The 72089-nt window shown below is 36.8% G+C and overlaps 2 protein-coding genes and 1 long non-coding RNA gene across 3 annotated transcripts; all 3 read right to left on the bottom strand.

Moving 5' to 3' along the window:
• Positions 1 to 14598: 14598 nt before the first annotated feature.
• Positions 14599 to 43310, bottom strand: LOC110445314. Its single transcript, XR_002462344.1, has 3 exons — positions 43221 to 43310; positions 15429 to 15474; positions 14599 to 14652 (listed from the first exon to the last, which is right to left on the bottom strand). It is a non-coding gene; the product is annotated as an uncharacterized LOC110445314 (long non-coding RNA).
• Positions 43311 to 48240: 4930 nt separating this feature from the next.
• LOC110445305 (RNA-binding protein 25-like) lies at positions 48241 to 48789 on the bottom strand. Its single transcript, XM_021489845.1, has one exon. It carries the CDS (start codon positions 48787 to 48789, stop codon positions 48241 to 48243), a length of 549 nt encoding a protein of 182 aa, XP_021345520.1.
• A 12849-nt stretch (positions 48790 to 61638) lies between these two features.
• Positions 61639 to 71934, bottom strand: LOC110445304 (cerebrin prohormone-like). The gene is made up of 3 exons (XM_021489844.1): positions 71741 to 71934; positions 62316 to 62434; positions 61639 to 61840 (listed from the first exon to the last, which is right to left on the bottom strand). The coding sequence occupies exons 2-3, from the start codon at positions 62427 to 62429 to the stop codon at positions 61700 to 61702; spliced, it is 255 nt and encodes an 84-aa protein (XP_021345519.1). The 5' UTR covers positions 62430 to 62434; positions 71741 to 71934; the 3' UTR covers positions 61639 to 61699.
• Positions 71935 to 72089: the final 155 nt, after the last annotated feature.

Here is a 72089-nt window from a genome sequence, read left to right as displayed (position 1 = left end):
TACTGTTACAAATTTTCCATATAATGGCAAGTATCATTGTATTACAAATCTCATAATGGATAGCAGTGTCACTTGCTACCACTTAACCGTCCCGTAACTCCTGTACTGTTCATCAAACTCTCCCTGTTGGTTGTGGCATTAAAAAATGCAACACTGTTGTTCGATCGATATCAGGCGCTGAATGCCGAAAGAAATACAAGACAAAAAAAACAAATTTCATGCGTGATAAGGCGCACGTTTCTAAGTAATTTTTTCATTTATTTCATCAAAAAAAATATTTGTTGCTTATTTTTCAATAAAATTGATTTTATACAGTCAATCCTTCCATTAGTCATATATTGGTAAATGCAACACGCGAGCACGTGGCTACAATAGGTCATTACCGGCATCCCGGGGGTTGCTTTGGCGGAATGGGGACGCTAATAGCTTCACCGGTATTTTTCTCATTTGTAATGATCACATGGTTTTTGAAATGGAAATTAGATAGCAATCCACTACGGGTGGTACATAGACACGCTCACGGCTGTCGTTAGGGAATCAATCTGTTGAATTTAATAGAACATCGAATACGAACAAAAGGGTATTACAGCACCGATAGCTTAAGCATATCCCCGCGGAATCGGAATATAAGGATTTTTCATTGGATATTATTTATAATGGATGGCTAAATGCCTAAATATTTTCACCTGTGCTCCAACATGAGTTATATATGATATATCATATTCAGAACTTTTACATGATCAATTGGCCTGGTAACAAAGAGCAGAACTGCTTGCCGAACGGGACTTCAGTTTATCATGTCGGACTTCAATAACAAAATTCAAACAAAACTATTTCCGTACCGCAAATCTGGTCCAGATTCCGTACCGGATGTCCTTACTAAACTCGCCCCCGCGCAAATAACAAAATGGCGGATTATTAATGTTCTTTTTAGACGAGGTGTAATTGCTGCAAGAATTAAACGGGTAACGTGAACAGATATTGTTATTTTTTCAAGTTGTTGTTTATTGACACACATCTTTTCATTTTCGCAGCATTATGACCAGCTGGCAGCTCATTATAACTGAGAAATCGACATCTGTTCGGCAACAAACGATACGAAACCTTGTTTTCAAAACAGCGTTGTAGTGGAGGATCCTAATAGGGATTGATTATTGTTAACGAATACGAAGTCGTTAGGTGTTTTTTTCTAATAACAAATATATTTAATTAGGACTTATATTAAAATATTAATATTTTCTTCCATAAGTCTAAAATAAAATTTGATGATGAATTTACGAGTGTTCATATCGAATTAAGTTACCGCCATATTGTTTATATTTGAAACACCAAATGCAAACATCTTGCGGCTGATTCGAAAATGGGTCACAAAATATAAATTGTGTACTCTGCACCTATAAAACTATTTCTTTCAAACTGATGGGTGCTGATTAAAGCGACAAATAATTGTATTACGAGATTGTCGTGTGCGATAACCATCTAAACACAAGACAAGTTACACCAAAGTCTGTTGTCGTGTACGACAACGGGGATGAGACGGCGTATTATTTTGTCGTCTGTACACGACAACGGGGACCAGGAAGACATTGTTGTCGTGTGTACACGGTACGGTACGAAAAGAGTTAACGTCCTATACACATCTAAGGTGATTTAAGGACGTGCCTCCATGTGTGTAGTGTATGCAGGTTTGGTTTAGTATTGTTTAACGTCCTATTAACAGCTATGGCCATTTAAGGACGGCCTCCCCTGGCAACGAGTGAACCAGTTGTTGCCATTCACCTAAATGCTGGGGAAAACAACTGCCATTTTAAAGGTCTTTGGTATGTCCCGGCCTGCGGACAGAACCCGTTGCTTTTCTCAACTGGGCGAACGCTCAACATTAAGGCCAAAAGTGAGGTGTTGCCAAGCAAGGCGTTAGGAGAAAAGTTAAGATCCCAAATGATCAAACTGCTGCGCCCATTGCAATATGGTCGCTTTTGTGTCCCCAATAAGAGGACACCAAAGCAAATCCCCAATTTTGCAGGGGTTCCTCTCTTTAGTCGCCTCCTACGATACATACAGCAGGTGTATTCTTTTCCAGATCCCCAACCTGCAGAGGTCAACTAACTTTTAGAAAAATATAACTTTTACACAATGAGGCAATATCACAAATCACCGATCATATGTTAATGATCCCACCAATGAGCATGTAGAACCAAGTAGTGCCATCTAAGATGTCACTTCAACTTCTGTCCAGACCTCCCTTATATCAAATGTTGTTTAACAACAAAATATATTTGCATTGGTTTCACACAGGATGTTTTCTGTAAGCATAATTAGCATATGCTTCCTCCAAATATTGTAACTTTGAACATTCCTTTGAATACAAATAAACCGATACAAACCATAAATACCTTGAAGATTGTGTTTGATTTTGAATTACCATTTGTTTTTCCATTCGTCTTGATTGAAATATGTCAAGCAACATATGGCAATCATTATTAACGTAAATGCGAATATGGCGGCGAAACGTTCATCACTTAAGGTTCAACAAGTCCCCTAAAAGATGCTGTAGTCACCTAAACCCCTTATAAGTCATGATCAAAGACCTGAATTAAAAATCGGAACTTTTTTATTTGTATATATTGAACTTGTACATTGGGTATATAAAAAATACATAGCCATGTTAACGTAGTCAAAAATAAGGCATTAAGGCTGATGTCTTCATAAAAATAGCTCACTAGACTTAGTACTTGTCAATCTCTTGCGATCTAACCGAGTGCTTAGAAATGACCCATAATTTAAAGTTCTTTTATATACCTAGGTCATGCGGAGCTATAATTTCTCTTCTACTACCTGTTTAGAGGAAGTCCGACGTCAAATAAAGATAGATGTTGCCATGCGAAACCACTAAAATCGTAGTAAAATCTCCTGGTAATACATTTTAGTAATTTATAAACAAGAAAACAAAGGTTAAGTAACCTTGATCGATAAACGAACTTAAGATGATGTGCCACTTGATAACATTATGTGATTATATGAATGCGCTAGACATGAAGCTACAAAGTACAATTATGTTTATAACAAGTCTAGCTCTTTCATAAAAATATTGAATGTTAAGAAAGGACATTTTATATGAAGTTTAAGAAATGGTTTTACACATATATACCGATAAAATATGTTACGCGAATTACCTTCTGATAGCAACAATCATCTTCTTATGAGGCCGATGTACCTCTCCATACATAGTTTAATCGTGTCTGGTTCTTTTTTCATTATTGTGACATTAACTACATGTATAAGCTAAACAGTTTTGAATGTTACGTTTGTTTCTTTTTAGTGTTTACGTCTTTGCAACAGCTATGGTCACATGAAAAAATTACCTTCTTATAGCAACAATCATCTTCTTATGAGGCCGATGTACCTCTCCATACATAGTTTAATCGTGTCTGGTTCTTTTTTCATTATTGTGACATTAACTACATGTATAAGCTAAACAGTTTTGAATGTTACGTTTGTTTCTTTTTAGTGTTTACGTCTTTGCAACAGCTATGGTCACATGAAGACTGCTGCAGAGGGAGACAATAACGAAACAAATAGAAGTGAGAAACGAAACAAGAGGCCCAGAGGGCCTGTATCGCTCACCTGGAAATGTTAGCAAAATTGGAGTTGAAAAATGTTAGCAAAATTGAAGTTGAAATAGCCAGATGTTGTTGGTAGTGTACATGTATTACATGGTTAGTCAGGGGTTATTTTGATATGCAATTGGACAAAATCCTGTCATTCCTATAGAAGAAGAAGGATGAAGGATTTTGAAGAATTTGCTTTGTTTCCCTTATTGGGCCAAGACCCTCTGCCCCAGGGGAGTCCGACCAACCGTTTATACAAAATTAAGTCCCCTTCACCGAAGGGTGCTTTAAACAAATATGGACAAAATCCTGTCATTCCTACAGAAGAAGGATTTAAATGCTATTTTCCCCCCTATTAAGCCCCGTTTCTCTGCCCCTAGGGGGGTCAGACCAAGCATTTATACAAAATTAAGTCCAGTTTACCCAAGGATGCTTAAGACCAAATTGGACAAAATATTGTCATTCCTACCATAATGTAACCTTGCTAATTTGCATAATCCGCCATCTTGGATAAAATGGCGGCCATTTGGCCCATTGGGATAACACTATGGGCTTTAAATTTTTGCGATTATCGGCTGGATAGTAATCCGGATATTATTTGCCGGGATGTCAAATTTCCCTACACACCGTCTATATATGTGTTACAAGTTAATTAGCGCGATCCATTAAAAACTCGAGGTCCTGGAGTAGATGAACTTTTGAAGCGAGGGCGCCTATATGTTCTATGCAATCGAATACTGGAAAACGACCAAATAGCCATTTTCTGCACTTTCGATCGAATTTTTCGATGCTGTCTCCATGACTTAGATAAGTTGCCGAGATTCGCTCGGTAACTTCCGGTTTAGAAAAACACAGTTTATGAGGTGTTTTAAGAATATTTGCAATATCCGAGGTTCCTTGAGCATTTAAAAAGTGGATTTTCTTAAATTTGACATAAAATCAAAGGGGTACCAAAGGGGTACCAAAGGGGATTATGTAAAAACATCGTATTCTTCTGAAAGTGAAAGGAGTCTCCATGTTTTTATGAAACTCTCTCGACTTGAAAGAAGCAGCAAAAGAATTTATTTAAAATATTTACTTATTCAATCCTTTCAGATACACTGAATTTGATATATATAAATGTGGGTAAAATTACAAGATTGCTATTGTACACGAATGGCCACGTGATTCGAAAAACATAACTCACAACTTCTCACTGATCTTACATGTTACATGTATATGTAAATTATATAATATTTCTTTTTAGGTATTTTTTTCCAGAACATGCCGTGACTTAAAATTTGTCCCTGTTTCAGACCACGTTGTTTAATAAATGTGTAGACAATCTTTTAATCTAAGTTGGTATCACAAATGAACGTACGTGCTCGATCACCTCATAATTGTATACGTCAAAATAGGAGCAAAAACGGATTTTCCGGACGAAAAATTAAAGCATAATGATACCTGTACTTGAAGCTAATCGATGTTGTTATATTTTTTAATTGATAAGTCAATCCGTCTGCCTTATTGTTGAATGAAGTATGTAAAATTTATCCGTCGTTCCAACTAACTATATTTAAATTCAACATTTGAAAAAAGAGCTGGTATTCCAGCCTGGCCTCCGAAATAATCATCTGAGACTCCAATTAAATTTAATCCTTCTCTCCGCAGGTAGGGCGTAAGAATTGTACCTGCTGCCCCCAATTGCATGATCGTAAGAGGCGACTAAATTTGGGACCTTATCTCTTCTCTCCTTTCTAAATAACTTTCTTCATCCTTATGTCTCCCTTGACAATGCCTCACTTTTGGCCATTTGTTGCGCGTTCGCCCCTGTGAGGAAGGCTTTGGGTTCTGTCCCCTGGCCGAGACATACCAAAGCCTTTAAAAATGGTAGTTTATGCTCCTGCTTAACGCTCAGCAAATTCGGAGTGGGACGACTGGTTCACCCTTTGTCAGGGGAGGCCGTCCTTAAATGACCTTAGCTGTTAATAGGACGTTAAACAAAATCAAACAACTACAAACAAACCTTCTCTCCGGGATAGTCTGGTTCACGTCTTGCACCCCTCATCTGTTACATATAAATATACATAGTCCTCAGTATATTAAGTAACATCCGTCATCCCGTGATTATTTTGTCCATATTGTTTTAGAATCTTTGTATCGCGTATACTAGCTGTACTACTGCAATTTATGAGATTGCAATCGTTATATTTGGTCTTGTTTTATTCTAATTATGCAACTTTTTAGGTCACCTGAGCTTTAGCTCAAGTGACCTATTGCTATCCGTTTTCGTCCGTCGTCGTCCGTCGTCCGTTAACATTTTACATTTCAAACTTAAAGTCAAGTTCTGCTGGGCCGATTGAACTGAAAGTTGGTAGGAATGATCGCCTCATGGTCCTGACAAAGTGTTGTTATTTTTCGGGTCGATCAGAAATCCAATATGGCCGCCACGGCCGCCATTTTGAAAACCTATTTCAAACTTAAAGTCAAGTTCTGCTGGACCGATTGAACTGAAAGTTGGTAGGAATGATCGCCTCATGGTCCTGACAAAGTGTTGTTATTTTTCGGGTCGATCAGAAATCCAATATGGCCGCCACGGCCGCCATTTTGAAAACCTATTTCAAACTTAAAGTCAAGTTCTGCTGGACCGATTGAACTGAAAGTTGGTAGGAATGATCGCCTCATGGTCCTGACAAAGTGTTGTTATTTTTCGGGTCGATCAGAAATCCAATATGGCCGCCACGGCCGCCATTTTGAAAACCTATTTCAAACTTAAAGTCAAGTTCTGCTGGACCGATTGAACTGAAAGTTGGTAGGAATGATCGCCTCATGGTCCTGACAAAGTGTTGTTATTTTTCGGGTCAATCAGAAATACAATTTGGCTGCCATGGCCGCTATTTTGCTACTAAATTCTAATAGGCCGATCTCACTTAAAATTGGTCTAGGAATGATCAGCTCATGGTCCTGACAAAGTTAAGTTAACATTATACTATTTTTTACTCAAATTGGTACATATTTCAACAAAAAAAAAAATACTGTAGACTCAGGTGACCGTTAAGGCCCATGGGCCTCTTGTTTTAGATACCACACCTTTTAATTTTGTACACAAGTTTGATCACAACGTATAGGCTATAGATTAACTTGTTGGAATTTTAGTTTAAAACCAATCGTGCTGTTGAAGAACATTACCCCTTGGGGGGGCCCTTGAACTTTCGCAAATTTCTGATTTTAAAACACCAATTCTCGTTAACCACGAGGATTTTGTAGGTTAATGTTTCAAAACTAACATCTTAAATTGTCTTCTTACATATAAATAAAATAAGATTTGTATAAAGCGAAAACGTAAAAATTACTAAATGCACATTGTATATGCTCCTTCATCGGTAGTATAGAATGTGCGAGAATGACAGCTGTCTGGCTATATATTCTATATTTTTCCTTATATTAAGAAGTTATGTAACTCCCGTTCCCATTATCTTTGATAAATCTCGTTCAATGTGAAGATTGGTTAATTTTATTCTACAGAGTTGTCTTAAAATACGCCAAAATCGTAACTAAAATGAGCCTGGGAACATTTTTTTTTGTATTGGTTGCCATGGTGGCCCGGAAAAACTGAAAAACGTGATCAAACATGATCCGCCCCTCATTAATATTCATGAGGAAAAGTGGCCCTCATTTCTCCATATGCAGAAGAAGATTTTTGTAGATTTTGCTAAATAACCCCTTTTGGGCCCGTCCCTTGGGCCCCAGAATCACTGTTTATACAAAATAGAGTCCCTTTTGTCCAAGGATGCTCCAGACCAAATTGGGATAAAAACACTTATTCCCTATGATAGAAGAAGGATTCCCTTTGTTAGAAGAAGGATTTCAAATGTTTATCTCTATTTTCCCTATTGGGCTCCGCCCCTCTGACCCCAGAAGGGCCACAACCACCGTTGCTCCAGACTAAACTAGGATAAAATTCCTTAATCCCTACAGGAGAAGAAGGATTTATAAGCTTTTTATTCTATTCGCCCCACCCCTCTATCCCAAGGAGGGCCACATCGTGTCACCGTTTATACAAAATTGTGTCCCCTTTGACCAAGGATGTTCCAGACAAAATAGGGATAAAATCCCTAATGCCTATGTTAGAAGAAGGATTTTCAAGGTTTTACCTCTATTTCCCTTATTGGGGCCCCCAGGAGGGGGTACACCCACCGTTCATACAAAATTGAGAGCCGTTGGCCAAAGGATGCTCCCGACCAAATGAAGTAAAAATAACTAAGCCGTTCAGAACAAGTAGCGTTTTAAAGGAAACGTTGACGGACGGACGAACGGAGGACGGACGCTGCGTCATGGCATAAGCTCACTTCGGGTAGGTGAGCTAAAAACAATACGAAGGTTTAAACCTTGCAACGTCTCTATTTGTTTTTCGATATCACGTAAAACCCAAAATCTGCAGAGCAGCGAACATAAGTCGCCTCTCACGAAAACGTCGAACTATGATGCAACTTGTTGACCTTGTTTATCACTGTAAGCGTCCTGATAAATGAAGCGGCACAAAATTGTAGTCCACCTGTCAACAGCCTAGCTAAAGTCACAATTTTCTCATCCAAGCATTGCTTGTACACTTGTTTATAGTTAGCGTACATGCGACAATGAAGGCAATGTGATGATGGATGCATAGGGAGACTTTGCCAAAACAAGAAGCTGGTTAGTGAGACACGACGAGATATTACGGGTTGCGGTTGAGAATGGGAGGGTTCTTCAATGTCCCAAGCAGTGGGTATCGCAGAAATCCTTCGATTTTACGAGGATCAACATCAGTCACCTCCTACCTTCATTGAGTATATCATTATCTGAATATTCAACATTGTCTGAATGCTGACCTTGCATTTTGTGAAACATAAATGTTATTGAAAGGTCTAAGGTACACTTGTAGAAGACGCGATACATTCTTATGACATGCATTCTTAAAACTTTTCAAAGCGTGATGTTTTGTTATTGTTATTGTTTTCACAATTATGAATACATTAAATTTGCCGGTTCCGGATTGGGCATTCCTGCATAACCCATTCATAATTATAGGAAAACGAAGACCGACCTCAGTTTATAGCATGTCACGAACCTTTTACAGTATAACACTTGTTATAGGATTGCATTGACCTTCAGCCAAAAAGAGAGCATTTTTAAAATAATATAACAGATCTCCTATCAATTTTCGAAAAAATCAGTATCTCTATAATTCTAACCTACCTAAAAAGTGTTGGGTCTGTTCAAAAAGATATAACTAAATCATAGCCATTTTTACAATTTATTCAAGTTGACTTTTGTCTTTTACCATTTCGTTCTGTTGATGTTGTTTCCTTTAACATGTTATATTCACTTTTATTTTATGTCGATGGACCTTTAATAATCTAATAATAAGACATTGTAATAATAATAAAAATAAAAGTGTAGATATCAAAAATGTTTAAATACACTTATATAACGCTTTATTATAGAAAATATCATGTATGATAATACGGGGTTTATATATCTTTCATTGTTTTGTACTGTGTGGAAGAAATAGGGTTTTCCCCAGCTAACGGGGCACTAGTCAGCGCTATGGCTAATGTCTGTTGTATTGCTGCAATTATTGTAGCCATATTTGCCTCGCGTTTAAATACACTGTTTTTCCTAGGTATCCATATCATTGGTACATTGGTAGGCGTCGCAGCACTTTTATGTAGTTCAATAGCACATTTAAATGTAGGAATATGGATATCTGCGGCAGTTGTAGGCTATTTTAGATATTTTCGTTGAGCTTTACCTGGACGAATAGTTACGTCTCTCCTTCGACGGGAAAGGTTGCCTCTCTGTATATGGTGTGTTCGTGTACCGGATCTGCTGTGATTCCACCCCTAATTGGCTGGCTAATGGAGGAGTACAGCAACCTTTGGTTCTGTTTCCTACTCATTATATTTGGTATGTGCATACTCTTGTTATATACATATATAGTAGGTGTGGTCCTCACAAAGTACGTTACGACATTGTACGGTAAAACTTTCGGTAAAACCGCATTGTCCGATATCTCATTGATAGAAAGACTAAACAAAGAGGTAGACTAACTTTATGTGAAATGACAATGTCATCGGCAAACAGAAATCACAGCGTTGCAGGATTAATAATGTAATATTAATAAATACAAAATTACACCGTCTTTTGTTTATGTTTTGATGATGAACAGTTGGGAGTCGCCAGGAAATAAATTACTGCAGTAGTCTTCCATCATTTCCGTTATATTGGTACATTCATATAATTATTAAACTGTCTTCGCTTCATAAAAGTAATATCATAACTTGGTATTAAGTTGCATTACAATGAAGCAATGTAAAACCCGTTCACAATTTATACATTTCGATCATTTAATGAAACCATTATTCTTATTGTGAAAGGGAAAGTCTTCAGCTGCGTTCAGACAAAAACAAAAGGTTAGAAAAATACACATACGTATCCATACGCCGAAAATAAGACTGAAAGTTTCAATGATTTAGAGAAAAACTCCTTGAGTATTATGAGTACGTTTAGCTAGTTTCATGTATGTGAAAATGTCAAGCATGGACCATAGTTTACGACTTACTCTACTACATATTAATAACATAACAACCTTAATCATATTTCAATCCGCCTTTCTCAGTTGATTTCGGAAGAACAAAAATACTGGAAATCCCAGAAGCTACACCGCCTGGACTTGAAGGATTTTTGATTATATCACTGTATACGACTTAACCATATCTCCTCAGCTAGATTTCAGATCTTGGCAGTCTACTAAAATGTATAATCAAAAGAAAAAATCCATAAGTAGTCGTCTTCTCCTTTGTTCTTATATACATGCTATATCATTTTCCAAATTACAATTGAGGCAAATTGATAAATACCGACGTAGACACTTGCGGATGGGGTAAAGTTTACTAAAGTTATATAGAAAAATGATACTTTTAGGTATATTTGGTTCATTTCCATTGGGAATCATTGAAATGACATTATAACTTCGAAATGACAGTTTGGGCTTTGGCCATCTTGAAACTCTTCTCCAGACTCAGATATGGTTTCATGGACTTAAGTACTATCCCTGAACCAGAAATGTCTGACACATGCACAGAAGCAAAATTATTATTTCAAGAAGAATAAACTGGAAAAGATTAAAAATAATTGCGTACACATCCATAGTGTTATATTACAAATAGCTTTGCCAAAGGCCTGATTGTTCTCTTAAACAACACTTTGTATGTTTGTCGTTTATCATGTTAATTTTAACATTATTAACAAATTTTGCGACCTTTTTATCATAATAAGCTCAAAGCAAATATCTTTCTCATATCAACTGGTGTTAAATTTAGATGATGTAGTCAACTCACAATTTTGTTGTGTGTAATTTATGTTCAGTATAAAAAGATGCAAATCTTCCAAAAGGCAAATTACAATACACAAAAACTCTTCATTGTTGAACCAACATATTAGATATTTGATAGGACAGCTGTTTTCCTTTTAGCCAGTAACCTTACTCAATAAACCAAATAAAATCCAACAGTTCGTTCCACTGTAATAGGAAAGAAACAAGTGAAAAGATGAGGTGCCCCAGCTGGGATCGAAACCACGACCCCAGGTTCTGGAGGCCAACGCTCTACCACTAAGCTAAAGGGACGTGTCCTGTCAGCTGACTGACAGAACCACTATTTGTATATAGTACATTTACTACCCAGATTTTTCAAACTACTTTTGCATTACATGTAGTTCAAGTTACCTTTGTTACAAAATGATTTCATTTCCATTTGGCAACATCGATAACATCAGTTTTTACATAAATCAGGTGACCGTTAAGGCCAATGGGCTTCTTGTATAATCGAAAACTTCTAGAGATATTAAAAATGGAATCCAAACCTAAACCAAACACAAGGCTGTATCCATTGATTTGGTTTGGTTTGATTTTGTTTTACGTTTTATAACGGCTACGATCTTGCAGTTGCTTCTTTGACTTCTGCTTAGGGGATCGAAGATAACAAAACTGATCTGCTGCCCCCAAACTGCAGCACCTGGGATCGGTATCCTTTTCTTTTCTCACTTTCATACTCAGTCTTTTAGGCGGTGTCACTCTCGGCACCCGTCTTCACATAACCTTTGCCATTGCGAGGACGTTAAACCCCCAACAAACAAACGAAGGTCTTGAAGGTATCAAAACATCCCTCTAAAATAAATATGAGGACGCGGTTCTGTCGTCTGAAAAAGCGTTAAAACTTTCATCAACTAGATCCTCGTCTGAAGTCATAAGACATTCCCAGCTAGATTGCGTAATTATTATTGATCCACGTTTTGAAATATTTATTTTAATTTTTCGACAGACGAAACCATTCCATACTACAATTCTAAATGTCATACAACGAAGACTAGACTATTGTGGCGGTTTTAGGCTACAGAACTGAAATGTACACATTGGGGAATTTGAAGAAATGTTTATGAAGTATTTTCAAACATGTGTTGTGAAAGGATGAAATTCCACGAGCAGTTCACCCATGCAGGTCGGAGCTTTTGGGTTTAGCGTCCTCTCAACAGCCAATAGAAAGTGGGAAAAAAAGACAGAAGACGGGAAATAAATGAAAAGAAAAACATTCCAAGTGTTGCAATGGGGGTAGCAGATAAATTTTGATATCTTCATGTCCCCTTTGAAAGAGACACAGAAGAGTACCCCTGATTTTGCAGGTGCCCCACATCATTCGCCTTTTGAGTGATGCGTTTGTGCTCTGTACTTGGAAACACAAAAGCGACCAAATCAATGCTGCAATATTATATATGTTTCTCTACTCCACACACCAGCTATCCTGATAAAAGGAGCATTTTATTCAACTATTACCCGAAGGAATTTAAAGACTTGCTTAACTTTTTTGATATCAAATATTTGTAATATGTAAATACATGTAGGATGTAACATCTAAAATATGTTTTCTTTAATTATTTTACACAGTTAGTTGGTGACATGCTTAAGATGTACATGTATGAGTAAAACCGAGTTAGAAGACTTTGTTCCGTCTTTGCGATAAACAGTGGTCGTTCCTAGACGGATAATAGGTATCGGGAACTTCTGGTAAGTAAGTTTGAGGGAGTTGCCATTTTCAAAATTGACAAAAATATGACTAGAAACGATTTTCACAACATGAACAAGAAACAATTACTGCTTTTTTACGTGGATATGGACAAAAATATCGGTGGAAATAAAGGAGTACTTATAGAGAGAGCACTCGAGTACAACCAACGTGCGTGTGCGGCTGACGAGACGCTTGCTGGAATAGGCAGCTCTCGTAGTAATCCAACGTCATTATCTCCTGTAGTCTCGTTCAACAAGAGTCATGTATCATCGTTACAGGGCGTTCAGCGTCTAATAGAAATAAAGTGCCCATATAGCTGTCGTAACACAACAGTTGAGGATTCTTGTTACATTGACAAGGACAATAACTTACAGTTGAAGAAATCCCATCTCTATTATACACAAATGGGTCAATTGGTTGTGTGTAACATTCAAATATGTGACTTTGTTGTATACACCACAAAAGATATCAAAATAATGGGAGTGGAGTTTGACTCACTGTTTTGGAACCTGCTCAAATGAAATTGATAAATTTCTACACAGAAATGCTTGTTCCTCTCATTTACAAGGGGAAAGCTCAACACAAAGTCAAAGACAAGTAAATCTGTTATTAATACTGGTTAAGTTTATTGCTTGATATTAATGAATATAATCAATACAGTCTGTAACTTTCAGAAATTACAAACCCAAAACCCTCGGGGCCTTTTGAATTTTACACAGAAAATTATATTTGAAGTCTAATTTCTGCGAACCTTCACATCAAATAAAGTTATTTACAGTATATCCATGCTATAAAAGACATAAGCATTGTTTTTTGTTGTTAAAAAAAGTGACACTATCAATAAATAACCCATTATTGTTCCATCTAGTTATTTGTGTCTTCATGTACAATTGCAATAAGTTTTCAAAAAATTGTCTGTGAACATATTTGACCAATTAATTGGACTAAATCTGACTTGTCAGACTTATATTTGAAAACTAACCAATAAAGGCAGTTTTACTATGAAAGAAACACATATATCTGCTATTTGTTAACAAGAGGTGATAACAGATTTGTAAGAGTACAACATACAAAAAAAAACCAGCATCAGCAAGGTTACACAGATTCAAGGGCATCACACTTTGTACTATGTGGAAGTTTTGTATTTGCTCCATTTTTTCTCTCAACATGAATATGAGCTGATGCAACGCGCCTTGTGAACTTTACTTCAGAATTTCCAAACTGTACCTAATCCCTTATCTACCATAACAGCGTCGCCAGGCTTCAGAAGAGCAAATAGTCCACTGTTTCTAGTCATCAGAACATCTGAAGCAGATCCACCCCATAGCTTTGACACAAATACAACTGCCACAGTCGTACTCCTACCAACGCCTTAAATGTATTGTGAGACTTGTAGTTGGAGTAAGTTTTCGATTTGTTGTCCAAGTCAGATGGAGTCTGTACAAACATCACTGTGCAGTCCAGAATGATTCTAGTGTCCCGAAATCGGTCAAAAATTCTGGAATGTTCTGTTGTAATACACTTAGATTTGGTAGAAAAATCAGAGTTTTTAAACATTCATGCATTAAAAGAATCCAAACAGAAAATATTTTGGAGACTCTTGCAGCTGACAGATTTAACCTATGTTTTAACAAATCTCATCATTACAAGTCGTCTATCAACCTCAGCGTCCTTCGTGATTTGATTTGGCCAACACACTCATCAACATTTAGTCTATCTGCATCACTATGTACCAAACTTTCATATACTGCATAGAATATTGCATGATTTGGTAGACCTGTGTAAAACATCATCAGTTCATTCGAGTATTTGATGTCCTCAATAGTTATTTCTGAGCGCACAGTCTGGACTTCAGCATCAGCAAGATCCACATCACACATTGTTGATTTGTCACTGGTGGATGCAGCCTCAGTCTGTGTGCTTGATTCCACAACTACTCCTCATAGTCAGCAGCAGCAGCATATCTGAAAAAAGAAATTCATGATATACAACCCATTATCTGTTGGCTATAATTAAAGTATAGGTATTACTAGAAGTTAGTTGAAATATTATATAACAGCTACAGGTGCTGGTCTCAAAAACACTTCTGTACTAATAAAGTCAATATTATAGTAATATCATATATGTATTGTTGTGTCCAGCACCTGTGTACATAGTACTTCATGCAGCTAATACTGAAGTTCAGTATACTCTTTACCAATCATCTCAACATTTTCATAACATTTATTATGTAAAAGAATAAATAAGATCTTATCATTATCAGTATTAATTGGCACACATGCGTTTTGAGCGACATGAAAATATGGGTACAATTGTACCGTATTATCACAGGAACAACATGCATGAATGTAGCTATCAAATATAACATACTGAACTTCTAAAATATAAAGGATTTTTTCTCTATCGTGATAATATATGTAACTGAGAAAAAAAACTATATTATATAGGAGTTTATTATATTTCATTGTTCTACCCCAGGGGTTCCACAGGGGCCTGTGCCTTTATATTCTGAGTTTGTATTAATATAATTTTAGTCTTGCAGTGGGTTTTTTCTCGGACGTGAAAATTAACTCTAGGTGTAATCATCTACTCAGAATTAGCACTTAAACAATAATTTACAACCACAGTGAATACTGAAGCAGTTCTTCTATTCATTTAAATTGATAATTACATTTGCAAATTGTACATGTATTGCATCCTATGAAGCATGTTCATTTCTTAATCATATATGATTTCTTACTTCATTTGCATTTTAGGTCGGTGGAATAGGTCCGTTTCAGGGTGATCTAGGAAAAAAAATAAAATGTTATCAAACTCTTCTTATTCAACTCATCATCAATGTCTTTAGTATGATAGGGGAAAAGTCCTGAAAAATTCCCTTTGGGGAAAGAAATTGAGACCATTTTTAAATTTGGCCAATTTTTCACCTTTTTTCGCCAAAAATGAAGAACGAGATTATATCGGGTTAGATGAAAGAAAATTCTGAATTTTTGATATTTTCTTTGATATTAGAGTGATGCTAATATGTTAATTTATTACACATAACTCTATATCCTACTTTGACAAAATTAATTGATTCTGGTATTGGCATCATATTCCAAAATCCAAGATGGCTGACAATATTCGGATAAAACAAAACAAAAAACATGGTACGAGCCCACTTCGGCCTGGTACAGGTATATTATCATAATATGATATATTATAATAATAAAATAACACTAATATTGCATACATAAAGTGTTATCTGATAGTGTGAAAAAAATGTTGGGTACATACAGAGGATACAGTTATTAGCAGCAAACATGCAATCCCCATGAACAGGATGGTTAAATAATACTTTCTGCAGAGTAGCTACTAAGCCCTGTATGCACTTTTTAATACGCATGGCAATACATCATTTAATTTAACTGAAGCTGTATATCGTGTATTAAAAACACGGAAGGTCACTATGCAATACGCGGGAGCGACAGGTATTGGGCTGGCTTATGGACAGATTTATGTATCGAGCAAACATTAAAGCGATCAATGAAAGCTAGAGGTGGTCTGACCAGAGGTATGACGGAAAGCGTGAGGCATCAGTGGGTGTATTGCATGCATCATTGCGCCGCTGTTCATGATGCAATGACCAGTCTGACAAATCGACATCATTTGACAAGTACACAACATGTCGAACGTGGTAAATCCAGGTGTAAGTGAGACTTGATGGACTTGGAGAAAATACTTGACTGGTTCGAGCAGCATGACCCGTTCACCACAGAACTATCTTCATTACGGTCACTGATAATAGGTTTAATGACAATCGACGAGGATGGGATCAACTATGATGAGGCATAACTGGTAGGCCAAAAAATTCACCAGTCACTAGATAGCATAGCTGTAACTAACGCACATATAAAAAGATCTGACCACGCTCAAACATTAAATGACCTGCTGCAAGCATTACAATAGGCAAGAAGAACGTCCACATTGAGCCATCTGTATTATTCATGCGCAACACAGCACTAGCACACCGTGAGTTTGAGGAAATCAAATCACACTTTAGGTATGAAACGTCGGCGATATCTACATCACTCTTCAAGGATTCTTATATGAGAAAGACAGACAAATTAGAATTGGCCAGGGGATGATCACGAAAAATATGACCAACCTTGAAGCGTCTTGTATGAAGGGCTATCCACAAAGGAGCATGAACACCCGAGTCGTTCAGCAAAAAGATCCGCTGATATCAGTCACTGGTCCGTCCAAATGTCATAGGGATCACCACGAACACCAAGAATAAGACACAATTCATAGAACTTCGTGTAGATATCTTGCAGTCAAAAGGGCATACCACCAAATGCAATGACGGCGATGCAGAAACCTTATTCGTATCAGCCGCTCTGGACTTTTCATAGAATAACCAATCAGCGGTGGTTGTCACAGAAGCGCATTTTCATATTGGTGAAACACCATTGGAAAACCAACATTGCTGATATATTCATCAGAAAAGAAAGCAAGACAAGATCACAGAAGAAAGGTGCCGAGGTGTATAGCATTCGTGAAGCCCATGAAGTCATAAACACAGTTGTGCGACAAAATAAATGAGCGGATGTGATACTGCATCATCTACTTTTGGACAAGGAAAAACACACCTATTGAAAGTATTTTCAAAGTCCGACAGTATCCAACTCCTTTCTCAAGATTTCACTAATGGTGAGAAAACACCACAACAAATCGGTACTCCTTGTATCTTCATATCCTGTCAATTCTACGGAGCAAAGGATGATGAGTCTTTGACTTCACAGACCACGTTGAGACACATCAGGTATCAGGCAATCATAGCCCATTTCCAAAACCTCCGTTTTCATCTTAAGGTAATGCAGTGGAAAGAACTCAACAACAACTACCTGGTTTTGAAATTCATTTGCTGCAAGTGTAAAAGAACCAACAAAAATCAGTGTGCTACGAACTTGTGTTGTGCCATAAAAATGGGTTAAAATGTGTTGTGGCATGTGGTGGTTGTCGGGGAGAGAGCTGTTACAACCAGTCGGCCAATATTGTCATCGAAGACGATGAAGATGAGGCATACGAATCTTGAATCTTGAAGATAATTGACACTAAAACCCTTATATGATGTATGTGAATATCACATTTCATTTGTATATGTATGGTTTTCAATTAGCATTGTACAGTATAAATAAACCTATATCCAAATTGTCAAGTGTTTATTTTTACAAAACGTATTTGGTCCAGGCTTGTAACATACAGCTGAGGTGCTTCGGTTTTACCCGCATATTGGCAGCCATCTTGGATTTTTGTATATACATGTTGTCCATTCCAGAACCAATTTATTATACGTCACAGAACAAAAAATCATTTTATGTTGAATATATAAGCCAGTTTGCAGCACTAATATCACACAACAGTCAGAAGTACGAGCTTTCTTCATCGAACCCATATTTTTTTCTTTTTTTATATATATATTTGGTGAAAACTGGCGAAAATTAGACAGAAATTAAAAGTGACCTCGAAAATTTTCCCCAAATTGTCCCAGAGGTGTTAACCGGAAATGCTCGATACCTGTTGCCGGGACCGATAACTCTGGTCTAGTAACGACATCTCGGTATATCGTAAAGACGGAATATAATGTGCAGAAATGCTCTTTTTTTTTAGGATAACCGTATTCATTTTTAGGCAAAGAAAACCACAAATAAACGTGGAGTCGGTCTGTTTTTTAAGAATGTTACATTAAACATAAATCTAAATTTTAACTACACCATACCTTTCAAAACATTTTTTTTCTTGCCATCATTTTAATCATACCATTATCAGAAGTCTAAATAGTAATAGTGAAATGATAAAAAAATATAACTACAATGTACTTACGCATGAACGACCAAACATTTGCGAGCAAATTTCACCTGCCGCAATAGCTGCCATATATTTTCGCGCAATGACTGATTCAATGTTCAAAGAAAGACAAATCGTATAACCTAAAAATAAATTCACTACCGTGGCGCACACAGACAAACGTCTCACTGGTAATTTCAAGTATGGACTTTTATTGTAAAAAATATATATCATGAGAGCAACATTTTTAACATTCTATTATTATTTCTTGTGTAGTTTAATACAGGTTTTGATTATCTTTGTTTCTTGTTAATGTAAAATTGATAAAAGCTGGATTTCAATGCATAAGAACAGTTCATTTTTACCTTGGGCTTCGGCAATGGAAAAAATCAGCGAGGATATGTCACCTTATTTTGGATACAATGCTCTCATGCGTTTGTCGGACTTCAAAACAGACGTCAGCAGTGACAATTTTGCCAGGACTTTCAGGAAGGAGTTCATTTTGTGTAATAAAAAGCATATATTCTGAGGAAGCATCCTCATAGTGGCACAAAGTGTGTAAGAGTACACCGATAAAGTGAGGTAGGCCCCGATAGTTTTTTTGGTGGCTAGACATGATTTTGTACGCATAAAGAGAGGTCAACAAAGCGAGGTAACAGAGGTATGTACCTCACTTTTATTTTGTACCTCACTACGTGACAGTGTAGTCACCGTTTTTACCACGGTATGTAGCATACATATACACACACCCTCGAAACGTCACAAAATAAGACATTACGTTCGTATTCACGGAATATTTCATCTATTTCAATGGTTTCGAACGACATTTCACTTAATATTTTTAGCCGAGTTGTAAGCAACACATCTGGTTATCTAACCTCCGTTAATATGACTCAGCCTGCCGGAGGTTATCACATAACTTCTCGACTGTTTGAAAAATCCATTGTGCAGTCGACAGGAAATTTCATCCCAATGAATTTGATGTCTTCACTTTTTTTCAGTAACGTTATCTTACAGCTGAGAAACGTTCAAAACTTGAACAAGTCTAGTACCTGATGGTAATACTAAATACATTCCTACGCTCTCTTAATCTTTATTGTATTGATAGTTAACATTTCTAGAACGATGTTTCTTCAGCTTTGCAAACCGAACTGATATAGGCAAAATAACAACTTTAATTCATAATCTGAAGTTATTACAATCATTGCTGAAGAACTGTATGATTTATGCGCAGGAAGGACTACCTTCGTATACAACAACCTCCATTGGCTGTCTACATTAAATCCACTGTTTCTCTGACGCCATTTCACACTCTTTGAATCCCCCACTACGCTATCAGCTGCCGTAGACTTCTGAGGAATAGTTCGTGTCTGATGCTTTTTTGAAAGGATCATTGCCATTGCAACCAACAGTTTGTGGGTTTAAGGGCCATATAGGGGCAAAAATAGAAAACACTTGTCGATTTTAAAACATTGCCACAGGGGCATGATGCCCTGGGGATGTTGATTCACGTTTGTTCAAAGCAAGTCCATAGAAAGCCACAATGCATGCTCTTGATTGGTCGAAATTTAGATGTTCTCGGATTTTGTTGATAATTGGGTACACTAAATTCAACGGTGGATGTAATGATTTTTTTGTTTCCATGTTAATCGAGTGGTGGCATCTTGATTGGTCGAAACAAATTTATTATGCAATATTTCCCCAAAAAATGCTATTTATTGGTAATTGACTAACAGGAACTTGATGGCAAGTGTTTTGAAAGGATCATTCGCCATTTGTAAAAACAACTTGAGGTACTACAAAAAGAATCAAATTGTCAGTTTAAAAAAAATCTTCTTCTCAAGAACCAAAAATGCTACAGTTTTTTTTGTTTTGCATGTATGATGCCTTTCGGATGTAGATACACATTTAATTGCCTCGCGTTTAAATATACTGGTTTTCCTTGGTATCCATATTGTTGGTACACTAGTAGGTATGTTAGTTCTCTTATTTAGTTCTATAGGACATGTAAATTTAGGGGTATGGATATCTTCAGCAGTTGTCGGCTATTTCAAATCAATGATATTTTCGTTGACCTTTACTTGGACAAATAACTACATTACGCCAACGACGGGGAAGATTGCATCTTTGTTTAATTTTTGTACATGTACTGGGTGCGTTATCGTTCCGATCGTGTGTGGCTGGGTGATGAAGGAATTAAGCAACCTTTGGTTCTGTTTCCTACTGGCTTGTTTTGGTGCTTGCAGTGCCTTGTTGTATATAGTTGGAACGGTCCACACAAAATACGTTACAACATTGTACGGTTAGACTTTCGATAAAACTATATTGACCGACATTTCCCTGACAGAGAGATTAAATAAAGACAGTATGAACGTGAAAAATATTATAATTTGAAAAATTCAACGAGAAACAATATTACGGCAACACAGTATCAATACACTGAGAACAGAGTGTCGTCAGGTATTAAAATTAATATGAAAGTCTTACAACATTTCCACTTCATTATTACATTAATATGTTAATGAATTCAGAAAAATATCCGAACCAAACGTAATATATACATTTTGCATATGCATTGTCATTAAACGTTTGATAAATATGTATGTGATTTGGCTTTTATACATTCAGAAGTGCTGTTGATGTACATATGTGTAAAGAAACAAATTGTCTAACATGTTCATGTTTGTGTCAATTTAGAACGAAGAAATATAAAGCAATCGTTTCTATGTTTAAATATATTAAGGTTTAGTTAATGGGAAACTGACATGTTAAAAGGTTTTGGGTAGGCACTTGATATGTTAGAAAGTAAGCAAATAGGTACCTTACATGTTGTAACGTAAAGGAAATGGCTACTTGAAATATATAATACATGTGGGGTTTATGAAATAGATGCTTGGAAGGTGATCAGGTTGAGGTAGCTCTATAAAGTCGGCTCAGATCTTCATGTTGACACACTTTGCGAATTTCATTGTGACGTCAAAGTAAGGGTTGCAGTCAAAATTGTCGATATTTCAGATTTCAAGTCAGCATGAGTTTGCACCACGTCTTGTTAATTTGATCAAGTAATGTTACATTCGCTTCTATTTCTTAAATAATTAATAAACTAAAATTATTAGTTCTAAGACTCGTCTAAATATATCATTTAAACCTTATGCAAGATCCTCTACGTATTTCTTTGACAAGTTTATTTTTCATGAGACAGCTTGTATTCTGTCCCAGATTTAACTACTTTGAAGATGCTGCTTGAAGTGGAATTACCTTTGCTGGATAAATAAATATCTTATAAGATCTTGATTCAAATAGTTGAGACATGTCCCAGTAAATCACAATCCAGTAACAAATGGTATTACGTACAAGTTGATATATGATGGAAGAACTACGGCGACCCATGGCAGCCGGTCAGAGTTTATTATTCTTGTTTTAACAAATATAGACCTGGGGTGTGTGGTACAAGGATTGAAAAAATGAACATCGCAAGCGCGTCTTCAATTTTATATTATGAAAGTGTTCCAAGGTAATTTTTTACCAAAGCGTATTCGGTGATGTTCAGCCGCTTAATTTCATCGTAAAAAACATTCATCATTTGTAACTAGAACACTGACAAGTCAGTAAGGTCTTGTGGCAATATACCACCACCACCACCCCATAATCATCAAGAAGCAATCTGCCCATATAGCTGAGCTTGACGTTTGACATTTGGACTTCAAAAAGAATCGCAAGGAAGCAAAATATACATTTTACATGTGCTATGATGTGAGTCTTGTTTCCTTCTACCACCATATTTGCTGGGCTAACAGAAATGTAAATACCGATACAATACTTATTTGTTAGCTTTGATTTGTTTAATTTCACCTTATATACCTCCTCCATCAAGAGCCAGAGTCAAAGTCAGAGATTAAAAGCAGAAAATAACTGCCCTAGCAGTTAGTACGGTGCATGTATTCTTCCTGATAGCCGGTTAAGCTGAAATGGAATCGACAGAAATGCTAGCGGTGTTTATGTTATGAATAAATATCTAAAACTATTAACCTCGCTAGTATCTTTGTCTGAGTTTGAACACAGATGAAGTAAGTTAAATATGTCAATGGGCATTATCGGAGAGAGTTTACTTTGTGTTTCTATTATCATACAGTGGTTTATGCGAAAGGAAGGGATAAGTGACTGGCTAGTTTGATTTTGTCATGAGGCCCCCCAAGGGTTAACTGTTGTGATAGCCGTCTCTGTCGGTACTCGTGATCGGGGTCAAATGAGATACAAGCGCTTTTAGATTTACATAATTTATAATATTACCGGGTTCAGTAAAATGGTTTGATTTAATTATATTGCTGAATTAAACGATTTTTGTTTGTTTTAACATACAAGATTTAAATTATTACTAATATGAATACCCGGCTTGCGCTGGCGCGACGAGGCAAAATATGAAAAAAAATATCTCGTCGTCAGAAAGCTACGTTAACGCATCTAGATTAAAAATGTCAAAAACACAGACAAGGATGAATAACTTAGGAAGGAGAACCTACTTCTAGTAAATAGGATCGCGTAACATTTTTTTTAAATCGTAATTTTTCAACAGTTCATGTTTTCATTTGTTGTTGACTTAGAATGTATGATCATGTAACAACCTTTTTTCTATAAAGAATTCATTTTCGAATTCAGATAGAGTCGGAATACGTATTGAACACAGGGGAAGAACCATTTGTGTACGTTGTAAAAATGGCGCGTGCTGTCGATAACTACGGCTTCTGTTTCAGACAAAAATGAAATGATTAAAGAAACGTTGGCTCAACATAAAAAAGGGTCCATTGACAAGAATGCTTTAATCTATGAAAAGTATTGAAAAAATGTAAATATCAAGTATCTCAACACGACCCATATCTGACACATATTCTACATGTACACGTAGTGGTTTTGCCATACAGTTTAGTGTGTGTGATGGCTAATATGACTTACTAAGTGTTAGCGTATGGAGACAACGAAAGTGGGAAAGAGAGTATACATAAATTTATATGCATGGTATAGAAAAAAATTAGCCAAAGATATTGAGTTGTAGATGTACAATGTAATAAAAACAAGAGGCCCAGGGGCCTTAATAGCTCACCTGGTATTTTATTTTTCAATTTAAAACCTGCTGAGTACCATTCAGGTTTATCAAATGAGTGCAAGTAACAAAGTTGCATCTTCCATTTATAAATATTCAATTCCCTTTGCCCAAAGATTCTCTAAAACAAGTTTGGTTAGGTTAAAATCCCTTCAACGGTACAGAAGGAGAAGGATCTTTAATGTTTTTCTCTATTTCCCCTAATGGGCCCCACTAATCTGCCCCATAGAAGGGGAATCCACACACCGTCAGCATGAGTTTGCACCACGTCTTGTTAATTTGATCAAGTAATGTTACATTCGCTTCTATTTCAAAGATGCTCTAGGACAAATTTGGTCAAAATCCTTCAATTGGTTGAGGAGAAGATTTTTAAAGATTTACCTATTTTCCCCTATTTGGCCCCGCCCCTCTGCCCCCAGGGGGGTTATACCCTCCGTTTATACAAAACTGAAAACCCTTTGGCCAATGATGCTCCTGACCAAATTTGGTCAAAATCCTCTGAGCCATTCAGGACAAGTAGCATTTTAAAGGGAAAACTTGACGGACGCCGGACGACGGACGCTGCACCATGGGATAAGCTCACTTGGCCCTTCGGGCCAGGTGAGCTAAAAATCACAAACTTTTCTCTTTTTTATACGCGTGTAGTTTGTCATTGCATATATGCACTTTATGAAAACATTTGAAAAGGGATATTCGTCTCGATAATATTCCTTTTTACATAAAGGTTTGTCCCATGGTTGAAGAAAGGAGTTTAGCCCCGTACAGATGAGTTGTAGATGTACAATGTAATAAAAACAAGAGGCGCAGGGGCCTTAATAGCTCACCTGGTATTTTATTTTTCAATTTAAAACCTGCTGAGTACCATTCAGGTTTATCAAATGAGTGCAAGTAACAAAGTTGCATCTTCCATTTATAAATATTCAATTCCCTTTGCCCAAAGATTCTCTAAAACAAGTTTGGTTAGGTTAAAATCCCTTCAACGGTACAGAAGGAGAAGGATCTTTAATGTTTTTCTCTATTTCCCCTAATGGGCCCCACTAATCTGCCCCATAGAAGGGGAATCCACACACCGTCAGCATGAGTTTGCACCACGTCTTGTTAATTTGATCAAGTAATGTTACATTCGCTTCTATTTCAAAGATGCTCTAGGACAAATTTGGTCAAAATCCTTCAATTGGTTGAGGAGAAGATTTTTAAAGATTTACCTATTTTCCCCTATTTGGCCCCGCCCCTCTGCCCCCAGGGGGGTTATACCCTCCGTTTATACAAAACTGAAAACCCTTTGGCCAATGATGCTCCTGACCAAATTTGGTCAAAATCCTCTGAGCCATTCAGGACAAGTAGCATTTTAAAGGGAAAACTTGACGGACGCCGGACGACGGACGCTGCACCATGGGATAAGCTCACTTGGCCCTTCGGGCCAGGTGAGCTAAAAATCACAAACTTTTCTCTTTTTTATACGCGTGTAGTTTGTCATTGCATATATGCACTTTATGAAAACATTTGAAAAGGGATATTCGTCTCGATAATATTCCTTTTTACAGAAAGGTTTGTCCCATGGTTGAAGAAAGGAGTTTAGCCCCGTACAGATGTCGCATTCCGGTACTAAATCAAATATATATTTATATATATATACTTTATGTTTATGCCTATTATCATTGTTGACATTTAATTGTAAATTTATGACGGGCGAAGGCTGTGATAAATTGGAAAAACATGTGCCCCATCCCATGTTCAATTTAATTGGCAACAAATATGTTTAAAGCTAAATAAATTTAAATTCTAAATATTGGCAAGTGTGCAATTAACTTCTGATGATGAATAACTACTGTTCAATAAGTTTTAATACGGACTTAGAAATCATATAACTTGGTTTCATAGTGCGATAAGAAGTTGCAGTTGCCTAACGGCCCCTCTCTGGGGGCCCCTTTGGAAACCGTTTCATCTCGCCCAGACCGCTCGCGTTTACTGCCTAGTCAGGTGACGTTATCGGCGCTATTTTTAGGAGGGCTTTCCCGAACAATTCAAGTGGTCAAACTGAACATTTGGAACGGACTATGAATATGGGGATAGCGAGGTAACATAAGTGGAAGTGCATACAATACATACATTCATTAAAAACACTATGGCTCTTCACGTGATGTCCCTTTAACGAAAGCGTAGGTTGAATACATTTTATACAAGTTTTCACCGTTAATATTGTTTCTTTCAATATGTAACTAATGACATTCTTGCGAGAATAGAGATAGCATAGCGTAGTATGTTATAGGTGTCAAAACACGATCAAAACGAATCATTATAAACACAGGTTTAATAAAACATAGCTGAGCTGTAACTTCCAGTAGTTTACCACTGTTTCAATCAGAAAATCGGAACTTCATGTTGACACACTTTGCGAATTTCATTGTGAGGTCAAAGTAAGGGTTGCAGTCAAAATTGTCGATATTTCAGATTTCAAGTCAGCATGAGTTTGCACCACGTCTTGTTAATTTGATCAAGTAATGTTACATTCGCTTCTATTTCTTAAATAATTAATAAACTAAAATTATTAGTTCTAAGACTCGTCTCAAAACATCATTTAAACCTTATTCAAGATCCTCTACGTATTTCTTTGACAAGTTTATTTTTCATGAGACAGCTTGTATTCTGTCCCAGATTTAACTACTTTGAAGATGCTGCTTGAAGTGGAATTACATTTGCTGGATAAATAAATATCTTATAAGATCTTGATTAAAATTTTTGAGACATGTCCCAGTAAATCACAATCCAGTAACAAATGATATTATAATAATACTTAATAAGCATGTTTGCATTATTATTGTTACGTACAAGTTGATATATGATGGAAGAACTACGGCGACCCATGGCAGCCGGTCAGAGTTTATTATTCTTATTTTAAGGATTGAAAAAAATGAACATCGCAAGCGCGTCTTCAATTTTATATTATGAAAGTGTTCCAAGGTATTTTTTTACCAAAGCGTAATCGGTGATGTTCAGCCGCTAAATGTCATCGTAAAAAACATTCATCACTAGAACACTGACAGGTCAGTAAGGGCCCCGTCTTGTGGCAATATANCCCCCCCCCATAATCAGCAAGAAGCAATCTGCCCATTTAGCTGAGCTTGACGTTTGACATTTGGACTTCAAAAAGAATCGCAAGGAAGCAAAATATACATTATACATGAACTATGATGTGAGTCTTGTTTCCTTCCACCTCCATATTTGCTGGGCTAACAGAAATGTAAATATCGGTACAATACTCATTTGTTAGCTTTGATTTGTTTTATTTCACCTTATATACCTCCTCCATCAAGAGCAAGGGTCAAAGTCAGAGATCCACTTTGTCTTTGTCCTTTGGACCCAAATGACCTTGACCATTAACCCAGTGACCCTGATCTTATGTCAGTTGACTTTTGTTAAGTTCTGAACAACATTGCTTCATAATGTCATAACAAAATGTTCATCTGGGAAAAGGTACACAATTTAACCTTCACCCTTGACCTTTGGTCAATTGACTCCTTGTTTAATTCTAAGCAACATTGCTTCAAACTGTCATAGCGAAATGTTCACCAGTGAAAAGATACAAATTTTAACCTTGACCTTTGACCCAATGACCCTGACCTTTGGTCAGTTGACTCCTTGTTCAATTCTGATCAACTTTGCTTCATCATGTCATAACAAAATGTACATCAGTGAAAAGATGCAAAATTTGACGTTTACTTTTGAATCTAATGACCTTGACCTTTGACCTCGACTTTTTAACTCAGTGTGTCTCTTTGTTTAATTCCGAACAACTTTCCTTCATAATGTCACAGCGAAATGTTCACCAGTGAAAAGCTACAAAATTTGACCTTGACCCCTGACCCGATGACATTGAACTTTGGTCAGTTGACTCCTTGTTTAATTCTGATCAATTTTGCTTCATAACGTCATAACAAAATGTTTATCAGTGAAAATATGTAAAATTTGACCTTGACCTATGAACCTAATGACCTTGACCTTTGACCTAGACTTTTTATCTCAATGTGTATTTTTGTGAACTGAACATCTTGACCAAGTTTCATGTACATCGGTCAATAAATACTAAAGTTATCAGCCAAGAACAAATTTTGTGGACGGACAGACAGACAGACAGACAGACATAGTGATTACTATAGGGCACCCGTATCTCCGATACGGGACCCTAATAAAGTGTGCGACCTCCGTTAAAACGTGTACGTGTATATATCTGTAATCCACCGATATCTTCAGATATCATCAGCTAAGGTCAGTACGGTCCATTCAGGTCAAACAAACACAATAGGTAGATTAGTCTATTGATCAAGTCTTAAAAATACAATAAAAGATTAAGAAAACTTGTTTACACCTTGAAAAATTATTTCAGTAGTCAATCTGACAAATACACATATAAATACGGATATTAAGATTCGTAAATCCACATCCAGTTAAGAGTTCGGAACGGGCCTGGATAGCTTCGTGCAGCCAATAAGGACAGCGAAGTGATAACACAACGTTAGTGCATGTGTCGGTCATGTAAGTGTGAATTCCACGTGGTTGTATGTATATGACATGTAACATTGTATATATTGATATGGTTTACTTAACTATATATTGTCTTTATTGATGTTTTACTTTATATAATTATGGACTTTTGTGCTGGTGAATATGATATGATATGAACCTGAAAGAGTGATATTGACTGAGGCGAAGCCGAGGTCAATATCACTCTTTCAGGTTCATATCACATCATATTTACCAGCACAAAATCCCATAACTGTTTTATTATATGCTTCAACAATAAAATAAAACAAAACAAAACTAAAGTTTTAGATTTTTGTACGCGAGCCTCCGTGTAAAATTTAGCCAGGTTTGAACACAACAGTTCATCATTGTAGCTTTCGAAAGCATCGTCTAGGTTCTTTTTCTTACGATAAGCATGGAGGACATGCACTGCGTGTTCAATGGCTTTTTCTTACGATAACAGCACCTTTATCCTCGAATAGTTTTGGTAATTTTCCTAACGGAAGAGAAACGTTCGCCAGCAGCCATCTTCCAATGTCGTCCTACAGATCACGTTCCAGTCTAACTGCGCATGCATGCATATGTTCATGTATATACTAAAACTATTTATGGTATACATTGATATGGTTTACTAACGGCTGTTCCAGTTTATTGCTTTTTGAACGCTATACAGTACATGTGTGCCTACCTTGACCTTACTTAGCTTATCAATGGTTTAAAGTCAGATGCACCACCATACTTGTGTGATAAACTACATTTTGACACCCTGTCCTAGTAGCACTTCTAAAGCGCATGTGTAAACAAATTGATTGTACATTATACTACAATATGCTTATTCAGCTTTTAACGTGTGTTAATCCGACTCCTATTAACGCATGCCATTCCTTTTACAAAGGTAAAACTACAGAAACAGACTAAGAGAGATAACTCTTAAATGGCTCGCTCACAAGGGAAACGATGCATCGGATTCCAGAAAAAGAAATATGGATATTCGATATGCGTTTATGCCATGTTTCTTATCCTGGTAAGTGTATTCTTTGTTAGTTGGGGGAAGAACTGTTTAATATAAGATTTGTTAGCAGAATGTTACATATTTACATTCGCATGAATAATATCTAAGGAAGAAACATTTTGCCGGATGCAGTGTTACATGTATGTATGGTAAATTGTTACTTTGGTATTTGATACCTTATTTAATATGTTCTCTTCCGGGTTAAATCACGAGCTATAATCTAGAAATGATAAAGACATATTCCAGTAAATTTTTAATTACTATTGTTAAATGCATACTTTTTTGTATATGTGATACTGTTTTCCTCCTGTCGGGTAATTTGTGAAAAATAAACACTAAACACATGTTTCGGGGATCCGAAAATTTGTTCTCGTTAAATTGTAAGAAAACATCTAACGGGCAAAAACAGGTCGTATTCAACGCAACTGACGCGTTGTAATTTTTATACAACTTCAATGTCTTTGGGGTTGAATGTTTATTAAATGTTGTACAATAAATGGAAAATGGAAAAACATAAAAACAACAAACAAACAAAAATAAAAAAAATATGTAAATATCACTAAAGTGTTATACCTTCGTTGCTAAACCCCGTCAAAACTCCACACCTTCTTAAATCATTTTTAAACGGGGCAGGGGGGTAATAGTCTTGTGAAACACCAAACCAAGTAAAGAAAATTAAGCATTATCGGGTCTATAAACAAGTATGTCTGCTGCAGACTATTTGTTGGTGCGGATACGATTAAATAAATAGTACTACTTCAGTTTAAAGTGATACTGAAGGAAACTAGCATAGCATTCCCAAGGTCACACTAAACTTACTAATAACCACTTGTTGCAATTACCCGATACACTAAACGTTAAGCAGGGAATACAAAATACTAGCTTTAAGGACTTCGGTATGTCCCGGCCGGGGGCAGAATTGGCTCTTTTCATTAGGCCGAACGTTCAACACCAAGGCCAAAAGGTACGTTATTGCTCAGGTGTGGTTTGGTTTTATCTTGTTTAACGTCCTATTAACAGCTAAGGTCATTTAAGGACGGCCTCCCCTATGTGCAAGATGCATGCGTGTAGTGTATTATTGCTCCGGAAGGCACAAGGAAACAAAGGGTTTTAGGGAAGGAAAATATACTCATATCCTGAATGTTTTAATAGATTCAGCATATCCACTTTGTTCGCCTCAAGCGTCTGAGGATTCCCACATAAGCTGTCTCTTACAAAATGTAGTGGGTAACAACGGGTGTGTTCTTTTCTCAATTTCCTACCAGCATGGGTAATGCAACCGTAAAGACACATTTAACTTTATTTTGGGCATAACGCCAACAGTCAGGGTCATATGATTACAGAGCAGGGAATGGTTTGGTTAAAGGGGGTTAAGCTTCCTATAGATAGCTAGGGTCATTTAAGGATATGTGTATAATGTATGTGTAATGTTAGCTTGTGTACTGAAAGCGGTACGTTGGCACCACTCACATCCACAAAAATAATGTTAGCTCGCTGACAACTACATTATCGATTAACTCTCAAACAATAGGAAACTAACAATTAACTGATTATTAAAAAAAAACTATCATTCCACTCACAATCATATGTGTTAACTGTTTTCAACTCTACTCTCCAGGGTTGGATTCGAGGTCTGTTTGGGTCATCCTTCATAGATTTACAGTTGATTAGTAACGTCACTTTGAAACTTGGTTCGTGGATATCTACCGTGAATTTCATTGGATATGCCCTCGGGTGTGTGACTGGAGGATTTTTATATGATAAAATAAATCGGAACATCATTTACGGTACAGGTCTACTTCTAATAGGGATTGTGACAGCCGGTGTTCCTTGGTGCTTCGTCTTTGTGTTGATGGCTGCGGCTCACTTTTGTCAGGGCTTTAATTCCGGTATGGTGGACACAGGTAATGCATGATTCTATACAGATTGTAACCCCATATTGTCGGCGACGCTCGCAATATACAAACCTCCTCGTCTTTATTTCTAAATGGCAGTTAGATATTAGTCACAGCACAGTCTAACTATATGGTTTTCCCACTCACATCCAGTGTGTGGGCGTTTGTTAAGACTAATATGAGATAACATCATTGGTTTGGGGTTTCTGTCCAGCCATGCAACCCGCCCTGCACCAGACACATAACCTTATATGTCCAACTGACCAATGCTACGTCATACAGCAACATTTCTGAGTAATAGTCACGTGACTTGTAAGAATCCTGGGTTTGATACACTGGCTGCATCAGTTTTACAACTACCAGCGAGCTGTACAGACGTAATTTCTCGCTCTTACATCTACAAAGTAAATCGCTCTTATACAGCGATTTACTTTGTAGATATAAGAGCGTGAAATTACGTCTGTACAGCTCGCTGGTAGTTGTAAAACTATACCCATACTTGGATTCAACAAGGTTCCGTCAGAATGAGCCGTTCAACAAATTCCAGGACGAGAAACTACAGGAGACAGGAGAAACGCCCTCTATCAAATAACCAAATCTCGTAAACGCCTCGATGAAACGAATCCCGAAAACTGGACTGCCGACCAGCTACGACAGTCGTTGGATACGTTGCAGATGCTACAGACAACTCGACAACAGATTCCATAATCGCCGAAACGGTGCTGGAAGAAACCAAACAGACACAACAACAGAATAGTACTGTCGATGTTCTGCAGTTTAAACTCCAAATCGAAAGACTAGAGTCTAGTATCCTCTCGTCAACAAGGACTCCACGGGGTACCTCTCATACGGCCCGCCATTAACACCGGAAGTGTTACTACTACAACGCCCTCTAGTTCCGGTTATCAACCAAATCAACAATATGGCGGCCAACACGGTGTGGGAGCACTACATCATAGTGTGGCGGCCCCGATGTGTCAAATTGGAGCGCCAAATTCGATAATGGATACACAAGGAGTGCCACTGGAATCGCTATCATCAGTGGACATTATTTCACCCTGTCTGAAGCAACAGATACTCGCGAGGAAGGATGTGAACTTGGCGACACTCCTGATGCCGGACTTCACATCAGAAGGACGGTCAGTTCACATTGAAGGGGAGGTCCTGCAACTGAAACCGGCGGATCCAAGGCTCAACCGGAACCTGACCATCGGTGAGTTTATCAAAGCCTTTTCAGTATACAAGTCTGTTATGTGTGAAGTATACCTTATAGAAGAACTGAACTGGATCAATACGAGAAGGATATTGTTGGCATTTCGTGTTATTACCCAGGTACATTGTTTTATGAGTACCATAAGATTTTCTCTGCCAGAGCGGCGGCCCTTTATCTAAATACGGGTATAAAGGTCAACTGGGGTATCAGAGACAATAAAATGTACACTACGGTCTGCTCAGGCCACTGTATCAACGCATGCTCAGTGTGTCATAGCAGTAGCCACTTGTCTAACTTCTGCCCAATGCTGGCGAACCAGACAGGTCGTATCAGAAATCAACAGACATTACAGCAAACACCTTCAAACAAATCTAGCCAACGTATTGATTTGCACGGTAGACCCAGGATCAGTCTTGGTGGACAGAGAGTTTGTAACAACTTCAATGACAAGGGAGGTACCAGGTCACCATTGCCCCTACAAACATGTTCTTTTTAAAGATGCAAAGGATAAGAAAGCAACAATGCAGTGACTAAAAGCAAGTACACCAATCAACATAGTTGCTCTGAACTCTGAACTCAGCCTTCATCCAGATCAAGATTTTGTTTCAGATTTAATTCAGGGTCTGTCATATGGTTTCCATACTGGTATAAAAGAAATTCCTACAGGTTCATTTATTTGTAAAAACTTGCAATCAGCACTTAAGGAGCCATTAACAGTAGAACAACTTTTAGGCAGAGGTAGTTAATCAGTTTGTCATAGGACCTTTTGATACACCCCTATTTCCACAGTACCGGGTCAGTCCCCTGGGTATAGTAACTGGAAAATATTCAGGAAAGAAACTTATTTGTTGATTTGAATGTACCTCATGATATGGATAATGAAGATAGTATCAATGATCTCATAGACAAAGCAGAATACTCTCTTAAATATTCCAAAATTGATGACGCTATGAGGTATCTGAAAACAACTGGCAAAGATTCCTTGTTTTGTAAACTAGACATTGCTGATGCATTTAAGTTGATCCCTATTTTACCTGATTTGTGGCACCTCTACGGAGTAAGTTGGAAGGGGAAGTTCTATTTTTACCTAAGCTAGCTTTCGGTTGCAGGTCTAGTCTCAAGATATTTGACAAATTATCACAGGCTTTTTGTTGGATTCTTCAAAATAATTATTAAGTTAAATTCGTGATGCATCTGATAGATGATTTTCTTACCATTGACACACCCCAGTTTGAGGCAGATAGAACCAGAGCTATTTGAGCACTAGTTTTTAATAGACTCAGAATACCTGTTGCCCCCCATAAAACACTTGGGCCTTGTACATCAGTAAAATACTTAGGCATTATACTGGACTCTCATAATATGGAAGCTAGGTTACCAGGTGAAAACATTATCAGAATTAAAGCTATAATTAGGAAATTCATGTCTAAGCGTTAAATAACCAAGCGAGAGCTCCTTAGCTTGTTAGGCCATCTGAATTTTGCTTTAAATGTCATTGCTAATGGTAGGTCATTTGTTAGTCATTTGATGTCTTTGTCAACAACAGTGAAGAAATTACATCACCGTATTGACCTTGGCAAGGATAGTCGGAGTGTCTATAAATGTGGAACAATTTCATGGAAACTTGGAATGGAGTGTCCGTGTTCCTGGATACCGATATAACAGAAGCACCAAACTTCGACGTGTTTACCGATGCAGCTGGTGTCATAGGTTTTGGAGGTTTCTTTCAAAACAGATGGTTCAAGGGAGAATGGCCGGAAGGTCTCTGTCTTCAGAAAGATGACATTTCTATAGAGTATATGGAACTTTATCCTATTGTGATTGCTGCCATGTTATGGTGACCCTGCAGGTAGGGCGTAAGAATTGACCTGTTGCCCCCAATTGCATGATCGTAAGAGGCGACTAAATTTGGGACCTTATCTCTTCTCTCCTTTCTAAAATACTTTCTTCTTCCTAATGTCTCCATTGACAATGTCTCACTTTTGGCCATTTGTTGAGCGTTCGCCCCTGTGAGGAAGGCTTTGGGTTCTGTCCCCTGGCCGAGACTACCAAAGTCTTTAAAAATGGCAGTTTATACTCCTGCTTAACGCTCAGCAAATTAGGAGTGGGACGACTGGTTTGCCCGTTGTCAGTATAATGTGACCGGGTGGGGCGTCCTGCTGGGTGTCTTCGGCAGTATGTTTCAGTGAGGTAGCACTATAAAGTCGGCATCAGTTCCGCGCTATCACAAGGAGAAAAACACGAACATATCGCAGACCCCCAAAATACACACACATACACTACACGCATGCATCTTGCATACAGGGGAGGCCGTCCTTAAATGACCTTAGCTGTTAATAGGACGTTAAACAAAATCAAACAAACAAACAAACTATATGGTTTTCCCACTCACATCTAGTGTGTGGGCGTTTGTTAGACTAATATGAGATGACATCATTGGTTTGGGGATTCTGTCCAGCTATGCAACCCCCCTGCACCAGACACATAACCTTATATGTCCAACTGACCAATGCTACGTCATACAGCAACATTTCTAAGCAATGAGTAATAGTCACGTGACTTGTAAGAATCCTGGGTTTGATACACTGGCTGCATCAGTTTTACAACTACCAGCGAGCTGTACAGACGTACCCGTACCTCCATTCTCCCCTATTCAAGCCACCTTCACACTTTAAATTTGGTGCTCTCAAACACTGAACATAGCAATAGGGCCTTATCACTTCGGTGTAACTCAGTTCCTGCCCCCATTCGCAGGGGGAGCTGTAGCACGTATACGTAGGGGTCGTTCCACAGCCCAGATGCTTCCTGGCAACCCATTAACTCAACATGAACTAGAATCGACCTTCGGCACACCTCTGTTCTGCCGTGGGCTCCACCGAAATTACGACATACGCCACAGCCGCTTTCACACAGTTCATACAGCCCTATAGTACATAGACTGTCCATATTATTTGCCATATATGGACACTATTAATAATTCATGCAAGTTTACGGCCGGGCCTACGCCACTTCGTCGAGACTTCAAAAATTCTAGGTTAGGTTATGTGCAGTGTCTGTGAGTACCCTTATATTGCCAAATATTGTTGTATGAATAAAATGCTACATCTTAACTACTTTGCTTGTTGTTTCATAAATTGTATTTCAGCATCATTTGTGTCTGTTAAAATAATAAATAGAATTACTAGTGCCAATTGGAGGGTAAAACAATTCATAAATATCATTTAGAATGATGTCTTATCTACAAAGCGTAGCTGTACTGTCCACGTGTGCAGGAATTTGATGACATGATTCCATAGAAGATAAATCAATATGTATGTTATTAAAATATCAATAAAATGTTCCATTGATTTGAAAAATATTTCATTACTTAATTAAGGAAAAAGATTGCATGCCTAAATGTTAAAAAAAAACGTTAATCTGAACGTGGATTTGAACTTGTACCGTTCACTTCTTCTGGTCAAAAATAAACTGTGTTACACATTCGACTACACTAACAGAGAAATAAAGTCTGGGAAATCCCATTACATTCATAGATATAGTGAATATGGCTATATTGTGTTACAATACCTAATATCACAGGAGTTCAAAAATTCATATTCAATTGGTTTGATATCTTTTTCATGCATTTTTGATTCTAGAAATTATTTACTCATTAATTTTCCCCCGTAAATGAAAATAAAAATTGTATGTCCAAAAAAAACACCTTCCGTATCACATAACTTAAAATTTTATAAACAGACAATTAGGTGTTTATCATCTTATTTTATCAATTCCATATATACCCCTCAAAATCTATTGAAACTTCTAAAATGTATATCCAAAATATACCTTACATATCACATACAAAGAAAAGCTACAAGTCATTCAGGTAACTTTCACACAGGTAAGTTACCTGTGGGGTAAGTATGAAACAGACTGTAATTGGTTTGCCATTGTCTTCCTATATCAACACTTTTCTTTGTTCTCTAAAAAGTTTGGGAACTGAGAACACCCCCTCTGACGTTATGACGCAGTGTTGCAATTTTGACCTCGCGTCTTCCCCAAATGACGTCGGCGTTGGAAACAATGCTGTTGAGCTGACAGATGTAAATGGATTATGTCTGTACTTCTTATAATATATTACATTTGTTGGATTTTAAATAAAAAAAACATTGTTAACTTAGTGCTATCAATCGGTGTCTGGTTTTTATGTTCATGGTTACACATTATTGTATTCATTATCGTATACAAGCATATGACCACTTGGAGAGTATTGGCACTTGCATAATCATTTCGAGTATGGGAGAGAAAAAAATTCAAACGAAGCCTCGTGCTGTACAGCCAAATTTTTACCCACGGGTTGAGCTTTCCCTGTCCACGGACCACAATCCGGTAAGATTATATCAACCTACGGTGATTATATGGAAATATCTTGGTGTTCACAATGTGCAGGAAAACACGTATTAATTTGTCGCATGGTATTGGAAAAAAATGCTGAATAATATAACGAATATCACGCATTGCACCAGTTTTCTAAATACTTGTGAGATTATTTATTGAGTGAAGACGTGATAAGATATGAACTTGTAAATGGTGTCATCAAGTGAAACAGATCTATTAATAGTATCAAAACCTTACTTCGGCTATTATTATTATTATAAACAGCTAATCTTAGTTTCATACTCTTTGAAAAGAGGCAGTGAAGTGATTAACCTTATATAGAGAATATTAAGAGTCCGACACCACTGGTTTAAAATTACTTAGTCGTGTGGGCTTTTTGCTTGCTTTGTACTCGTTATTAACTCAAACGTGTCTGAAATTAATGCGATATATCGTTCAAAAAGATGTAATAATTTATGATTGCGGTAGTTAGCATTCGTTTGTTTTGATAAATCACCCGAAAAGTAGACATAGTTCGCCTTATTATTAATATATTGAATAAAAAATGTTTATTATGACTGGATGCATTTTTTCTCATAACGTTAACATAATCGTGTGCACTGAGTTTTCATACTGATTAGTTTACGGGAACAAAAGAAGCTGTAAGGTCAAAGTGAATAACCGTATACACGCTTTTTTGCCAATGTTTGGTTTGGTTTGGTTTAACGTCCCATTCACAGCTAATGTCATTAGGACGTTAAACATTTGTTTGGCTGATGTATATATCAAATTAACAGGAACTGATACATATCAACACGTGTGTACGTACAACCAATTAAGGTGTGTTCATGTTTGAGAATTATCATTAGCTATTTTTAATGTTCAGTTATCTTTCGGCCTCTCTTGAGTCAGAACAGCAGTAAAAGGTGAATGAATGGGACCTCTATGGTATCAACTAGTGGTTTATGTATTTCTTAATCGCTGGATGTTGCTCTTTAGTTTTTTCTCTCTAGTACGTAATATTGTTACACTTAATCGTAAAAGAAAAATTTATGTACTTAATACAATGTTTTTAAATATAGTTATCTGCCTGGCTGACGCAAGAAACATGTATTACAATTCATTTCATTACCAGTATGCTGATACATCTGAACCGGTAAGAGAACAGAACCAAGCGTTCCTTGGCTACAAAGCAGCTGACCGTGTTCCTTCTGCTAGTACAGAATATTGCAAAGAGTCAGATTTCCCTTTTTTCACATGGCAAACCCGACGCGCCAGTGGCATTCGGGCTGGCTCTGTTTTGAAGACATACATTTAGTACTTTTTTTCCCTGTGAAATATTAGGAATAAATCCATTTGATCAAAATATAACTATTTTGGTCAAGCGGACCTGGTCAATCAGGCAGTTTTTAGCTCCGAAGGCTGTGTCAAATTTAACTACATGTATTTGAATGTACTGATAATGCTATTTTTTTAGTATATGGTGATTTGGAGGGATAGAATAAGATATTCTACAAGAAATTTCATGAAAAGTTTTGTAGTTTTGTTGTTACTAAAATACAAATTCTGGACAATGGACTGACCATTAATACGTGACATCTGTTAACGCGAGCCTAGTACGTGTATACCTTACATGTACATGTATACCTTATATACATTCTGTACTGGGCTATACAACCATGCCTGGATCTAGAGCTAGTGTCGGTGTTGGATAGACAGGTTCAAAAACCAGGACCTTTCGAATCCTCAGGAAAAGATAGGGTTGATAAGTTTTTTGCGATAAACTTTTCTCTCACCTAAAACCGACATACCCGACGTGATACTTCATACTAGATTTTTCTATCCTCCGATTTGTCTTGCAACCTTAAAGTGAATTTTCGTGGAATTTTTACACAGATGTATTCATCCGCGCGCAAACGCAAGTTTGTTTTGTAAACAGTTGTATCACACAAGACTGTCGTAGTCGGTAAACGATGACTTTATATCCAAATTACACATTTAATATTTAATATTTATAAATCGTTATCAAAATTGCTGTTTATATTTCAATAACGTTCCATATTAATCATTTAATTCTAATAAAAATGCGATCCCGCACACTTAAAGATACAGTGCAGAACGGTATGTTACACTAACTGTACTGTACACAACAAAATACCTGTCATCATTTGTTGACAATTGTGTTATTAGGTCATCGATTATTGATTATTCAATGTATTCCCGTCTGCTCGATCGACTGTTGACAGTATTATAATGGACTTCAGAATTGGTGACACAGTACGTGTTGGCCAAAATGGTTAAATTACGTCAATTGAAAAACCCTTAGGCACATGAACGTTTTACGTCATTCATTTGTTTGACTGAGATAACCCGATCTCGCTCAGTTACAGGTAATAGACTTTATTTACCTAGAAAATTATATATATATTGATAGAAGACATCATTGAGGAAACCCGTGTGCTCGTCGATCACCTCGAAGGGGGATTCTCGGAATTCGAAAAAGAGAACGGTGCCTTGAGACAGGAAGTAGACAAATTAGAACAACAAGCCAAAGAGTATGCATACAGGACTAGTATACAAATTGAACGATCTTGAGCAGCAAGAAAAGGTGCATCCGGAGTGTGACCTTAACGAAACTAATGAGAAAGAAACAGTCGAGGAATGTGTAGACAAAATAGTGACATTTGTGAGAGTTACATTGGAGGTAGTTTTAAAGAAAAATGACAGACATTGCGCATTGGTTCGGGCGATTTGACATCAGACCACGAACAATCATTTGTAAATTGACATTTACACCCTCAACAAGAGATAATCAAAGTACTAAAAGTCCTGAAAGGCTAAACATATTACGTTGTCAATTTACATCATCTTTAAGCTTTAAGGGCACCATCAAGCTAAATCTGATTATACATGTGATTATCATAAAATATTGAAGTGGGGGATTTCAAATGAAATTTACAAACAATAGAACAACATTTTACAAACTTGATGGCATCCTTAGATAATCTTAGCGCGGTTAAGACTTCTAATATAAAGAACAAGTTAACAAAAGAAAATGCAACAAACAATAAAGGTGATACAGATATTGTATTTTTACATTTATGATTATATTATAAGCATCAAATGTGCTGCCCCTGTCTATGCAAAAGTTTTCCAATATCACTTGGTACTGTGAATGTAGCTTGTGGTAACTGAATAGCATGCCATTGTGAAGACTTAAGATTTATATTGGTAAATAAAATATGTAAAAGAATATCTGTTAATAACATTCGAATGTTTGGAAATATAAATACAAAATCTACACAAAAACAGGATTTTAAATGTACTCAAAAGTTGTAAAATAAATGAATTTGTTAGTTGAGTGATCTTTTATAATCTTCCTGAAAACATTGACCCTTTAAAAAAAATTGCTATAAGAAGTTGCATCTTTGTAATTACATTGTATTTTAACTACCAAATCGATTATATGATGCAAAAAAACCAATACCGAGATATCGATCCCCGAAGAGCGCAATTTGCACCTGTCTATCTACTGCTGAATGAGAGTTTTTCGGGCTGTGATGTCACAAGTTCAACCACCGGCAGCCAGTATGGTAGAGAATGATAGCTGTACGGGGTAAGATTGCGAATTGAAAACGGATTTTGAGGAATTGGATTATATGGTGAAGATGATAAAAATGCAGGTAATAAAAAGTGTTACAACTGTAGCTTAAATTTAAATAGAATGCCATGTATACTTTACATTTTATTTACAACAGATAAGCGTTTTCAATACGCATGTCAGTCACGGTTTGCCTTATACGGGTTCGGGTTTATCTGTTAAATCAACCCTATGTCAATACAAAAAATCATAGTGTTACTGATAAACAATTAACCTGCTATTGAAGTTTTAAAATTGGTTTTGAGTGCCGTTAATTATCACTGTTAGTTGTACGTCAGCCATATTTAGTCTGTTAATTTGTGTTATATTGAGCTGTCTCGTAAACGATTTTAAAAAGTCAAGACACCGACTAACACATACACGTATATATATGAACCAATTACCATTTGTAAATGTTTCTGCTGACAAGTAGACCCTATGAGCATCCCCCGTTTCCTGAAAAAAATCTTTTCGTACTTCCACGAACATATTATATATGTACAAGTCCGTGGTATTTCATGGCTCGCAGCTAGTATTACATAAAGGGCCTTGATAAAATGAAAGGCGTAGTTCATTTGTATTACATCAAATATATATTCAAACTATATATATGTTCCAGTAGATATAATATAATTATGTATGTCGTTAAAGAAAACAGTCATCACATTTTTTTAGGGGCCGGTGTGAACGAGTATGATGTTGGACCGGGACGACTTGATTAGTTTATATAGAATATGAGCTGCCCTCAAATAGTGTTTTGAACACAATAGGAACATTTCGTAGGTCTTTCCCACTTTCAACAAACTGTACGCATTGTTTCTAAACACTGATAAGTTCAAGGAAAATTCGTGGAAATGAGACACTATCTGCATACGTGTTCCGACATCCATACACAACACGTGTTTTATTCCTTCTCGATACGAGCTCCTTCCACAATACTTCAGCGTTAAAACACGTCTATGGGTGTGTAAACTTGTCGTTTTAATTACATGACATGTCGCATATATCACAGTACATTTCGCTCTTCTTTGGTAAAATATAACAGGGTTGAGTTGACCGCGGTGAACTTGTGATGTCACAGGTCTGGGACACCGAAACGGGGTCATCGCTGTAGGGCCACAGGTGAGATTTTAAGCAATATCGTCATTACTCTGAAACGAAAGTCGCGATGGCGTTCGCGCTTTCTCGACTTTCTGTTTAATGAAGTGGTGTATTTTCAAACTTAATATTGCAAACAATTCCGGGTACACTTTAAAGAGTGCATAACATACTAATTGTACTTGTAACGGGATGAGCATTTGTCTATCTATGTAGATAATAAAACACTAACGACTGTCCTACAGTACACACATATTTATGTATAATTACATATAATGACTAAGTTTACATATAGCACCTTATTCTCACACTCTTTCACACCTTTGACAGAACACAACAAATTACATAGCAGAACTAAATTACATACATTGTAGCAGAACTAAATTACAAAGCAGAATTAAATAACATAGCAGAACTAAATTACAAAGCAGAACTAAATTACATATGGGCTGTGCTCCAATATTGCTGTAATTTATATATATATATATCTAACGTCAGGATCTATAGTCTACCACTGTACAAGTGGGCAGTATTCCACAAATAATGTACAGTGTTAGTTCAGCACCGTCTCCCTTTACTAGCGGGCAGAGTTCCACTTTCAGCGTACAACGATACATGTACCAGTCACATGCCTTCACACTCCATAGCCGTGGAAAACATCCAGCATCAGTGAAGGTGGTATACATACTGGTCCTTCATCCCTCATCGGACAGCATGGACCATTGGTTTACCTCATCATACATCGGCTAATAGCACCGCTATCACTCGCCACCACAATCTTAGGCTAACCCAGACACACAATGACCTCATCGGCACCACTGCCCTGCAGGTAGGGCGTAAGAATTGTACCTGCTGCCCCCAATTGCATGATCGTAAGAGGCGACTAAATTTGGGACCTTATCTCTTCTCTCCTTTCTAAATAACTTTCTTTTTCCTAATGTCTCCCTTGACAATGCCTCACTTTTGGCCATTTGTTGAGCGTTCGCCCCTGTGAGGAAGGCTTTGGGTTCTGTCCCCTGGCCGAGACATACCAAAGTCTTTAAAAATGGTAGTTTCTACTCCTGCTTAACGCTCAGCAAATTAGGAGTGGGACGACTGGTTCGCCCGTTGTCAGTATAATGTGACCGGGTGGGGCGTCCTGCTGGGTGTCTTCGGCAGTATGTTTCAGTGAGGTAGCACTATAAAGTCGGCATCAGTTCCGCGCTATTACAAGAAGACAAACACGAACATATCGCAGCCTCCCAAAATACACACACATACACTACATGCATGCATCTTGTACACAGGGGAGGCCGTCCTTAAATGACCTTAGCTGTTAATAGGACGTTAAACAAAATCAAACAAACAAACAAACAAACAAAATCATCGGCACCATCTGACTCAACAATATCGGGAATAAACTACAATATAATTAATGCGATCTAATCACTAACTATTCCCTTTCATTTTATAAGTTCAGTTTAATTATATTCAACAAAATAACGCTGAAACTAATATATTAGTGGAAAAGATCGAAAAATCGCTTTGCGCGCAATACTATAAGCCACAATGGATGGTAAACACACACGTCACGTGACCCTATAAAACATACTGTACCCGTTTATAAACTTTTCAGAAGTTATAAATCATATCTGTCTCTACGGTACAGTGTATTGTTCCAGTAAAACATGATATATAGTCGCAACATTACAAAATATCCAAACAATAACAATCGTTGTAAACACCTGTACACACCTGTACGATAGCGACTCTATAAATAGATCAGCTTACGACCTTGTTTATGGCTGTTTATCTCACAGCAAATCATATAAAATAGCACATGAACTACAAAATACAAGTACAATGTCCTGACGGGTATGGCACTCACCGAAAGCTGTGGTTTTCGTTAGTATATATCCCGTATAGTCGTTCTTAGCAGGTAACGGTGACAAGCGACCTGTTATTGTCGCGTATTCAAAGTCCTCCACCTCGTTCTCATACCCACATCCGGAACGTGCACTTTTAACCCTCGCACGAAATACAAAAATATAGTTTATATACAACTGATATGTGACAATACTATCCATGTTGTGGTATTAAGTGTTATATATAAGCTGTATTTACCATTGATTTCTTTTCAATATGTTATTTAATGAAGAACTAAGTGCAAATAAACAGAATGGGTTGCTTTTTCTTCGAAAAGTGTCATGGCGACTGTTTGTCAAATGGGTCCGATATGCATGTATAGCCGACGTGCCAATTACTGAATGTTCAAGGTACACTAAAATGTTATCATTCAACACATTGAAATAAATACCTGCTGACTCAAAATTCTATATTAGTATAGGGCATAGATTCCTTGCTCCGTAAAGTTGATTAAAAGACATAGTTTCTATGTGATCAATGTAAATAGTGTCATGGCGGCCATGCGTGCATAGTGTACACGAAACGTCTAACTCCTCACTTCTCGATCATTTTGAAAAAGATTTGCTATTGAAAAATGCATTCTCAATGTATTCAATTGCAGACATGACATATTTGTGTGCTTACTTACGGTCTGAAAAGATCTTTTCTTAGGCGTAAAATGCGAGCAGTTGATAGCCGATGCACAGGGGCTCGTATAAAGTTATATGATAAAAATTAGCTTGAAATACCTATATATTAAGTCTTTATATATAGGTATTTCAAGCTAATTTTATCATACAAGTCTATACAAGCCACTGTGGTCGATATCAGCTCTCTTCAGCAGCAGCAGAAGCAGAAAAAGTAAATCTCCGAAGAAAACCGAAGAAGTCCGAAAAAAATCTACGATTATTTTGGAAGCTCTGTTTTTTTTCTCTAAAATACATCGATACTGACAAATGAAAATGATATTCAAATAATAATTAAATGTTTCAAATCCACAATGACAATGTTGGTTTGACCGACTTGCGACTCGACAGTGCAAAGTTTACCTCGCCATTCATGGCATAAATATGTATCACAAGTGATTCAATGTGTGGAGGATTATGTGATGTGGAATTTAGAATTATATTGAGACGACTTTTTTGATGATTGATATACCATTCCTTATTTTTGTAAACAAAAATAAACATTTTGAATTTCACGGTAAATCTGCACTATGGACTTCGAAGTCAGTCATTCCATAATCCAGTTCGCACCGCCATATTGTCACGTATCGGAAAATTAATGTAAACTAGAGCAACGTCAGTTCATGATTGATGTGTGTGTCAATCTGAAAAGTTTTGAGTTTTAGGATTTGACAAAAATGGACAAAGAAACACGTAAGGAAGTGTATAAACTTAAAAGTGCAAAATACATCTAGTATAGACAAAGCATATTTGCAGGTATAACCAACGAAAAGAAACAAAGAGTGTCATACGATACAGAGCTAACTAATCAATATCTGGCAGACAACATAACATAAAGAAACTAAGAGACAGATTATATGGAACTCTGTGGCAAGTGTAATATATGTGTATGAGATCGGTATCTGACTTTAGGGTCACGAGTTGCCGCCAGAGAAGGACTCCTCTGGTTCCACCGATCAGTATAATCATTTTTTGAAATCGTGTCTAGTATCCTAAGTGTGTGCACAATGTGTCAGTAAAATTTCATGTCCTTGTGTGTCGGATAAGATGCTGCTGAGAATTCCTTTTACAAGATATTCCGGTAAGTTTTGTATTATGACGTAACGTTCCACAAAAGACGACTACCATATTAATACCCGTATCTTTTTTGTCTTATCAATTCAATACTTAAACTGTAGTTTGTTGCTGCATTTTCTTTGGAATACATCTAAATCATTTATATAAATTATCTCTATATCTTTTTTATAATGTGAAGTATTCCGGAAGGGCATCTGATCGTTTTCTAATTATTTTATGCAAAATCCGGAAAATCAACTAGTGTCTCGCTTTGCATATTACCATAGTACTTCCGATTTGCTAAACTTCCGCCTGACTGCATGGTTTGGTCAAGAATCCGTATTTTGAAACAAATATGACATTTTGACCATTTTTTTTTTTTTTAAACTTATTTCTACTGCTTTACGGTTTCCTTTTCTTATCTTATCTTAGCTCTAGTAAACACAAACTTTCTGGTAAGTGGTAAAATACCATAATACAGGGTTTTACTAGATCTGTTACTGAGGGGGGTGGCAAGTATTACCCCCGCATACACGTAAATTGTATTTTGACAATGGAAATGTTATTCTATGTATTCTGGTTTAAATTTTTGATCCCGTGACCTGAGATATTAATTTTATCTTTCTCATCGAGAGCACATTTTTCTGCCATTTTTTCGCTAAAGAAACAGGAAACAGTCACATATACGCTTCAGTTTCTATGCTTATTCAAAGCACATCGGGATATTATAATAAAACGATGTGAAAACGGGCAGAAATTTCCGGAATCTGCAAAAAAGGGCGAATACATAGCCAGACAAATTGTGTCTACGAATAGACAGACATGCTGGTTCCAATATACACCTCCCCGTCCCATCTTCGTTGCGGGGGTGTAACTATTCTTCCTGCAAATTGTCAAGGTCTGGGGTAGAAAATAACTTTTTTCATACCTGAGTCGAAAAATGACTTTGATAACAACATTACCAACATGACATGGACTTTTTACTGCTTAGCTGTACCAAAAGCGGGAAGATGTCCGATTGCCGATTGTGACCGTTCCCGTTCTTGAAACATCGTACGTAATCAGTATTCTTTAGATATATCTTGCTAGTTTCTCAAACCAAGTTTGCGATGTGCGATGCACTATTCAACACAGTAACAATGGAAAATGAAATGCCTTTTAAGGCTTTTCTTCATACAACATTTGAGAAAATCTATAATAATACCATCTATAATTATTAACACAATATAATTGATTGTACGAGGATATTATGCAACGACGAAAAATTGTTCAGGTTTTTTGGAATTATGTCAATAAGATTCCCGAGACTGCGGGACATGATATATAGGAAAGGCTATTTCACTCAATATGTTTACATGAAGTTCATGTACGATATGAAGTATACAACTAAAGGTAAAAATGTCACTCCTCCAATCTACTGATACAGTGTAATAGGTCAAATACGTGGTTCAAACTCCAGCCACGTTTTCCTTATACACCTTACTTAAAAATATGAATAATGATTAATAAATATATATACGAGCAGACATTGTATATAAGAGTGCATTCGGGTAAAACACAATAATGGGCCCAACTGTGTGCTCTGACAGTGAAAAATGAAGGTTCTTCAAATAATGAATGCTTGGTATTTTATGAAAGTTTGATATTTGAAGCTTACAAAACCTAAATAGTTTTGTTGTCGTACTGTTTGATGTGGGTCTCTCTTTGCAATGGTCATATACATCTTCCGCTCTCCCTATAACCCTCTTGCTACTGATGACTGCCTGGTAGCAGTAATTTTTCACGATAGCCCCTAATCCATCACAGACATTTTTCCCATGACTGGTTTCGAAAAAGTTTCTTGTCACCTTGGGTGTTTTCCTGAGGCTAATATCTGCAAACGATGTATTCCCCTTGTATTGGGCTGCGCACCCATCAGTCTATTCATGGACTTCTTGTAAACAATGACTTTCTCTTTTAAAATTTGCAGGGCCTCAGTTTCAAATTTTAGAACAGCGTCAGCGTCATGTTTGGTGTCTTCACTGATTCCGATGACAGCATGCTTCACTAAGGTCTCAGTTGTGTTGTCAGTACACTCAGACTTGTCTACCACTTTATAGTAAAACATCATCGGGTGGATAGTGACTTTCTTTCTGTCGAAGAAACGTGACTGAACCTCACTCTGAAACATGCACCCATACTTCTCACTAAAGTCCATTACCAAGGCAACAGATCCAGGTTTGAGATTTTCGATGCAATCATTTGCCGCTGCTGCCATGTAGCACGAAACAAGTGTTCCGGGTACACTTTTAAGTCTTTCTTAAGTTCATCCACAAACACCTCAAATGAACACTCTTTTAGTACGCATGAAATGCATCGCTTCACTTTGTCATCTTTTTCAATTTGTATTGGTTCCCAGTGGTACCATAGTACACTAACATCTTTACTCTGTTCACTCACAGGCTTCAAGTAGTTAATGATACTGTCAGTGCTACACAACTGACAATTCCTTCCCAGACATGCGGCATATGGTTGATCTTGATACGTGCAAAGTGTAATTGATGAGAGGGAATCCTTTTCAATAATAATATCTGCAAACAAATCTTTTGTGTCTGTTGTGTCCACTAATTTCATGTGTTTTTTCAGTGCATCTAGTTTCAATGCCAAGTTACAACATATTTGACAGAGACAAGACCTGCGACTGGTTTCGGAGACTTTTTTCACATTAACAGGTTTCAATTTCTTAAATGTGGTTAAAGCCTATGGTCTTTTCTGGATGCAAAACTTTGAACTGTTTGTGGGCGTCCTCCAGTGTCAATGTCATGGTGTGCTTCTGAAGTGTCTCCTTACTTCCATCGACTTCTTTATTGTAACTACATCTTTTTTGTTTGGTACTTCTCTGCTCACTTCTGCTGACAAGAAATAGTCCCTAACTGTTTCTTTGATATCTTCTGATAAGGCATCACTCCTCTTCTTTCTAATTGATTTTTTCCACCAGTCTTTCTTTATTGATTTGGCTTTGGATTTAAAATTGAACTATTTTTTCAAAAACGTTTTCTTTCTCAATGGTTCATTCTTCATTATCGTAGATTTAATTATGTTGTACGCATGTTTTTTCTCTGATTGTTTGCTATTTGGCTCATTTGCCTCACAAATATTTTCTTTCAATGTTTGGAGAATGGTGTTAGCTATATATAGTTTTTTTCCTACATTCAGGACTTGTAATAACTCCCTTTTCTGTTAATATCTTGGAAGTTGAAGGAGAGTGTATTAGTTGACTAATCACCTCAGCTTTTCGTGTTGGCGTTTTTGGCAGAGTTGCTTTAATTTTTTCATCTGTCTATATCTCGCAAAACGTGAGGAATAAGACCTTGTTCTAGTAGGACTAGCATCTGTAATATCACAAGCTGTAGGTTGGTCTTCATTTGTTTGTCCATGTTCTTTTAGTTTTACTTTCATTCTCCATTGTTGTGTTCGTTGAATGACCATTTTCTTTTGCATAACTTTCTTTTCCTTTAGTACTGTGTGTTGTTCAACTTCTCTAACTTTGTTTACTTCTTTTTCTTTCTTTCTCTGACGATACCGCTTTACTTCTTCAAGTTTGTTTCTTTTCAGATTCTCCAACGCCATGGAATTGTGAGTTGCTTCCTTTCGTTGTTTATGTCTTTCTTCTCGTTTTCTGTTTCTGTCTTTTTCTTTAAGTTGTTCATCTCTGTTCTTATCCTTTTTCCGGTTTTCTCTCCATCGTTTTACCTTTGTAGCGTTTGCCTGTCTTTTTTTGAGCGTAGCAGGATCCAGAGATACCTGAGTTTTTGAGGATCTGAGCTCCATTATATACCCGAAATGATCATAAATATGATAAATTATTGTCTACATATGGTTAAACATACCAAGCTTAGCATTAATAGCAATGTTGATTTTCAAACTTTGACGTTATAGTTGTTACCTTTAAAGTCTCTCCGATACAAATAATAAACACCAATCATTGTGTTAAATGTTGTATTAGTCCTCAAGGTTTAACATAGATGTGTGCCTAGCTCAAAGGCATGATCTGGGACTGGCAAATAACATGGATACAGTGTTATATCATATGAAATCATTATTAGATGCAAACACGTAAGAAATACAGTTCAGCATCAACTGACCCCGACAGGTCATATTCTAAGCCTTATCGGACATAAGACAATTAATTATATGGCCAGCACCGGTGCACTGACAGCCAGCAATTAATTTTATACCTGTAAACTATGGGACAACAGGAAATTCTATAAAGTGAACATATGAAACATTGTCTCAATTACACTTGGTCATTTATTTCTGCGGGTTTTCCCAATGACGTCGTGTCCGTAACACTTTTACATCATTCTTAGTTCTTTGTTTATATTGGAATACCTTGATTCCGTTACATAGCTATCAAAACTGGAATACTTCGCTAAATATCAAATGTATGGGAACACATCATTATTCAAAGGCAAAATGTTCAACATAAAATGATGTGCAACTAATTTTCAAAATTGAAATAAACAAAATCATTGCTATTTCTTAACAAAAAAATACAATATTACATTAAAGTGATTAAACTGTAAGTTTTCACTTGTATTTTAACCCACATGATGTTTAAATATTATTCTGGGTTGCACAATTTAGGTGTTACATCAAGTATTAGGTTACGGACACTACATTTATACATACATCACTACATATGTAAAATAATCGGACAAACTTACCTTTTTTCGTAAACTTCTTGTTGAATTCACCATTTAGGTATACACAGCTTGCAAACATAAAAAAATCACAATCTGCAAGGTCCTGTCATGTCCCAGGCAGATATTTAGGAACTGATCAAAACCTAAACTTCAATGAACCCAAGAATCGTAGATATTCACATGTCTATTGCATCACAAGTGTCATTATTCTGACTGAAAATCCATTGTAGGAATGATATAATTATGACACTTAATTGCAACATTGTATAATTTAACATGGTTACAAAAATTACGCAACTAACTTCAAGAAGTATAATGTTGTTTACGGACACTACAGACTTTTTGTAGTGTCCGTAACCATTAAATATGTTCTGGGGACAAAGTGAATATTGTTATACATTATTTTTTTCATATTTTCTCAATTGTTAGTGATAGAGCTTTTACAATGTAATAGAAAAAAGAAGGTAGTTTGAGATATGATTTTATATTAGAGTATTTCAGTTGGTTACGGACACTGCATATTTCTGAGATATTTATATAAAGAGCTTTAATCTTCATCATGCAAATATGTTAATAACACACCACATTTTAATCTTCTTTTCCTGTAACTACCATAAAATATCAATTGGAAAACATCAGTTTATATCAGAAATAGATTAAAATTAAATTAAAATATGAGCATAACACAGCTTGTATATCAAATGGCAAAAAAACATAACATCCGACCACTTTTGGATTTGTCTTCTTAATTTTGTTGAAATAACTGGATATACTTAATGTTATATACCATTTTAATCAGGATAAAATTCTCTAACAGGCATATATCAATATATATCTTTCATATCAATGAAAATTGAATATGGGTTGTGCAAAAAATGCTAAAATTTGAAGTGCAACAACATAACGTCCGAAATTGCTGCATGTTCCATACATTATTATACAAATTCTCCGAAATGCTTGGTCCGAAATAGCTAAAATTTTGTTTCAATATTCAACAACCCAGTCTACAACTTTTGGACTAAAAACAAAAGATGTGCAATGATGTGTGTTATTGTGAGGCCTCTATAACATTCAGTTTTTCTATCTGGGCCCTTTATTGTGTTTTACCCGATTGTATGATGTATCTTAATTGATCAGTGATTATACATTTAAAGAACTAAATTATTTCAGACAGCCGTTTTATCTATAGGAGTTATCCCCCATGCAACAATATCCACCCAACTGTATCTCAATTATCTTGACATCAATTGAATGGGATTTAATTTTGTTTACTTCCTGCTCAGGGTTTAAGGGCCCCGGAACATCAAAAGTAAACAAGAGGCCCCGCCCTTCTGCCCCCTGGGAGACAACACCCACTGCTTATACAACATTGAGTCCCCCTAGTCGAAGGATGCTCCAGACTAAATTTATCAAAAAGGTATGATATAGTATTCCTTAATGAGTGTTGGATACAAAATGAATATACATTGTCTATTGCGGGATCTTCTGCTTTTCTATACCCAAGCATCTGTTCACAAGGTGGTGTAATAATTATTCTAATTCATTAGAGTACCGTAAGAGGCGACACATGCGGGAATTCTCTATAGAATAGGGAATTTGCTAAAGCGATCAAAAAAAATCTGCTGCAGTCAATTTCGGTATCCGTCTTTATATAACCTTTGATGTTTGAGATTCAGGATTTATCAAAACGTTAGGCCATAGGCTCATCGGTACACGATACATAATGCAATGTATAGAGAAGACGATGTACATTGAAATCATATATATTAGTTTAGGGGTTCTTAATATACATAGCTGTTTTATAACACCTAACTGAGAGTGTATTTTCAACACTGACACGGGTTACATGTACATGAAATCGCTGCATAGTTTTCAGTATTGTTTCTTTAAACAAATCCATGCTACTATCAATACTGGCTTGTGTAACATTCTTATGCATCATTATTGCACTACAAATAAACTGGTTTCATTTGCAGAGAGGAATTTCAAAAACGTGTGAATAAGATCATTGTTCCACTTATACACTGGTCTTCTTTCACCACCGCTCACATATCTAGTATCAATATCGTTTAACGTCCTATTTACAGCTAAGGTTATTTAAGGATGTGTGTCCATGTGTGTACGTGCAGGTGTGTATGTATGCTGCATGCAAGGTATGTAGGTGTATTTTCCCTTCATCTGATAGCACTTTACAGTCGGCATCAGACCACCATGTCAATGAAATACCATGCCGACGATCCAGCACAGCATTCCCCCCGGTTACATTATACTGACAACGGGTGAACCAGTTGTTGCCGTTCCCCTAAATTGTGAACGTTAAGAAGGGAATAACCTGCAAAATTCTTAAAAATGGTAGTTTAGGAGTGGGACGACTGGTTCGCCCGTTGTCAGTATTATTTGACCGGATGGGTGTCCTGCTGGGTGTCTTCGGTAGTATGTTCCGGTGAGGTAGCACTATAAAGTCTCAAGTGACCTATTGCGATCGCCTTTTGTCCGTCGTCGTCCGTCGTGCGACCGTAAACAATTTACATTTTCGACTTCTTCTCCAAAACCCCTGAACCAATTTCAATGAAATTTTGCAGGAACCTTCAACAAAAATATTGGCCGGTTTAGTCTCCTGCTTAACGCTCAGCAAATTAGGAGTGGGACGACTGGTTCGCCCGTTGTCAGTATAATGTGACCGGGTGAGGCGTCCTGCTGGGTGTCTTCGGCAGTATGTTTCAGTGAGGTAGCACTATAAAGTCGGCATCAGTTCCGCGCTATTACAAGGAGATAAACACGAACATATCGCAGCCTCCCAAAATACACACGCATACACTACACGCATGCATCTTGCACACAGGGGAGGCCGTCCTTAAATGACCTTAGCTGTTAATAGGACGTTAAACAAAATCAAACAAACAAACAAACAAAAATTAGTCCCAAGCCCCCAGGGGCCTGAGGGGAGGGGCCAAAAAGGGTCAAATTGAATAAAATTTCAAAAATCTTCTTCTCAAGACCCAGATGTGGTAGAATGAAATACTCTTTATAGATGGAAGGGTCTTCAGTTGCTTTACCAAAATTGTGAATTTCATTACCCTGGGGTCTCACGTTTCCCCCTGGACAGGGGGTAAACTTTCCTATAGTTTATATAGGGAAATCACATTTTGGACCAACATTTGTTTAATTTCCATTGGAAGTTATTCAATTTGGGTTAGCATTATCAGTATTAGGTAGCAGTTTGATAGTATGCACATATTAGCCCTGACTGACCCCCCGGGGCTGATGGGTGGGGCCAAAAAGGGTCGAATTGACTGAAATTTCAAAAATCTTCTTCACAAGACCAAGATATTTTGTAACGTATGACGTTGTAAAGAAATGAAGTGATCTAACTCTGGAATAACAACCCAATAAATTTCTATTCATATAAAAGTTATTTACGTATGCAATTATACTTTTTGTGATGGTAATTATGATGGGATTCACTTGTGGTTTAAGATACAGGACTGAAATCGCTAGAGCGTTGACAAAACGTGAACATACGTAGTACATACTTAATTTCAAACGTACAAAAGGAACGCTATATCCTCCCAAGGGGATAATGAGCACAACCATTGGATTACAGCCGAGATATCGTTCGTTTGCAAAATTTTGGTAGCGTCCTTTTAACAGGTGATGTCATTCAAATGGCCTCCTTCCATGTATGTAACAAGGATTTTACACAACAAAAGTTTGCTAGGTAGTCTGTATGGGAAGGATCCATTAGAGCAGAACAACCAGCAATAAAGATAACTTCTAACTAGCACGACATTTAATGTAGTTCATGTGAAAGAGGATAGCTTGTATTAGGTGCTACAGAAAACATAGAAAAATAGTTCTGTGATAATGATGGAGCATTAATGCATTAAAAATGTTTTCAAAGTCTGCATTGGATCGTTGTCATTAAGTAAATAAGTACTTTCACAAGTTGTTTGATGTCCGTTTTTAATTGTAGATAAAATTCTGGTCTAAAAAGTCACACATTTATCTTTTGTGTATAGGCCTTAAACGCATTATCTTGCTACCTTTGTATGTTTCGGACCTTTATAGGGCAGATGGAACATCTTCTAATTTTTTTTTATTAATTTTCAGTAATATTGCAGAAAAAGATATATTAAACATAAATCTTGACCAGGATCAAATCCTTAGATGTGTTGTGTAAAAGAAATAAAAATTGTTACATCTATTACGAACATACACTGTTACTCCTTGCTAGTGAAACTTTGCAAGAATATCCAAGTAATGAAAACTGCGGAAGAATTTAGAAGTCTTCCTTCATATACTGGAAACTTACACGGTTAAGATAAGTGTGGTTAAGAGTGGGAAATGAAGAAAACATGGTAAGTAAGTATACTATGGTAAATTGCTACTTACAATTATTGTGTTATATTATATATAATAATGATCTATATCTCGTTTCAAAAAGTGTCGATGCTTAAAATAAAGAACATCATACATTATCGAATAACTAAGCTCTATTACGGCAGGTAATATAATCTTTATGAATATGTAATACTTCCGTTTTGTTTACAGCCTCGTCAGACTACGTAATCATCACAGTGAAGGAAAATACTCAATGGCATAATTCTGTTATAAGAATACTTCAGAATTAGATCCTTGGCAACTGACTATTTCCGAATATAGATTCAATAAGTACAATGAACTCTGGACAAACTAAGGAAATAGTATATCATTACCATTGATATAATGTGGTAGAAAGAAATTAATTGACTCTCCGTTGATGAATATTTTCCGTTTTTCTCTTATTCGTGACCAAAATCTCATTTTAAATTTTGATTGTTCCACCGCATGTACTTAAATGAAAGATAGTTAAAAAGGTAAAATAGCCGATAACTTGGTTAAAAGCAATTTAGATATGTATTTTTATGATCTTATATTAACGCTAAAGCAAGTGTTGGGTTTATTTTGTTTAACGTCCTATTAACAGCTAATGCCATTTAAGGACGTGCCTCCATGTGTGTTGTGTCTGCATGCTTGCGTCTATGTGTGTCGGAGACAGGATATGTTGCTTTCTTCCCCCCTTGTAATATCGCGGATCTGATGCCTACTTTAAAGTGCTCTCTCACTGAAATACCATACCGAAGGCACCCAGCACAGCATACTGACCGGTCAGGTTATATTAACAACGGGTGCCTCCCTCACCTGGGCAAACGTTCAAGGTAAAGCCAAAAGTGAGGTATTGCCTAGCACGGCGTTAGGAAACAAAAGGTAGGTAGAAGTAGAGAAAAATATAAATGTCTCAACTATTGCAATTAGTGCAGGAGATTCAGCTAATCCCCAATTCTGCAGGGGGTTCGAAAAAACAGGATTTTCAATACTCAGGGAGTATGTTTTGATTCCACAAAATGAGCTGCGACTCTTCGGGTTAAAATAACGTGTTAAAACCCTCAATATATCATGGAAAAATATTTTTTGAGACAAAAAGCTCTGTCCAACATATATTTATATTTATAAGTCAGTTGATGTGTTATTGAATGAACAATCCTTGCTATGAAAAATTAATTGTAATAATATATAAAGGATACAATATTACGCCAGTAGCAGTTGGAAATCCAAAGACCGTAGTAAGAGCCAAAACACGTCCGTAAACACGGAATGCTGAAGGAATTATGAAGTGGGAAGCATTTATAATAGAAATTGGTTTCACAAGAGAAACCTCAAGTTTTAAATATTTTTACACATTTGACCTCTTTGATCTGGATCATTGATCAAGGTCAATCATTTCGTCAAACCTGATAGCTGAACATCTTAGCATCTCAAATCAAATACCAAGACTCCAGACCGTAAAGAACTTGAGAACAAGAGTTTAAAAGTTTGTTACCCCAGAAAAGTGCATTTGAAATCTGACCCCTACCGAAAACCGGAAGTAGACCTTTTACACAAAAATGTTTCCTTAGGAAAGTTTTGCATTTTTCGTCTACATAACATATCCAAAGATGTAATCGATGGCTTTATTCGTCAATGAGTTATTGCAATTAGGGAAAAACCGGATATGACATCATGGCGGCCATATTGGAATTTTGACTTGTTTGAAAATGTTGCAATGACACCTTTTGACCTTGGCCTACAATATACTTGTATTTCTGCTACCAATTAATGCCACCATAAGTAAAAAGCCCTAATTAAAGGATTTGGTTGTGAAATAAAATCTATCAATAATAAGCAGATAATTTCATTTCTTCCTTTGATTATCATACTAAATTGTCGTATGTTACCATGAAACTATATTTAATAGTACAACAAAATTTAGTTGAATTACAAGTCGTTGCTAAAACGTTAGTCTCCAGTGATGTTTATCAGCAGTGACATGAGTCGGCGGTGACGTAATCAGCAAAGACGTTAGTATGCGGTGACGTTAATTAGCAGAGACGTAAGTCGGCGTTGACGTTAATCAACAGTGACGTTATGCCGGTGGGGGATTAGGAAAAGATTACACCTGCTGTTACCCACGGCATGTATCGTAGGAGGTGACTAATGACTGAACCCTCTGCAGAATCGGGGATTTTATTTGTTGTCCTCTATTTTGGGACACAAAAGCGACCAAAATATATCTGCTGTTGCAATATTTGGGATCTTTATCTTTCTTTCTACTTCTAACTACATTTCATTTCCTAGCTCCTTGCTTGGCAACACCTCACATTTGGCTTGATTGTTGAGCGTTCGCCCAGGTGAGGCAGGCCATTAATGGGTTCTGTCCCCAGGCCGGGACATACCAAAGTCCTTAACAATGGTAGTTGTTATTCCCTCTGTGCCAGATGCGTGTTTAAGATTATAAAGTCCTTATCAGATAATTTGCAATCAAATCTTTTTTGGTAGTTACCTCGAAACATTAAAGAAAGCATTATCTTTCTTCGCCATTTTTCTCGAAAACTACCGAAAGAAATTGAACAAAACTTTACATGTGTGTTCGTGTATGAGAGGCAGTGCGCATACTTGATTTCTGATTCTTAAAACAAAATGCAGGCAACAAAAAGGTCAAAGTTTCAATGTTGTCCGATTTTCATGAAAATTAGTATATAGGTACTATATGACACCACAGATACAACTGTAACGACCTTTTTCCGGTTTCAACAAAATGGCCGCCATTTCCGGTTTCAACAATAATTTCGTAGTAAAAGGGTCGATTGGGGGACTTCTATAATGGTCCCCATTACAATCAGTACTTTGTACATATCATGACTCAGAGTTATCATTGGTCTCGTTGAGCATGACTTATTTAGTGTTGATATTAATGGTTAACGAACTACAAATTTATCCTTAAAAGTTGCTGCCAAATATGCCTGGTATTACAGGTAGAAATTATCATGTCGAGAATGATATTTCATATGATAAAACACATTAATTCCAATTCTTTCGTTATCTGCTTTTGTTTATTAACGTTTCATTATGCTTCGACCAACAATTATCTTGATGCACTGTCAAAGTCTGTCATGACAGTTGTATGCAGTCCTTTCCGGCCTTGATAATCATATCCTTGCAATATCAAGGAAGCACTTATATCAACATACCATATCCAGCACACATACTCGCATGCATGCATACATAATGCACATGGAGGTACTTCATTAAATTATCCAACCTGTAATTAGTACGTGAAACCCCATAAAACAAAACTGATCCAGCCTCCACACCAACCAGTTCCGTGATCTAGCCTCCACACCAACCAGTTCCGTGATCAAGCTTCCACACCAACCAGCTACGTGATAGAGCTTCCACACCAACTAGTTCCGTGATCTAGCCTCTAAACCAACCTGTTCCGTGATCTAGCCTCCACACCAACAAGTTCCGTGATCCAGCCTCCACACCAACCAGTTCCGTGATCAAGCTTCCACACCAACCAGTTCCGTGATCAATCATCCACACCAACCAGTTCCGTGATCAAGCTTCCACACCAACCAGTTCCGTGATCTAGCCTCCACACCAACCAGTTCCGTGATCAATCTTCCACACCAACCAGTTCCGGGATCAAGCTTCCACACCAACCAGTTCCGTGATCCAGCCCCCACACAAACCAGTTCCGTGATCCAGCCTCCACCCCAACCAGTTCCGTGATCAAGCTTCCACACCAACCAGCTACGTGATAGAGCTTCCACACCAACTAGTTCCGTGATCTAGCCTCTAAACCAACCTGTTCCGTGATCTAGCCTCCACACCAACAAGTTCCATGATCCAGCCTCCACACCAACCAGTTCCGTGATCTACCCTCCACACCAACCAGTTCTGTGATCAAGCTTCCACACCAACCAGTTCCGTGATCAAGCCTCCACACCAACCAGTTCCGTGATCAAGCTTCCACACCAACAAGTTCCGTGATCTAGCCTCCACACCAACCAGTTCCGTGATCAAGCTTCCACACTTACCAGTTCCGTGATCTAGCCTCCACACCAACCAGTTCCGTTATCAATCTTCACACCAACCAGTTCCGTGATCTAGCTTCCACACCAACCAGTTCCGTGATCTAGCCTCCACACCAATCAGTTCTGTGTTCAAGCTTCCACACTAACCAGTTCCGTGATCAAGCTTCCACACCAACCAGTTCCGTGATCCAGGCTCCACACCAACAAGTTCTGTGATCAAGCTTCCACACTAACAAGTTATGTGATCAAGCTTCCACACCAACCAGTTCCGTGATCAAGCCTCCACACCAACAAGTTTTGTGGTCCAGTCTCCACATCAACAAGTAATTTAATCGAGTCTCCACACCAACAAGTTCTATGCTCCAGTCTCCACACCAACAAGTACTATGATCCTGTCTCCACACCAACAAGTACGATGATCAAGCCTCCACACCAACAAGTACTATGATCCATTCTCCACACCAACAAGTAATATGATTAAGTCTCCGCACCAACAAGTATTTTGATACATCTTCCACACCAACAAGTTATGTGATCAGCCTCTTCACCAACAAATACTTCGAAAAATTCTCCACACCAACAAGTACTTTGATACATCCTCCACACCACCAAATACTATCGTACATTCCCTAAATCAACAACTATCTCGATCCAGCCTCCACACCAACAAGTACTATGATCAAGCCTCCACACCAACAAGTACTATGATCCAGCCTTCACACCATCAATTATCGTGAACCAGTCTCCACACCAACAAGTATTTTGATCCATTCTCCACACCAACAAGTAATATGATTAAGTCTCCGCACCAACAAGTATTTTGATACATCTTCCACACCAACAAGTTATGTGATCAGCCTCCTCACCAACAAATACTTTGATACATCCTCCACACCACCAAATACTATCGTACATTCTCTAAATCAACAACTATCTCGATCCAGCCTCCACACCAACAAGTACTATATGATCCAGCCTCTACACCACCAAGTACTATGATCCAGCCTCCACACCAACAAGTACTATGATCCAGCCTCCACACCAAGTACTATCATCCAGCCTCTACACCAACAACTACTATCATCCAGCCTCTACACCAACAAATACTATGATACATCCTTCACACCAAAAAGTATTTTGATACATCCTTCACACCAACAAGTTCTATGATCGAGCATCCACATCAACAAGTATCTTGATCAAGCCTCCACATGATCTCCTCCTTTGAGGTTTAAACACAATTTGATCAATGTTCAATGGAAACACTCATCTGAAAAAATTGACAAAACAGAAACTTGTTCTTTGCAGAGAGAAGAAAAGAAGCACAGTTAACCCCGTGTGTATTTTCAATGCTTTAAGAAGTGAAACATATTTTCAATTCAGCATATATTAAATCAACAAAATCTTGTGAAAAATGAGGATTTTAAGGGGGTAGGGGTAACCTAAACTGCTCTTTACTTAAGATTTTTACTATATAAGTTGAGAAGATTATTCTGTTTTTATCAATTGTGCAAACAATAGAAATTATAGATTTCTTCTAAAACACACGGAAAAGATTTTTTTTTTCTGCCAGCGATCAAAATACATTATTTTTTCTCCAAAAATCACAAATAACGAAGAATCGGTTTACTTGACCAATCTTAACAAAAATGAAGAACAAGAATTATAAAGTAGGGCTAAAAAATGGTAGACAGAAGATAATTTTGACTTCTCACAAGAGCCGATCCTTATAAATGAAGGCGAAAGCAGGAACACCGTAATTGCATGATTTCCTTCACCACCTGTCATGATGTCACACCAGAAGTAATAGTCATTTTGATCAGGTTTTAACATAGAAAAATAATTCTGTGATAATGATGGCGAACTAATGCATGACAAATGTTTTCAAAGTCTGCATTTGATCGTTGTCATTAAGTAAATAAGTACTTTAACAAGTTGTTTGATGTCCGTTTTTAATTGTAGATAAAATTCTGGTTTAAAAAGTCACACATTTATCTTTTGTGTATGGGCCATAAACGCATCATCTTGCTACCATTGTATGTAGGGCAGATGGAACATCTTCTTCTTCTTTTTTATTAATTTTCAGTAATATTGCAGAAAAAGATATATTAATCATAAATCTTGACCAGGATCAAATCCTTAGATGTGTTGTGTAAAAGAAATAAAAATTGTTACATCTATATCGAACATACACTGTTACTCCTTGCTATAGAAACTTGGCAAGAATATCCAAGTAATGAAAACTGCTGAAGAATTTAGAAGTCTTCCTTCATATACTGGAAACTTACACGGTTTAAATAAGTGTGGTTAAGAGTGGGAAATGAAGAAAACATGGTAAGTAAGTATACCATGGTAAATTGCTACTTAAAATTATTGTGTTATATATATAATAATGATCTATATCTCGTTTCAAAAAGTGTCGATGCTGAAAATAAAGAACATCATACATTATCGAATAACTAAGCTCTATGACGGCAGTTAATAATCTTTATGAATATGTAATACTTCCGTTTTGTTTACAGCCTCGTCAGACTATGTAATCATCACAGTGAAGGAAAATACTCAATGGCATAATTCTGTTATAAGAATACTTCAGAATTAGATCCTTGGCAACTGACTATTTCCGAATATAGATTCAATAAGTACAATGAACTCTGGACAAACTAAGGAAATAGTATATCATTACCATTGATATAATGTGGTAGAAAGAAATTAATTGACTCTCCGTTGATGAATATTTTCCGTTTTCCTCTTATTCGTGACCAAAATTTCATTTTAAATTTTGATTGTTCCACCGCATGTACTTAAATGAAAGATAGTTAAAAAAAGTAAAATAGACGATAACTTGGTTAAAAGCAATTAAGATATGTATTTTAATGATCTTATATTAACGCAAAAGCAAGTGATGGGTTTATTTTGTTTAACGTCCTATTAACAGCTAATGTCATTTAAGGACGTGCCTCCATGTGTGTTGTGTCTGCATGCTTGCGTCTATGTGTGTCGGAGACAGGGTATGTTGCTTTATTCCCTCCGTGTGATATCGCGGATCTGATGCCTACTTTATAGTGCTTTCTCACTGCAATACCATACCGAAGGCACCCAGCACAGCATACTGACCGGTCACGTTATATTGACAACGGGTGCCTCCCTCACCTGGGCGAACGTTCAAGGTAAAGCCAAAAGTGAGGTATTGCCTAGCAAGGCGTTAGGAAACAAAAGGTAGGTAGAAGTAGAGAAAAATATAAATGTCTCAACTATTGCAATTAGTGCAGGAGATTCAGCTAATCCCCAATTCTGCAGGGGATTCGCAAAAACAGGATGTTCAGGGATTATGTTTTGATTCCACAAAATGGGCTGCGACTCTTCGGGTTAAAATGACGTGTTAAAACCCTCAATATTTCAAGGAAAAATATTTTTTGACTTATGAGACAAAAAGCTCTGTCCAACATATATTTATATTTATAAGTCAGTTGATGTGTTATTTAATGAACAATCCTTGTTATAAAAATACATAGGATTTCATCATAAATTGAATATTTTGTAAAATGAACAAATAACACTTCATGTTTTGTTGAAAACTGTACAACAGATTTAATGCATGGCGACGGAATCAACAATTCAACCATAGTAAATTGACATTCATCTTCCGGCAGCGAATAAGTCAGGTAAATTGTACAAGGAGTCGATTGTCCCTGCATTACGTTTATCCATCACATCATTGGAGGAAGAAGACGCTGACATAGCAATTTTTATGATTCTCGCCGCTAACACCATAATATCCTGAAATAACAAATACATAGACAACGTCATATTTGTACAAACAAAATGAAATTTTAATTCCAAAAATAGAAAACTATTAGATCTGTAAAGAAAGAAATCAATAATTTTGATATTTTTGATAAAAGATTCTTTTAAAAACTGATAAAAGACTATTTTTCTCTTTTTGTACATATATTTTGAACACTTTTAATACAAAATGTTTATTTTTTTGTCATAAGGCCACACTGATGACAAACAAAATAAACACACGAAATGGCTTTAATGCGCAGTAACCTGTTAACTTTGGTTGCTTTCTACATCGGTTACTCATTACTTTAAATGGATGCTTCGTTCGTTATATCAATTTTCTAATAATTGTTTGGCGTTAAAGACTTATCATGGAGTACAGCAGAAACGTTCAATATGTCGATAATTGAAAATGTTGAGGTAACACAGGTCGTACGTACTGGAATATAATGTACATATGTATGCTTACCTGTCGCTCTCTTTGATCTAGTGAGGCTTGGAATGATCGGGCTGAACCTCTCGTAAACGTAAGTGCAATAATGAATACCAGTCCTAAGCACACCAGTGATGACCTGCACGGCATGGCAACTGCAACGAAAGGAATACAAATATTATACAATTGTAGATCTTGGCGTACCACCGCATAAAATGTATATGGGTAAATTATTTTTCTCCCCAACCACTCAAGGTTTCCCCACTCCCGAAACTGCCAGGAGTTGGTAAACCCTTTTGGGTACCCACTAGTGGGTAACAGTCTGGATATTATTTCATCGGAAAAATGTTCAACTAGCAATGCTTTGCAACGTCATCTTCCAGTGTGACGTCATAGTTCATGGAAATTGTTTCCCCGATCGGAAATAAGATAAACATAATAACCGACCATTAAAAGTTGGATAACCTGTACGTTTTTATCTGTTTTATTTATACTAGTAATGACTCAAATTTGTTGTGTATTGCTTGACCTGTCATGTCAAGAACTTGAAAAGAATTAGATGCTGGCCTCACAAGAATCTTTCGTTGGCTATCGCATAACAACAATAAAACATTAAGGAAAACAATGAGTAATACTAAACACAGATGTTCTTAGGCGAGTCATTTGAACTTGGCAGATTTGAGTTATAAGAGAAGGAAAGTCGACTTATCTATTATATAAACATTCAATCGTAATCCAGTCTTAATTTGTCACTTGCCAGGAATCAGCTATGACATTTTTGTCTTTTGTTTTTGTTAAAAATGTACTGATGGTTTACTTCCAAAAGGATATCTAGTAGAAAGACAGGGCTTTAACAATTTTGCACTCCTTTTAACGCATGATAGATCTTTTGTTGTGTCCGTTGGTTGAGGTTTTTTTTATGGTTTTAGCGTACTGTTAATAGTGACGATCGTTTAAGGACGTGACTGTCTCTATGTGTGTAGGTACGGCAAATTGCAGAATAAAATGTATACAACTTTGTATGTTGTGAGCAGTTTTGTGTTTGTATTATTTCAGACAAATCTACAGTTTAATCATTTTTAGAGCCAGGCGAGGCTAAAACTGTTTTCAAAATAAAAGCTTTAAAGGTAAAAAATGCAAAAGAACATCATAAGCACACTTATCAGTATTTGTACATAGTTATTATATCTCCTGGAAGATAAAATATTTTCAGTTGACACTCATAGACTGTGTCTCCCCCATTCGGTAAAATTCAGTGCAATTAATCATAAAGTGGTTGACTGCAGGCATGACAGCAAGTTTGATCTCGATATCAAATGGAAGCTTATATGATGAAACAGTTTCGACTAAACGCAGTCGCCAAAGGATAACGTTTTCTCTTCAGGTTTCACAAGTATCCAGATGTTTGCTATGGAATATCAGAATAAGGTAGTCTAATATCTTACGGTTGTCGATTGAAGCAAAGGGTACAACTGCATCAGTTATAATCTCGAAGTTGAGTTTCACTCCAGATTTATTTTCACTTTGGAGTATTTTCCCTTCTTTACGGGAGATTAGACAAGTGGCCCAATTTGCCTGTATCACCTTGTATTAATCTCACAATTGTAACCTTAAAAGTGGACAAAAATAAAGCTACTAGCAAAATATCAGTGTCTTGACTAAAGACATTCAGAACCCGTTAAACGATTTAAACACAGTTGACCCCTGTGACCTTGAAAGTCAAACATGGACATTAAACTGAACAAATTTTATAGCCTTCATCCCAGAATGCAACTTGTCAAATATCACCACCCTAATGGCCCTATGCCTTTTGTCAATTGAGAAGTTGACTTTAAGAGTTATGCACTGTGGACCAGATGTGACCTTGAAAGTGTGTCAAGGTAAATCACATGAACAAGCAATCACCCTGGACGTTATTCAGAAGAAGTCGTTTTGTAGTGTTTTTAAGACAAATAACCCCTGTGACCTTGTATATGGGCGATGGTAATTTCGTAGCCCTTCATGCCAAAATCCTTTTGGACAAATACCATCACCTTGGACCTTTTGGTTATTCAGAAGAAGTTGTTTAAAGGTTTTTAAAACAATTGACCCCTGTGACCTTGAATATGGGCAAATCATTCATTTGAACAAAATGCGAAGCCCTTCATCCCCGCATGCTGCTGGCCAAATATCACCCACGAGTTTTTGGTAATTTAGAAGTTGTTTAAAAGTATTTAAGACAATTGACCCCTGTGACCTTGAATATGAACAAAGGTATTTCATTTGAACAAACTTGGTAGCCCTTCGTCCCAGCATGCTAATGGCCAGATATCATCACGCTAGACCTTTTGGTTATTCAGAAGAAGTTGTTTAAAGTGTTTTAAAGAAATTGACCCTTGTGACCTTGAATATGGGCAAATCATTCATTTGAACAAAATGCGAAGCCCTTCATCCCCGCATGCTGCTGGCCAAATATGACCCTGGAGGTTTTTGGTAATTCAGAGGAAGTTGTTTAAAATTATTTAAGACGATTGACCCTTTTGACCTTGTTTTAAGATTTCCATATGTTTGACCCTGTGACTTTGAATATGGGCGATGGTCTTTCATTTGAACAAATTCGTAGCCCTTGATCCCCGCATGCTCCTGGCCAACTATCATCACCCTGAAGCTTTTGGTTATTCAAAAGAATTTATTTAAAGATTTTAACATATTTGACCCCTGTGACCTTGAAAATGGGCAAATGCCATTCATCTGAACAAAATTGGTAGCCCTTCATCCAAGCATACTACTGGCCAAATATCAACACCCTAGGCCTCTTGGTTATTTAGAAGTCGTTTAAAAATTTAAACATATTTGACCGCCTTGTGACCTCGAATATTGGCGAAGGTCATTCATTTAAACAAAACTGGTAGCTCTTCATCCGAACATCCTTCTGATCAAATATCGTCACACTGGACCTTTTGGTTAAAAGGAAGTTGTTTAAAGTTGTTTAAGACAATTGACCCTTGTGACCTTGAATATGGGCAAAGGTAATTTATTTTGAATATTTTGGTTATTCAAAAGAAGTTGTTTAGAGATTTCAACACACTTGACCTATGTGACCTTGAATATGGGCGAAGGTCATTCATTTTGAATATTTTGGTTATTCAAAAGAAGTTGTTTAGAGATTTCAACACACTTGACCTATGTGACGTTGAATATGGGCGAAGGTCATTCATTTAAACAAACTTTGTAGTACTGCTTCATCCCAGCTTCTTATTGGCCAAACCATATAGGCCTGGGCGTTTAAAGATTCTTTAACATATTTGACCCCTGTGACCTTGCAAATGGACAAATGCCATTTATTTGAACTTGGTAGCCCTTCACCCCAGCATGCTACTGGCTAAATATCATCAGCCTTCACTTCTTGGTTATTCAGAAGTTTTTTAAAGTAAAAAATTGACGACGGACGGACCGACGACGGACGCTGCACCATGGAATAAGCTCATTTGGCCCTTCATGCATGGAAGGTCTTAAGGTGCATGCTTTAAACTACTAACTACTGGAAATTATGTCATAGGGACAAATATAAAAATAATTTGATGCCTCTCTGGTAGAAAACATTGTCAATATATTCAGTTGAAATCTATTATAATATCGAAACTTAATGCATATGACTACAGACCAAAGCACATTTGCGACGGTGTTTCATCACCAGACATCATCTTAGCTGTACTAAGTAGATTATGCGGGATAAGTACAACAACACCAGACTGGTCGATGTGAATGGACAAGAAAAAGATCAATTCGACCATCCTTTCTTAACCAAGGATTTCCCTATTGCCCATTACGGCGCGTAACACTTGTATAATGGCACAAAGGAGACAATAATATGTTTAAAGCATCTAATTGCAACAGTTGGGATTGTGTTTTTTCCTATTCTACCTTCACTTGTGTTTATATACTTCTTTACGCCTCCCTAGGTACATGTATCACTTCACATTTGACTATATTGCAGATCATTTGCCAAGGAAGGCAAAGAGTGTTGACCCCTTGTCAGGACTTGCCAAACTGTTCAATGTTATTCCGAACTAAACACTTAAGGGTATTCCAAACAACCGCTGTCGGTATGATGTGACCTATTGGAGTACGAGGTGGTTTCGGTATTGCGTTTCAGTGAAGAAGCACTCAAAAGTCCGTGATCGAACCCGTGCTACTGCCAGAAATAAAGCAACACACGCACAAATTACATACATTTACATGGAGGAACGTTCTGAAATGAGTAAACTGTTTATATGGCTCTAAACGTCTTTAACTTAAACATAATAGACAGTTTTAAGTTAAAACATACACTTATTTACCAAAAAAGGACGAGTGGGTTTGACGCAAGTTACCGAAACATTATCAATTCAATACCCTCTTTATGATATGAACTTTACAATAACGGGCATAATTTGGAAGATTTGTTTTATAAACTAGAAATTATCTGTAAGACATAAATGCCCCTGCCGCTATGTGAAATTATTTTCAGTGTTTGATGTCATATACTATACTCTATAAGCACTTTGATCTTGATACCCGGAAATACATGACCTATGTATAAAGTTTGACAAAAATTCGTGGAAGAATGAAGTTTACATGACCTTTGTATGAAGTTTGACGAAAATTCGTGGAAGAATGAAGTTGCTAAGTGTTTACATTAAATCGGGACGGGACGGACATAGACAACACTTTACAACTTTAAGGCACAATAGATAAATAACTATTAAACTATAATTTTATGTTAACCATGACGGCACATATTCCAGCCATAAGGTATGTTGGTTCTTGTTTGGTTGGGTCTTATTGACAGCGAATGACATTTAAGGACGTGCCTCCCTGTGAGAAATTTATGTGTGTTGGAAGCGAAAATGTTGGTGCATTTGCCTCCTTAAAGGGCTACCGTAGTCTGTATCATTATGTCATGCTACATGGGATAGAAAATCTAATGTATCCAAAAACCGCCGAAAAGAAAGTGTATAATATATACATCCCAGCAGGTCAATATGGCTTTATCAATGCCCTCTAAGCAGCCGCCGTTTCCGATAGCATGCAGTGGGATACAGCAGATTTATTCTTTCCCCAAAACTACAGAGGTGAAGAAGTAATTATCTAAGCTAACTGATTAGTTCTCAGGCCCGGTACAAGTAACTACAGTAGAATTATACAGCGTTTTCTCTGCAGCGGGACAGGGATCCGAAACGTTAACAGAATTACAAACTCTACGGCCGTGGAGATGGAAAGCAAGTCAACAATAATGATCTGGGATTAAAAAAAAGGTAAAGTAATAATTCAAAGATTGCTTGTTAACGAGTGTTAAATATAATAATAATACATAAATAAACTAAGACAACGGTTTCCTGTAAACAGTTTGAGTTTATGGACAATTTTTCTATATCTGTATTTTTTCCGGAATTTATGAACACTTCGTCAATGTAAATCTTTTCTACTATGACAGATGCTGGTTTAAAAGTGCAAAAGTCTTTAATATTTTTTTTTTTTTTATGGTGTCGAGGACCCCAACAAAACGTCGGGATGGTAGATTTCCGTTTACTTTTATGTTTTAAACAACTTTAGCCTTTTCTAAGGAAAGTGAAGGAGCGTAAAGAATCCTGATGATTTACATTCGATTCTAAATCAGACGTTTTCCCATTTCGACAAATTACAAATAGTCTGTATGGCTCTCTCGAGTGGAATCCATCAGAAGGAAATGCAGAGCTTTCAATGAATGTCGATATTTAGCTCTACTATTTCAACCTAAATATTGACGTGATGATTGTGTTGTCTTATATATTTATTCAACGTAACGTTTAAGCTTTGTGTTTCGAAAACGAGTTTTTGTTAAGGTCATTATTTGCGCTAATCATGATGCTTAAACTAACATTGGGAAAACTTACGGCATCAGTTATTCGAGTATTTCATAAAGAGCAAGGGTTTCTATTTCATAATGACGAACTAAGAAATCAGGCAACCTATCATATTGACTTTAAGTAAGCGCATTACGTTGATATATAGGATTTAGCGTGTATTTTAAGGACGTTATTTTACATAGGTAGAATTTGCACGGGTGCTTGAGGTGGTATACAGATATAGTTTAAAAAATTATGACACAAGTTACATCAATTTATAATCATCAAGCCCGGATGTAATCTCGCGGAGGGTCTTAGCGTGGGAGGAAAACCCGGAGAAAAAATACGTGGTCAGTGAGCAGGTGACCCCATACCCTTGTTGACCTCATATCAGGTATGTTGATGTATTTGTTTCTATCAAATAGTGCGAATCTACAACTTATAGAGTTCTACGATAAAGACCTCGAGCAGGCGTGATTTTTGGTAAATAAAACGACCGCTTGCGTGGTGTTGTTGGGTCAGTAACAGGGTCTTTAAAAATAAGAAAAATGCGAAATTAAAACCCCTCAATTTCCAGATTTACCCGATACAACAATGTACCAAAATTATACCGAGAGAGGTAAGGATATTTAAACAAAAATGTTGTCAATAACGTTGTGTATTTATTTTTAAAATCTTAATTTTGCAACTTTATATTCTTAAAATATTTATCTATTGATTATAATGTTTGTGTTGTATAGTTGATGTTAAATGACATTTATTGCTGTTTACGAAACAAAACGCCTTGATGATATTAGGTGCAGTTATGCGCCAGATTTGACAACTACTTTATAACAACTGACGGCAATATTAGAATAATAATTCTCGTATCACACAGAGCGGAACCTAGTTTAAAAAAAAACAAAAAAAACTAGCAAAGTGGCATCTAAAGAAAAGATACAACATTATATTGGTAGGATGTAGAGAGAAAATATAACGATCACAAATGTTGCAATAGGGCAGCATATCACTATTGGTTTCTTCGATGTCCCCTCAGCAGAGGACAAAGGGGGGGGGGGGTGCATATAAGTCGCCTTTACGACATGCAGTGGATTTAGTAGAACTATTCTTTCCCCGAAGACCTTAACTCATTGGAATCAAAGCAACAACATGTTAGTAAACACTAAGGTTTGGTGTGATGTTATTGTTTAAATCTCATCCCACACATTTACCTATTGATTAAAGGACCTTTGAAACCAAATAGTCCACATTACAAACATCATTTACCACTATATTAGAAAGTCAGACCCTACCTTTTATTTCCTAACGCCATGCTGGGCAAAACCTCACTTTTGGTCTAAATGTTACGCGATCGCCCAGGTGCGGAAGGCAATGAGTTCTGTCTCCAGGCCGGGACATGCCAAAGTCCTTAACAACGGTAGTTGTAATTCCCTGCTTAGCGTTCAGCATTGAGGGAAATGGCAACAACTGGTTCACCCGTTGTCAGTATATTGTGACCGACCGGGCGAAATGCTGTGCTGGTTGCCTTCGGCATGGTATTTCAGTGTGATAGCACTATAAAGTCGGCGTCAGATCCGCGCTATCACAAGAAGGCAAGCACGCCAACAAACCATGTCTCCTGCATCAGATATGCAAGCACGCATACACTACACACATAGAGGCACGTCCTTAAATAACCAAAGCTGTCACAATGATATACCTTGAGGATTTAATAGCAAAGTTAACATTGATTGAGTGTGTACAACTCATTGATATCATAGATCTCTGAATAACAAAATTAACATTGATTGAGTTTGTACATTGTATTGATATCGTAGATCTTCGAATAACAAAGTTAACATTGATTGAGATTGTTTAACTCATAGATATCCGAATAACAAATACATTGATTGCGTGTGGTTAACTCATAGATATCATAGATCTCTGAATAACAAAGTTAACATAAAGTTAGGGTTTCTATATCATTAACATTAATTTGGAGCTTAAATAGCATTAGTTAATACACCAATTGACGGTTTGCAATATATATACACTGAGAGAATTACATTGTTATTTTACGTTTTCGTAAAAGCCAGGGTCATATGAGGAATGCCGAAAAAAGTGTTGCGATTGGGGGCAACATATAAGTTATTCTTGGTTTCATTCGGGTCTAAGATCTGGAAGTTAAAATCATTTTAAGGTCTACATTATGTTAATAACATTTATGGTTTACTAAACACAGCATAGTTGAGAAAGATTACCTATCTACATTATACAGGTAATATTGCCTGAATGTTTACAATATATTTAGTTTCAATGAGTTAAGATCCACATAACAGTAAACGTTGATTGAGGGCCTATGTACCATCAGTAAAATTGATTGCTGGTCTACCTAAAATCGTTAAGATTGATTGATGGTCATCGGAACTTTTGAAATATGTATCCGGGTTGTAAATATCATCAAAATACGTGTTGTATAGTTTGACTAGTTTTTTTAAACTCTCGGAAACGCATCAGTATTCAAACACTTTATATGGTATTTATAAAAGTGTATGTATATGTTAAGGTATAGTATATATATATGTTAAATGGGCGACATAGCACTATGGTCAGTAAATGTTTGTCTGTTTGCGTCGACATATTAAATATTAAATAAGGTGCGTCTATGCTTCGTATTTCTAGCGATATTCGAGGTATACAAAAAATGCGACTAATGTATACGTAATATCTGTTGAGGGTTGGTTCGTGTTCCTCATACCACACTTATATACACATATTATAAACATATGTGTCAATAATATGGAAGATGAACTGTTCACATCTTCCTACATTTTGTCTATTAATAGAGAATCTAATATAATAGAAATACGGTTATGTAAGACAAAGCGGAACTCTCTATAATACAAATCTGGCTTGCAAAGTCTTAAACAAACCAAGCATTTAATATAATATTAAATCTGTGATACATTCTTCATTTTAAAACAAAATGTTATTAAACTAAATCAACACAAGAGAGTTTTATAACTCTCAATTAGATTAGTTATTTCTATTTTAATATCATAGCAATATACATTGCATGTTGAAACAATCCATCCACGCTGACTTGATTTTTTATGTTATATTTATGTTAAAAAAATACTTTATTGAACTACGCTCAGCAATAACATATTACAATTTAATCGTAATTGGATTTAACGGAATATTGTTATTGTTCCAACAAATAGTTTTAAATTATTAAAGATAAACCTTTATAGAATACATATAAATGTATATTTTTAGGATATCTTAAGGCGAAACCTTTTTATATCAATCATATCATATCTCAGAAATGTATCTTGCACTTATATGACACTTTCGTAGAACTTCGCTTGAAATACATGATGAAATTTAATCAGTTCCTCATTCAATAAATATATTATGATTTATTTTTATTTATTTTTTTAAATATTTGACTTTCAAAATATCCACTTGATAATAAATGATGACTTTTGTTTTAGCCAATAAATAGACTCCGGAATTGAAGAAATATTGTCCTGTAGCTTATGAATACAATTCCTGTTATTTCCGAAAACTTCAAATGATACACTGTCTGGGTATATATTATCAAACGTTCCTTTAGATAAATAAAACTCTTACCTTTTCAGATTAAAACCTTGTCTACAACGGGATCACTTAGCTGGTGCAATACTAGTGCAGCTCTGCCCTCGAGTGGCGACACCACGTGATCTAAGCACACTTATACCGATGTTTAGTTGCCCGTTTCACCCCTCCTCCTCCTCATTGCCGTTGTCCACAGTTACTCTTGAATCCGATCCCACGGCCTTGTCAATACAAATATTGTTTTAATTACACTCTGGTATACACCGACTGTTTCCAAGACAAGGTTTACTTTAATACGTTTTGATTGGAACAGAAAATTGGCTCGACGAATGCGATAATGAAAAGTCTGCTATATCGTCAAATCCTGTGACCGATAGTTGAATGA

This window comes from Mizuhopecten yessoensis, unplaced genomic scaffold (assembly GCF_002113885.1).
Source record: "Mizuhopecten yessoensis strain PY_sf001 unplaced genomic scaffold, ASM211388v2 scaffold2213, whole genome shotgun sequence".
NCBI lineage: Eukaryota > Metazoa > Mollusca > Bivalvia > Pectinida > Pectinidae > Mizuhopecten > Mizuhopecten yessoensis.
Note: the sequence above shows the minus strand (reverse complement) of the source record. Positions and strands in the feature narration are given on the sequence as shown.

Excerpts from the sequence above, each read along its gene's own strand:
- LOC110445305 (XM_021489845.1), bottom strand. The coding sequence starts at position 48,789 with ATGGAGCTCAGATCCTCAAAAACTCAGGTATCTCTGGATCCTGCTACG.
- LOC110445304 (XM_021489844.1), bottom strand. The coding sequence starts at position 62,429 with ATGCCGTGCAGGTCATCACTGGTGTGCTTAGGACTGGTATTCATTATT. Across the intron at positions 61,841-62,315 it reads TAGATCAAAGAGAGCGACAG|GATATTATGGTGTTAGCGGC; the intron begins GTAAGCATACAT and ends TTGTTATTTCAG.